A 72,089-nucleotide genomic window follows, 5' to 3' on the forward strand; every position below is an offset into this window, starting at 1 on the left:
GTAGAGGGTGTAGAGGTGTAGAGGGTGTAGAGGTGTTGAGGGTGTAGAGGTGTAGAGGTGGTTGAGGGTTTAGAGGGTGTAGAGGTGGTTTAGGGTGTAGAGGTGGTTGAGGGTTTAGAGGGTGTAGAGGTGTAAAGGGTGTAGAGGTGTAGAGGGTGTAGAGGTTGAGGGTGTAGAGGGTGTAGAGGGTGTAGAGGGTGTAGAGGTGGTTGAGGTTGTAGTTCAGTCTAGAGGTGGTTGAGGGCCATGCAGAAGGCATGAAGACCTCCCCCTGAACTGAGATTCTGAGAGGAGTGAACGAGAGCCCCCATTGGGAACCAGGGGGAGGAAAAGAGGGATGGAGGAATGAAGGGGAATAAAGAGAAAGGGATGAGAGAGGGAGGTGTGTAGAAGTGATGGAGAGTGCAGGAGTGATGGGAACCCCCAGTTCTGAGAGGTACGAGCGATTCTTCCCTTACACCCAGAGGAGACGGAGGGAGGGATGGATGGAGGGGTGAAGGGAGGGGTTGGGGTGTCATGATGGATCACCGCATCCCTCTGAGCTCCTCATCATGCACAGGGTCCAACCTAACAGAGATGTGTTTTTGACAGCTATACACCATGTGGCCCATTCCCTACCCGATGAATCATCTGATCTCTGGCTCCAACAGGCTGCACAATGCAGATTGAGGGACATAATTCAGCCTGAGGCTTTGGATCTCCAGAGTCGGACCCTGTTAGGAGAAAATGAGGTGCCGGGACAAGGTGTGACAGTGGTGGCTGATAAGTGTCCTCAAATACCAATGCTACAGAATGCTAAAGGGGGTATATGGTTGTTCTGGATTTACAGACAGAGTGAGAAGAACTTCTACTGGGTACAGATCATTTGATTTTAAATGTAACCTTGTAGAGAGAACCAGGAAACTGTGAAAGGTGTTAATTTAACAGTTGCAAGTGAGGATGATAGAAGTGTTAAATTCAACAAGCTCACTGTGTTGATAGGCATTTGAAGACTCTGTGATGTCATGGCACATCGTGTTGCTGAGTCGAAACGACTACACATCAACTTGTTATGGCATCTGTATTGCATTGTATCATCGAAACAGGTCTTTCATTAGTGTGCAATGCATGGGATCCCAGGTCTGCCTTCCGAGTCGTAATTTACAACCAGTAGCACTGTCTTTGGGGTCCCGTCCTTAAAAGTCTCTCAAACAGAACACAAGTCCGAGTGAGACTTGGAAACCACAGAGCAATGAGAGCGTGCATCGTAATGATTTTGAATTGCAACTATCCTGGCTACTGCTAAGATCTGAGCTGTCCCATTGGAACCAGTAGAGGTCAGACTCTATTTTTGGATGTACGATTAAACAATGCTAAAATAAGAGACGAAGACAGACACTAAGCTCCCCAGTGATTGGCTGTACTTTATTTTTCGATCTAAATTTCCTTCCATTGACTTTGAAAAGGAAATATAAGTCAGAAGGAGAGACAAACTGATGTCTTGCATTTGTATCATTTATTGGAGAGATATGTGACTGTGAATCTGAATGATTTCCACCCAGAGATTAAACAAAACAAGCTTTATTTGAATCCATCAGAAATAAACCCAAACGTGATCTTGGTGTAGGTGATGCGTTTGTTTTCTCCTAAATGAAAAGGTGTAAATTGGATAAATATTCTCTGCCTCGGTGTGTCTGTGTCTCTCTTGAATAGAATCAACCCTTGCATTCGTGCAGCATAGTTTAATATGAGATATTCTGTAGAAGGTATAATGATCAGCTTTTAATAAGCCAACACCATATGTCACAGGTACGTCTATAATTTCCACAGGCACCTCATGTGACCCGCCTGGATGACACCCTGCCGTCCTACTACACTGTGACTCAAACGGAGAGGCGTTTAGTGTAACTGACACTGTCACTTCTCTGAAAATAATATGTCAGACTGATGAATGGGAAATGGAACTCTCCTCTTAGTAGCTCAGCCCATAAGAGATTGGAGAAAAGGCATAAAGTTGAAAACCCAAATGGCCTTGAGCAGAGCCTCCTTCTTCTCCCAAACAGAACAGAAGGAAAATGCCACTCAAAAACTATCTTTTGGTATTTGTTTCATTAGTGCACTGTCAGAAATCAAGTTTTCCAGATATAGAACGTTCAAAATACATAGAGTGTCACAGTATCATCATCAACAGGATCATCATCAACAGGATCATCATACTGTGACACTTTCTGTATTTTGAAAGTACAATATCTTGAAATCTTGACTGCTGACATGCAAAACATGTTGGGATTGTATCAACAGTGGACAAATCAAACAAATACCAATAGTTTTTGAGTGGTATTTCCTTTAAGTATTTTGCTGTATTGTGTGTATGTATGTGATATCTAGTACTGTATTTACATGATTCAAAATGCATTTCTCAATTTTCAGAGCAGGAGAAGACCAGAGTCACATTCAGACTGTCTCACTCACGAGGCAGTGCAGTGGGCTAGGGGCAGAAGCGATCATTCCTGGGACAGGACAACATTGCCTGCAACTCAAGCCTGTCAGACTACATCACATCAGAGCAAAGAGCCAGACTCGTCCTTTCATCTATCAAGGAGCTTTACCAGACTGCCTGTCACCCTCCAATCTTTCACCCTCATCCAGAAGGGCTCATTCTGGCTCTCCATCTTGTAGCAAGTGACACCTACATGCTATTGTTGATGTCTCCATTGGAGTGAAGGAGAACATTTCTCCCTAATGTTTTGTTGTTAGTGTGCGACTGCAGTTGAGACAAGGTCATCATAAGGTTTTATAGAGGGAATGTATATGAGTGTTTACAGCATAGGTGGCCTTTTCAGCTGCATTTCCCCTGCGATATCAAGGTGTAGGGTTCTGGCCAAGTCAATTCCCACTGGGCACACACTGGTTGAATCAACGTTGTTTCCACGTCATTTCAACCTTTGACCTAGGTTCTTTACCCAGTTTAGCACACTTACCATGCTTAAGTAATTGATCTTTTACATGAATGTTTACTGACATCAAACTCTTTTGGTCTGGAGGTCTTCCACATTATCATCAAACACCACCCGAACCTCAATTTCTCTCCAGACTGTTGTTTTTCCCCCAATGTCATGCCTCTAACTGTTTATGATGTAACAACAGAAGGCAGACAGCTCAGTATCACTGATCTCAAATCTGTATGTCTGGCCGTTTGTGTTTTTCCTCTTGAAAACCATGTTGATATGCAAAATGAGGAAACCTCCCTGTGGCAACTTATGCATCAACAACAGGACTTTTGGAAGAGTTCCGAAATAGAACTCCCTGTGGTCACTTGTGTCATTAGCACTTCTTTGTCACCTTGTTAGCTGCCTGCCCCCTGGCTTCCACCATACTTATGAGTGTCTCTGCAAACTGTCAGGCTCTCAGTGTATCTCTATCCATGACATTACAGCAGGACGTTTACATAGGAATGTCTAACCCACAGCTCTCCCAGATGGGGTCTGTATAGCTACATACAACATCCTGTAGCTCAGTTGGTAGATCATGGTGCTTGCAACGCCAGGGTTGTGGCTTCGATCCCCACGGGGGGGCCAGTATGAAAAATGTATGCACTCACTAACTGTAAGTCGCTCTGGATAAGAGCTAAATGACTAAAAATGTAAATACTACGTACCTATTAGATTAGATTGAATCTTGAAATGTGCATGGTGATGTCTTTGGGTGAGTCGATGCAGGCAGCTCCACTTCCTCCCTTAAGTGATGAGGCGGGGTGATGAGAGGTATCAGCACCACACACAGCACAACACTCTCCAGGGGATGTTCTGTGTGTAATATGTGTTGGTAGAACTTTGACACCATTGGTAATGAGTAGGATACATGAAAGACGCATACATTATAGTCTACATGTAAAAAGGAAATGGACAAGAGTTGTCCATATTGACCATTGAGTGTATTTGATGAAACCATGCCAGAATGGCTTTTAGCAGGGTGGTTATTTTGGGGATAATAGTAGGGTATGAATTCAGTCATCTTGAACACAGTGAAATAAATCAACAACTTAGCCAGAGCCATGTTGAACCAGACTGGCTAATATTTGTTTTACATGATTGCTGTTTAATTGATAGACAGCTGTTTAATCTGCCTGCCTCCAGGTGAAAAGCTGGTGAAATCATCACTTAGAGACACAACACAGTCATCCTCTCAGGAACTAAGTATGTTGTTGGCTAGACATGGTTCTTCTAAGGACTCTTCATGACTTTCCAGTCAATTCCTATCCAGGGGTATGTTCAGTTGGAAGAAAATGTTTTTAAACATTTTGTGACAGGGAGGTACTATCTGAACTTGACCAATAAGAAATGATCCTTTTTGTTTTGCTATGGTGTGCCCTACTGAACATGACCCAGGTCTACACACATCCACCATCACTCACCTCCCATGATAGATTGCATTTGGATGACTGATTCAGCATTATTTGGGTTTTCTGACATTTATTGATTTCTTGTTTGAAGTTTTTTGATTATTTGTGTACTTGTTTGACGTTTTACTGCACTGTTAGGAGCTACTAACACAAGCATTTTGCGGCACCCACTATATATATATATAAAAATTATCCTTAATTTAATCAGGTAAGCCAGTTGAGAACAAGTTCTCAGTTACAACTGCGACCTGGCCAAGATAAAGCAAAGCAGTGCGATAAAAACAACAACACAGAGTTACATATGGGGTAAAACAAAACATAAAGTCAAAAATACAACAGAAAATATATATAGAGTGTGTGCAAATGTAGCAAGTTATGGAGGTAAGGCAATAAATAGGCTATAGTGCAAAATAATTACAATTAGTATTAACACACGGAATAATAGATGTGCAAGAGATGATGTGCAAATAGAGATACTGGGGTGCAAATGAGCAAAATAAATAACAATATGGGGATGAGGTAGTTGGGTGGGCTAATTTCAGATGGGCTGTGTACAGGTGCAGTGATCGGTAAGGTGCTCTGACAACTGATGCTTAAAGTTAGTGAGGGAGATAAGAGTCTCCAGCTTCAGAGATTTTTGCAATTCGTTCCAGTCATTGGCAGCAGAGAACTGGAAGGAATGGCGGCCAAAGGAGGTGTTGGCTTTGGGGATGACCAGTGAGATATACCTGCTGGAGCGCATACTACTATATAACATCTGCTAAACTGTGTACGCGACCAATAAACTTGGTTTGATTTGATGATACGTCACAATGAACTCTCTCTCTCTCTCTCTCTCTCTCTCTCTCTCTCTCTCTCGCTCTCTCTCTCTCTCTCTTTCCTACAACTTAAACACCACATCCATCTATCATGCTCTTTAGCCAATGACAGCCCGTTGTAGAAAGGGAATACGAGGACAGCATTGCAACAGCATCTGGGAATATACAGTGCATTCTGAAAGTATTCAGACCCATTAACTTTTTCTACATTTTGTTACGTTATAGCCTTATTCTAAAACAGATTAAATTGTTTTCCCCCTTATCAATCTACACACAATACCCCATAATGACAAAGCAAAAATAGGTTTTTAGACATTTTTGCAAATTTTGCTTAGGGTAGTTGTCCTGTTGGAAGGTGAACCTTCGCCCCAGTCTGAGGTCCTGAGTGCTCTGGAGCAGGTTATCGTCAAGGATCTCTCTGTACTCTCTGCTCCGTTCATCTTTCCCTCGATCCTGACTAGTCTCCCAGTCCCTGCCGCTGAAAAACTTCCCTGCAGCATGATGCGGCAACCACCATACTTCAGTTCAATCTTGGTTTCATCAGACCAGAGAATCTTGTTTCTCATGGTCTGGGAGTCCTTTAGGTGCCTTTTGGCAAACTTCAAGTGCCTTTTACTGAAGAGTGGTTCTGTCTGGCCAATCTACCATAAAGGTCTGATTGGTGGCGTGCTGCAGACATGGTTGTCCTTCTGGAAAGTTCTCCCATCTCCACAGAGGAACTCTGGAGTGACCATCAGGTTCTTGGTCACCTCCCTGAACAAGGCCCATGCACTGTCAACTGTGGGACCTTATATATAGACAGGTACGTGCCTTTCCAAATCATGTCCAATCAATTGAATTTACCACAGGTGGACTCCAATCAAGTTGTAGAAACATCTCAAGGATGATCACTGGAAACAGGTTGCACCTGAGCTCAATTTCAAGTATCATAGTAAAGGGTCTGAATACTTATGTAAATATGGTATTTCTGTTTTTATTTATTTATTTAATTCTAAAAACCTTTTTTCGCTTCGTCATTATGGAGTATTGTGTGTAGATTGATGAGGAAAAAATAAATGTAATCCATTTTAGAATAATGCTGTAACGTAACAAAATGTGGAAAACGTCAAGGGGTCTGAATACTTTCCGAATGCACTGTAGATGGACCACAGCAGTCACCTAATAGTAATATGCCCCTCATTAGAGGTCTAATGATTACAGCAATCTTATTCAGTTTCTACAGATGACAACATATTGTATATCTGAGAAGTTAAAAGCTTTAGCTGAAGTCCATTTGCTTGTTTTATTATTACATTACTGGATGTACAAGTTTTCACTGCACCAGCAAAACCCTTGTCCCAATCTCATGTATATTGTATAATGTATATTGTACTGTAACTCCCTCACAGGCTATATTGGTCCGCTAATACAGCACTATTAAAGGCCCAGTGTACTTCTTTTGTGAAAAAGAAGGGGGTGTTGCAGCATCCTCAGCACCCCTACTTCCAGCGGCTATGTTCACACCCACCATTTCCAACCAGAGACAAACAGGCATATGTGACCTATGGGTTTGTAATGCTTGAATGTATGTATGGAAAAAGCCTCTATTCCCCCACATAAAAAAATACTATAGGATGCTATGGTATAAATTCTATAGTATAGTCACTATAGTGTTTTTGCATACTTTAATGTAGTATTCACAAAAATCTAAAATATATAGAATTTGCTAAAGTATGTAAAAACAATGAGGTGAATACTGTAGTATTTACTGTAGCCTTTACTGTAATATTTACTGTGGTATACTGTAGTATACTGTACTATTTACAGTTAACTATAGTATAAATACTGTAGTAAAATAAAACTGTAGTATATACTACAGTAACTAATGTAGAGTTTTAGCAGATTGGAGTATACTGCAATATTTACTATAGTGTTTTTGTGGATTGTACTATACTGTAGTACTTACTGTAGTGATTTTTCGGACATTACTCTAGCATTTACTATAGTGTTTTGTTTTATTATCTTTGACATAGAAGTGGAGGCTTTCTACCTACTGGAGAAATACTAAAATAGCACATTTTCCATAACCTGTAGGTAGGACTGGGGTCTGAATGGATAGTTTCCTATAACCTGTAGGGAATACAATATATGGTCTAGACTTACCATGTAGGTTCCTCACGTCTGGGTGGCACAAATTGCGATATGGGTAAGGGGAATGGGCAGTGTTTATGCAAATTAAATACTGTAGTATTTACTATAGTTTAAAAAGTGTAGTGTTTTTGCAGACTGTAGTTTTCTTTCTGACATTACTGTAGTATTTACTACAGTGTTGTCTTTGCGGATAATACTGTAGTATTTACTATAATATTCTACAGTATACTACAACATTCTATAGTAAGTAGTACACATGATTGAGGGATACTGCAGTGTGTACTATAGTTTTCTACACTATACTACAGTTTACTATATAATTATATAGTAAGTACTGTAGTATTCTAGAGTAAACTGTAGTATTTTTACATGTGGGCCTCTGTGGGTTATTTTATGAGAACCAATAGTCATTACCTTTACCCCAACCTTAAACCTTAACCACATTCCTAACCTCAACCCTAACTAAACGAAATCTAAACAAACCTGTGGCCTCAGGTAGTAGAACGGGCAGATTATTATCACCTCCTTTGTCAAATAGGCACTAACCTTGTGGAGATTGAGCAAATAAGGATCATCACCATAAGATGTTGAAGTAAAGCCTTAAGGAAAACATTAAATGTGTGAAGGAAAATCACACATTTCAGTCTTGACTCTGATGATAGAATTTATAACTGAGGAGTATTTTCGCTAGCGCTAGTGTTGGTTGGCAGGTTGTCATTCTAACCTGCAGCGTTGGTCCATAAGACTCAGCCATGCTGTGGTCCAGTGTTGCTCAGATGGTAGTACATGGTGCTTGCAACGCCAGGGTTATGGGTTCGTTTACCACGGGGGACCAGTACGAAAAAGCTCGAAAATATATGCACACACTACTGTAAGTTGCTCTGGATAAGAGCCTCTGCTCAATTACTAAAATGTAATGTAATATTTGAAAAAACATTCAATGAGACATACTGTAAAATAATATTTATTGGTACATGAGGACAAAATATAATGCACTATTGGCCTAATGCTGTAAAATAAAACACAACTCTGGACTCTGAATATACCGAAGACTGGTTTTGTATGTTTGATTCTATCTCTGTGCATTTGATCTTAGCTACATATAGGCTACTTCTCCACATAAGGTGTTACTATTGAGTAAAACAAACTGCTGCATAAAGTCATCTTGCCACATTCAATCAAACGACCTCAACTGCTATATAGCCTATTTATCCTATATATTATTAGTAGTTAGAAGACCATTAAAAGCACCCTGCTCTCCAAAGGAAATGAGAGAGCGAAATAAACGATGAAGTTCTGTTTGGACCTCAATTGGAGGTAGAGTCATGGATAGCCTAAAACTTGTCAGGCTATTTAATCTGGATACAAAATGAATCCAGAGAAGGTGCTGTACTTGTTGTTGTTGCCTCCGTGTGCTTTGCCACCGTCCAGTTTGACATAAATCTCGTCTCCAGAGTCCAGGTGTAGAACCACGCTGTTACTTGCGTAATCGTAGTTCTGGTCTGCATCCTGTGCAATAGCACTTGCCCGAACCTGTGTAATGGAATGGATACACAAAATAAGTATTTTCCTCATTAACTTTATATTTTCTGGTTATTTGATTTCGTCACTTATGGTCAGACAAATCCCTCCACTACCACTTTGTCGATTGGGTCATATTATGTCACTTGGGACACCACTTTGGACATTTCGTCAGTTATGGTCAGACAAATTCCTCCACTACAACTTCGTAGAATAGGTTTTATTATGTCACTTTGGACATCACAGTAGGGGGAACAAGGGCTTAATCAGCTAAAAGTTTAAGCCTTTCTTTACATTTAAGTCATTTAGCAGACGCTCTTATCCAGAGCGACTTACAGTTAGTGAGTGCACAGATTTTATTTTATTTTATCCTGGCCACCCGTGGGAATCGAACCCACAACCCTGGCGTTGCAAGCGCCATGCTCTACCAACTGAGCTACACGGGAGCTTTACTGTGGTAATCTCATGTATAGCCTGCCCGATTTAACTGAGTTCACCATGGCTAAGCAGATGCTAAGGGGCCTTAATGTCCTACTATAAAGCCGAAAAGTGCACTAGCCAAAATATATATAAAGTGAGTGCGTTAAATTAGTGCGTAAAGTATACGTTTTTCTCCATACCCTTTGGGTTTTTGCATGCATTTATAGTATTTTTAAGACATAAATTGTTTTCAAATAAATTCTTGAATGAGAAAACAATATTTTCGTATATGCTAATTGGATGAAATCATGTTTACCTGTCCGTTTTTGCACAAGTCTGCCCACATGCTTGTCCCGTCGCCGCCTCGCATTAACACATGGTATGTGAAAAAATAAATTCCGGACACTTGGCAAGTGAACTTGCCATTGGTTGGGTCGTATTGATTTCCCAAGTTTGTGACAACATCGTCGAATTTAAGCACCTCATATCCTTCGTGTGGGTTCTTCAACCCGACATAGAACGCAACCTTAGAGTCACTGAGTGCCGTGTTAACCTCGTCCATGTCCGTTTTGGTCTTTGCAGTCCCTGACGTTACCGCGGGGTAACCAGCTTTCCCGGAATCTCCCCTGTCTCCAGGTGGTCCTCTTGGGCCTGGAGGTCCTGGTTCTCCCGGTGGACCTCTTGGTCCCGGTTTCCCAGGTCGCCCCATTTCACCTTTGGAGCCTTGCGCCATTGGCGGCGGCGGAATAGCATTCAGGTCCTGCATGAGCTCCATGGCCGTGGCGCTGGCGGGTTTTGAACTGTATGGATCACAGATCATTCGACAGGTGCCCATCATCTCATAGTGAGCCGAAGTCTTGGTACTTTGCACAAGCAGTGGTATTGCTATGATAAGGGCCAACACCATGACGATGCCAACCACAGCGGCCACAAGTCGCTTCCTCTGGACTATCCGAGAAGCAAGCGATAGAAAGTCAGCTGAGCTTGGAGGAGTAATAGTGGAAGGTTTGCGTGCGTAATTAGAAGGAAAAAAACAGACACAAAATATATTTTCTTCCTCAATGAAACGATTCTATTTTGTTTTGTCCATAACCCTTAGGCAGTCGTGCCAGTATCATAACTGCCTCACAGAGCAGACAGACGAAAGGTACACATCTTGGCATGAATGGGCGCGCGCTGGTTCTCAGCGCTGAGTTGGAGCGCTCCCATTCTATTCCAGTCCTACGGGGGTCGCTGACGTAACACATGCGGAGTAAAGCCTTTTGCAATTTGGATTAAGATCGAAACAATAATCGGGCAATCTTTATGTATGAATTACAAATCCTCATATTACAACAAGGAGCATATGGAATTAGAAAGCATTAAACACTTTTGATCCATTTATATTTTGAAACATGCACACCATGTGGTTGTACAGAACGTGTCCCCATATAATTAAATAGAACAGAATAGCCATTATTTTGCTGAAACGAAAGGCTCTGTGTATGGTGCAGTAGCTGTCCTTTCAGCACCACTCCCAATCATTAGGACGCTGGCGCCCAACTGGAAATCCACATGCATCAAAACATTTAGCCTATGTATCAATGCGCTTTAAAAGCAACATAACAATTTAGTAATTTTGCTGTAGGCCTATCTAATATTTGTTTCATTAAATATTAGTTCGTCACCTCCCCTTTGTAACAAATGGCATACCCCAAACCATCCAAGTCAACCTACATTTACATTCACACATTCTTGTATTCTGTCTTCAATCTCTAAGAAAGTGACGGTTTCATGACTGAAACAAATCTGTTAATCCTTATTTACATTTACATTTACGTCATTTAGCAGACGCTCTTATCCAGAGCGACTTACAAATTGGTGCATTCACCCTATAGCCAGTGTGATAACCACTTTACAATATATATATATTTTTTTTTTTTTTTTTTTTATATTTTAGGGGGGGGGGGGGGGGTAGAAGGATTACTTTATCCTATCCCAGGTATTCCTTAAAGAGGTGGGGTTTCAAATGTCTCCGGAAGGTGGTGAGTGACTCCGCTGTCCTGGCGTCGTGAGGGAGCTTGTTCCACCATTGGGGTGCCAGAGCAGCGAACAGTTTTGAACTGTGCTTCCGCAGAGGAAGGGGAGCCAGCAGGCCAGAGGTGGATGAACGCAATGCCCTCGTATGGGTGTAGGGACTGATCAGAGCCTGAAGGTACAGAGGTGCCGATCCCCTCACAGCTCCATAGGCAAGCACCATGGTCTTGTAACAGATGCGGGCTTCAACTGGAAACCAGTGGAGTGTGCGGAGGAGCGGGGCGACGTGAAAGAACTTGGGAAGGTTGAACACCAGACGGGCTGCGGCATTCTGGATGAGTTGTAGGGGTTTAATGGCACAGGCAGGGAGCCCAGCCTCATGTTCTAGAGCTGGGGTTTAACATCTACCACCCTGTCTCAGCAGCTAAGAAATCAGCTAACAGCAAAGCTAACATTTATTCGCGGTCATCCCTTGTGATTGAGTCTGTCATTATAAGCTACCAATAGACACTGGTAATGCAGACAGACTAAACATTTCCTATGCACGTTCCCTATGCGTGTTCCCTATAGGTGTTCCCATAAATAGAACAGAATAGTAATTTAATGTGTTGCTGTGTGTTCCCTTGAAACCTATTTTGTCTTGTTGGCTAGGCCTAGGCTACTAGTGGAACATTTGCGGGAAATATTTAGAAACAATCAATCGAGACAAATGTGAGTGACCAAAACTTTACGATAAATTGTTTATTGATTTTCAATTATAAACAAACACAAGGAAGTGGCCAAATATTTGACTCAAATGAACAACCCGTCCCATGTCAATAGTGGTCGCGTGCAGTGTAATTACTTACATTATGACTCAAAGTAGAGTTAAAACATTTACAGAATGAGCTACAGAATCTCTGTGAGTTCCAATCTGACGATTAGTATTGTGACGTTATCTAGCCTATAAATAACCCTGAGCAATCGATTTTCGTTTATTAGTAGCAACGAATTGTTTCTGGAGACTACTACTTGGATCACTCTTTGAAACCATTACGGTCTGTTGTTCCGGATGTTGGAGACCTTACCGTAAATTTTACCGGAGATGTTGGATGGTGCGTCTGTGTTGAAGATTGGCTAACCATGGATCCAGCAACTATGGATCCATATAATGTGAGTAATCAAACACCTCACTCTGGAGCAGGGCGGTAGCGAGTAGCATATTTAGCTCTGGTTCAGGGCGGTAGTGTGAGTTTCTCCACACTATCACCATTGACCAGAGTTAGCAAGTACCCAGTGATTTTTGTTGTTGTTGATTTCAAGTTGAATTCACCTTAGTTGACAACTCAACCAAACTGAATTCCAAACTAGATGTTGAAATTATGTCTGTGCCCAGTGGGTTACTTAAGCAATAAGGCCAGAGGGGGTCTTGTATATGGCCAATATACCAAGGCTAAGGGCTGTTCTTATGCACGACGCAAAAGCACAACGCAACGTGGAGTGCCTGGACACAGCCCTCAGCCATGGTATATTGGCCATATATCACAAACCCCAGAGGTGCCTTATTGCTATTATAAACTGGTTACCAACGTAATTAGAGTAGAAAAAATACGTGTTTTGTCATACCCATGGTATACGGTCTGATATACCACGGCTGTCAGCCAATCAGCATTCAGGGCTCAAACCACCCAGTTTATAATGTTCTTTATGTAACGTATTTCTCCAGGAAGTTCTGGCAACATTCAATACGTTTTCTTTTGGTCCATGGAATGTCAGTAGTATGATGTTACAGTCAGAAGATTCCAGGGACATAGGTCTAGGACTGGAAACGTTCCAGTTTGGTCCCCGTTTGGGATCAGGAGTTTTTCAAGATATTCCCAACGTTAGCTGTTTGGTTCCTTAAAACTAGAACCCTTAGTTGCTACATCCATTGTTGGACTTATTAATTAACCTCTACGGCAACTGGTTTGATACATTCACCTCTCTGAAGGTAAATAATGTGCGTTACATTCAGTAATCTTGCTCTGATTAATCTAAATTGTTCCTAAACAGCATTATTATATTGTGGCCTTTCTCTTGCATTTCAAAGATGATGGAACAAAAAAATATATAGAAAACACATGTTTTTTTGTTTGTATTATCTTTTACCAGATCTAATGTGTTATATTCTCCTACATTCATTTCACATTTTCACAAACTTCAAAGTGTTTCCTTTAAAATGGTATCAAGAATATGCATATCCTTGCTTCAGGTCCTGAGCTACAGGCATTTAGATTTGGGTATGTCATTTTAGGCAAAAGAAAGTGTACGATCCTTAAGAGGTTAATGATATATACCCATTTGATTCTTGAAGAATATAATTATAAATGCCTCATGATCTTAATTCAACTGTCATATGTACCCCATCAGAACCCAAAATAGAAGCTTGTTTTACTCCAATGTGTGTAAACAATGTAAATGTAATGAAAACAACACTGTATAACCTTAAAACATGGTTAAAACTGTAATTTTGATATCATGGATGGCCAGCTCTGTCTGAATTTGAGAGTGGTTATATTTCTCCAGGCCCATCCCTTAGTTTTTTACCAAAAGAGAGGTGGGGTGCCCACTTTGTTATTGTTTCAATTAAGGATTCTAGCTTTAAAAGGTCTCGGTATAATGTTTTCTCCAATACATTCTGAGAACATTAAAAGGGATTCAATTTATACTGTACCTTCCAGCTTTTTTGCTTTGATAACAGGTTTTGCTCTTTAAAGTTGTTCTCACCTGACTGTCTCCATGTTGATTATGTTGTTAAGGCTGATGCAGACGGGTTTTACGTGGCCGATGATTATGGATATTTCCACTGGAATGAAGAACATGGCCATTGGGGTAAGCATTTCACACCTCTGTTGGGTCTTGGTTTAATCATTGTATTACCATTCCTTTATGGAAATGAGAGGATCAAGCTTCTGCTCTCATTCTTTTTACAGAGAGGTGGACCCTAAACAACAACGAGTACAACTATGAGTATGCGTACAAGTATGACCAGGATCAACCTGGTCAAGGGGCCAAATGGGAAATAGAGGCTGGTTCTTCTCAGATTGTCGATGCTCCTGCCCATCTCCCCCTCCCTACTTCCTCTGATCTCCCTCAGCAGAGCCCACAGGACCAGCCTGGATTCCTCGCAGCATCCCCTTGGCCTCTTGCAAAGTAAGCACTTTGTTCGTTAACACAGCATTGACATCTGCACAGCTACACAATCCACCAGATACATTCATTTTGGGATTTGGAGTGCTATGATTACACTGCCTTTACAGTGAAGTTGATTGAGATGTTGGACCAATGTAATGGAGTTTCAGATTACCTGGATTACCCAGAGTACCTAGATTGAGTTCAGATCTGAAATATAAAGACTGTTTCGTATCCACGGTATGAAGCCTCTTTCCACACATTCTAAACAACCTGGTGTGTTTCCTCTCCTGTAGCGTTGGGGAGGAGATGATTGAGATTGCATGGCAGAAGTGTCAGGAGTACCAATCTAAGTTCTTCATGTGGTATTGTGTTACCCTGTTGTTCTCACAGAGTAGGGCACAGGTATGTTTATTCGTTGGATGAGACAGCAGAGTTAGAATGAATGATGAGGGAGGGGATGATTATTATGGTTTGCATATTCATAAGTAAGCAAACAGATATGTTTTAGGCCATGCGTCTATTACATTGTAATTGATTATATGTTGTTTCTGGACTAAACTTCTCTTTCTATACCACTATCTATAGCCCATCTCTCCACCAGTGAAGCCCATCGTGGCTGAGCTGCCCATCTCTCCACCAGTGAAGCCCATCGTGGCTGAGCTGCCCATCTCTCCACCAGTGAAGCCCATCATGGTTGAGCTTCCCATCTCTCCACCAGTGAAGCCCATTGTGGTTGAGCTGCCCATCTCTCCACCAGTGAAGCCCATCGTGGCTGAGCTGCCCATCTCTCCACCAGTGAAGCCCATCGTGGCTGAGCTGCCCATCTCTCCACCAGTGAAGCCCATCATGGTTGAGCTTCCCATCTCTCGACCAGTGAAGCCCATCGTGGCTGAGCTGCCCATCTCTCCACCAGTGAAGCCCATCATGGTTGAGCTTCCCATCTCTCCACCAGTGAAGCCCATCATGGTTGAGCTTCCCATCTCTCCACCAGTGAAGCCCATCGTGGCTGAGCTGCCCATCTCTCCACTAGTGAAGCCTGTCATATTTGAGCTTCCCATCTCTCCACCAGTGAAGCCCATCGTGGCTGAGCTGCCCATCTCTCCACCAGTGAAGCCTGTCATGGTTGAGCTTCCCATCTCTCCACCAGTGAAGCCCATTGTGGTTGAGCTGCCCATCTCTCCACCAGTGAAGCCCATCGTGGCTGAGCTGCCCATCTCTCCACCAGTGAAGCCCATCATGGTTGAGCTTCCCATCTCTCCACCAGTGAAGCCCATCGTGGCTGAGCTGCCCATCTCTCCACCAGTGAAGCCCATCATGGTTGAGCTTCCCATCTCTCCACCAGTGAAGCCCATCTTGGTTGAGCTTCCCATCTCTCCACCAGTGAAGCCCATCGTGGCTGAGCTGCCCATCTCTCCACCAGTGAAGCCCATCATGGTTGAGCTTCCCATCTCTCCACCAGTGAAGCCCATTGTGGTTGAGCTGCCCATCTCTCCACCAGTGAAGCCCATCGTGGCTGAGCTGCCCATCTCTCCACCAGTGAAGCCCATCATGGTTGAGCTTCCCATCTCTCCACCAGTGAAGCCCATCGTGGTTGAGCTTCCCATCTCTCCACCAGTGAAGCCAATCATGGGTGAGCTTCCCATCTCTCCACCAGTGAAGCCCATAATGGTTGAGCTTCCCATCTCTCCACCAGTGAAGCCCATTGTAGCTGAGCTGCCCATCTCTCCACTAGTGAAGCCCGTCATGTTTGAGCTTCCCATCTCTCCACCAGTGAAGCCCATCGTGGCTGAGCTGCCCATCTCTCCAATTATGAAGCATGTCATGTTTGAGCTGAAGGGTCTGCTGAAGCAACATAAAAAAAGACAAACACAGACCAAAACTACTCCACCTCCTCCCTGCCTATCGGATTATTTCCCTCCGCCACAGGGTTGCCAAAGGGCCCAGAATTGGTTTGATTCACCTCCACCACAGGGTTGCCAAAGGGCCCAGAATGTCTTCCATTCACCTCCACCACAGGGTTTCCAAAGGGCCAAGGATTTCAAATATTCAGGTTATCCAGGTACAACTACCAAAGCTGGGCCTGGAATATCAGACACTGCCCTGGCTCACATTCTCAGACCTCTCTCACCGATGTGTGTGCCGGAAGGTAAGTGACCTTTTGGATAGTAAATATCCTCTCTACTCTTGTAACAAGCCTGATTGGGCTGGTGAGCAAAATAATGTCCACCATTGACTACTCTATATCCTAACAGGGTTCAGACTTCAATTAATGTTTTTTTTCTCTAGCACATGGTTTACATTTAGTTAACAATTGATTAAGACTCTCCTGAATTGTGTTCAGATTATGGTGAATCGGACTCTGTTGGGATCACATGTCCACCCCTGGGACTTCTACGTTTGTTGACTCTTCCCCTGGACATTTTAAGGCTTTTTTTAGGTACTACATGATTTTATCCAGCTCACCTTTTTGCCACAACAATCCAAATTAATCTATTTTAGTCAATGTAATTCTGAGGTTGATATATGTGCACCTTTTCAACAGTAAACTATGTTTGTGGTAAGGGATGTCACTAATTTTCTCTTTCTCACATAGGCTATTTTGCCAGAAAAAAAGGATGCAGTGGAGCATAGCATACTTAGAAAAAATTAATAAACTCAAGCATCTTGTGCTTATAATACTTCTTATAAAATCCAATGAGACAAAGTTTGCTTATGCCTGTTATTTATTCATTGTAACTACAGTAGATGTTAAACCAGCACTCCCACACTATCAGTCCATTGGATACCAAAGATACCAAAATTATGTGTGAATCCGTAGCCAGTTTAAATGTTTGTATTTCTGTGATATTGGTAGGTTTTTCTAAGAGGAATAAACCCACACAAATAAGGTGATGGACATCCCATATCAAGATTACATTGCCCACATAATTGATGTCCTGCTTTTCCCACTATTGCATGTGAAAACATAATTTCTCTATCTCAGACACGAAAAGAGTGATTCAACCTAACACTATCAGAGTCCCATTGTTGATAGACTAACACGTGGAGGACGTGAGCTGATGCTGGCTGCTGGCACAATGTCAGATCCAGACATATCCCTTAGGAGGTGGGTGGACTTGAGCTATCATTTCATCAGCAACAGGCCTGGCTATCTCCAAGACAGATTCAATCACATGTTATCACTTTAGCTATCTGGATTATCTCGCTAATCTCAAAATCCAAAATGATATAGTAACAGGTCACTGAAAACGTACACATAAAGAGATTAGTGGTCATCAAAGTATGTAGGTTTGCATTAGAGTAATTTCAAGTCCAGATCAAACAGTTCCTCAAAGAGAAGGACAACATGACATGGTTGACCCACATCAGAGTAACTGCATAACTCAAGGCGATGTAGAGTTTCTGAGTGGCCAAAGACATGGCAAGCTGTTGTGTTTGAAAAGGAAAGGAATCTCCGGTACACTGGTTCTCGTATGATCCACAATTTGTATAATGGATCTCAAAACTCCCCTCTGTTTTCTATATATAGCATCCATTACATTTCAATCAATCAAAGAAATACACCAAACCACTCACATAAGAATACAAGTAAAATGTATGAGCTTTTATCTGAGGATCAATTGTATATTAAGTTGGACCTGTTTCATTTAGCACAAGTGAAACCAAACTCTTATCTGTGCTCCATCCAGTTCAGTAGAAACACATTTGTTTCCATCAACAAAGGATAAATGCTTACTGCCTCATTACTCACATGGCTGCTGATGTGACCTTTCCCAGGGATTTGTACAATACACCTTTGGGCGATAACAAAACAAGGGAAAGAGGACGGGATGGTGCACCACTATCCATGCTATGGAGGTCATTGCAATGAACTGCTGCCCTGTGATACAGTCATTAGGTACAATGTCCCTAATCACACAACTCGTCAGGAGGATGCTATGTTTTCAGATGCCAATGGAGGTAGAGGACTCAATCAAACGTCACATAGCCCAGCATATCCAACCTTAGTTAGGAACATGCAGAATATTTTTGTAAATTTTTATTTCACCTTTATTTGACCTGGTAAGCCAGTTGAGAACAAGTTCTCATTTACAACTGCGAACTGGCCAAGATAAAGCAAAGCAGTGCGATAAAAACAACAACAGAGTTACATATGGGGTAAAACAAAACATAAAGTCAAAAATACAACAGAAAATATATATACAGTGTGTGCAAATGTAGCAAGTTATGGAGGTAAGGCAATAAATAGGCTATAGTGCAAAATAATTACAATTAGTATTAACACTGGAATGATAGATGTGCAAGAGATGATGTGCAAATAGAGATACTGGGGTGCAAATGAGCAAAATAAACAATATGGGGATGAGGTAGCTGGGTGGGCTAATTTCAGATGGGCTGTGTACAGGTGCAGTGATCGGTAAGGTGCTCTGACAACTGATGCTTAAAGTTAGTGAGGGAGATAAGAGTCTCCAGCTTCAGAGATTTTTGCAATTCGTTTCAGTCATTGGCAGCAGAGAACTGGAAGGAATGGCGGCCAAAGGAGGTGTTGGCTTTGGGGATGACCAGTGAGATATACCTGCTGGAGCGCATACTACGGGTGGGTGTTGCTATGGTGACCAATGAGCTAAGATAAGGCGGGGATTTGCCTAGCAGTGATTTATAGATGATCTGGACCCAGTGGGTTTGGCGACGAATATGTAGTGAGGACCAGCCAACAAGAGCGTACAGGTCACAGTGGGGGGTAGTATATGGGGCTTTGGTGCCAAAATGGATGGCACTGTGATAGACTACATCCAATTTGCTGAGTAGAGTGTTGGAGGCTATTTTGTAAATTACATCGCCGAAGTCAAGGATCGGTAGGATAGTCAGTTTTACGAGGGCATGTTTGGCAGCATGAGTGAAGGAGGCTTTGTTGCGAAATAGGAAGCGATTCTAGATTTAACTTTGGATTGGAGATTCTTAATGTGAGTCTGGAAGGAGAGTTTACAGTCTAACCAGACTCTAGGTCAGACCCGTCGAGAGTAGTGATTCTAGTCGGGTGGGCGGGTGCCAGCAGCGTTCGATTGAAGAGTATGCATTTAGTTTTACTAGTGTTTAAGAGCAGTTGGAGGCTACTGAAGGAGTGTTGTATGGCATTGAAGCTCATTTAGAGGTTTGTTAACACAGTGTCCAATGAAGGGCCAGATGTATACAAAATGGTGTCGTCTGTGTAGAGGTGGAACTGAGAGTCACCAGCAGCAAGAGCGACATCATTGATATACACGGAGAAAAGAGTCGGCCCAAGAATTGAACCCTGTGGCACCCCCATAGAGACTGCCATAGGTCCAGACAACAGGCCCTCCGATTTGACACATTGAACTATATCTGAGAAGTAGTTGGTGAATAATAATAACTGGTACAATGCAATACATTTTTTGAAATTATGTGATTCAAATGAGCAATGCCCATTGAAATATCATCAGCAAAATTTCAGCAAAATTAAAGATCGAATCCCAGCTAAACACAGCATTTGACATTGATCTGCGCCACTCTCTGTGTATGTGTCCGATTTTGAAGCACCAAAGTGTTCCATTGTCTACACATTGAACATGCGTTGCTACTGCTGGCTATAAATGTCTGCTCCCAGGCTCCAACTCTAGCCTGACCCAGTTCTCCAGCCCAGTCTGCGTTATCTGATGCAGTAAGACTGGACTCACAGAGTCATGGTCCCCTGGGCTGCATTAGTGCCCACTGCCCAGCTCATAATGAAAAGATTTGGGCAGTGGTTGACATGGTGCCAGTGGATGACGTGGAGGAAGGTTTTTAGACTTGGCTGGATTTCTGTTGACCTTTGACCCTAGAGGTCACAGAGTGACCGGTAGTCCCTTGTTCTGTTACAAATCAAATCTTTACATTAAAAACTTAAAACATGTTGTAGAAGATAAATAACTTAACACCTCACTATAAGCAAACTGAATGTGACAATGGTTATCTGCTGCTGGTAGGCAAATGCATTATTCTCCCCAATTGGTAGTTACAGTCTTGTCCCATCGCTGCAACTCCCGTACGGACTCGAGAGAGAGGTGAAGGTCCATTGCCACACATCCTCCGAAACACGACCCCGCCAAGCCGCTCTGCTTCTTGACACACTGCTCACTTAACCCGGAAGCCAGCCGCACCAATGTGTCGGCGGGAAACACCGTACAACTGGCGACCGATGTCAGCGTGCATGCGCCCAGCCCGCCGCAAGGAGTTGCTAGAGCACAACGGGACAAGGACATCCCGGCCGACCAAACCATCCCCTAACCAGGATGACGCTGAGCCAATTGTGCGCCACCTCATGGGTCTCCCGGTCGCAGCCAACTGCGACACAGCCTGGGATCAGGGACGGCCTGTTCAATAGGGCGATATGGGCGACGCACTGCCAAACGGGAAAAGGAAGGGATTTTTTTTCTAATCAATTATATCACGGCAACAGTAGTTATCAGTGTTGTAATCTGATCTGACTGCCACTAAATGTCAAATCAGGCTAAAGTCGTGCTTCAAATGGCCCCGCCCGTTTTTGGGCGATTTCAGTCAGGTTGAAAATCGCCCAGAAGTCTCTCATAGCCTGTCATGTAAAATCTATTTTTTTCAAATTTCAAAGCTTTCAATACATTCTCTATGGGTGTCTGTGGGCTTGCACTTACGCGCTTTCGTCATACGTGACGTAACCATGAACGTAACTAAGCAAATAGCGGCTAGCAGCGTCTCTTTGCGACCTGCAGTGTGGCGTTATTTTATGTTTTTAATTTGTACACTTAGTGGCGTTATTTTATGTTTTTAATTTGTACACTTAGTTTACAAACATTCTGCCAACCATGGATTTCGAGTGGTGGGTTTTGGACTGATCTTGTTGATCGTGTACATACCCGCTACGAACGGACTAAATAATGAAAACGTTGCTGGCAGCGGAATCCAATACAGCTGGGAGACTTGGCTGGATGACAGAGTCCCGGACAGAGAAGTGGAGCCGGCCGGCTTCACCCTGGTCGGAGCGGACCTCGATCTGACAGTCACAGGGAAAATCGATCCTGGTAAGAGAGCGACTCTGTACCCCCGAGCCCTGACATTGAACTGCTTTCTGTGTCACTGTGACCTTACTATCTGCCCCGTGAGTTCCCCCAATTGTTTGTTACCGTTGTGTACTGTTGATAATCACAAGTTTACTGGAGAACTGAGACCAAGTAGAGACTTTGGACAGGGTGGATATGGTATAATAAAGGCAGTTTATTCAGAGGTAAAGATATCTGGAATCGCGTGCACGGACTCGTTCGTCAAACTCTTAGGGAGCTATCTGAAGAGAGCCCCGAAAACATTGTGTGCTGACATTTTATACAATAAATGATGTAGGTTGAATCTAGTAGTTCTGATCTTCTGATTGGTCCTGATGAGTTGGGCGAGGTCCCCTCCACTGTTGCATTGGCTCTGAGTCGGGTTCTCTGTCTTCAAATGTTCAGCCTAAAGAGAGGGGATTTTTGTGTGTGTGTGTGTGTGTGTTTAACAGTGATGATGTGTGTGTGTGTGTGTGTGTGTTTAACAGTGATGATGTGTGTGTGTGTGTGTGTGTTATCAGTGATGATGTGTGTGTGTGTGTGTGTGTGTGTGTCCTCAGAGCAAGAACTCGTGAGTTGGAAGAACTGAGAGACCTATGGCGTGGGTGTTGTCCTTGGCCACCTGCTGACAAGGCTGACAAGATAGGACTCTTTTGTCCATTGTTATAGGATAGGAACAGCATTGATTGAAAACAAACGCCCAACACAAAATGGGTCATGCACAAGATTTTAGTCAGACCAAGCTATAACATTATATATTTACTACGACAGTACATTCAACCAAAAGCTAATATAACAAAGGCATCAGAGATTATTTATAATCTGTCACAGAAACTGGAATCCATCTCCCCAGATCAGTCAATAAATGCTTCTGGTATTGACTTATATGCTGCCCCTGTCTTCATGTTGTTGCTGGACATATCTTTTTTAAAATGTGTGTAGGTCACCTAAATCATCAGAAAAATTGCCCCTCCTGAGAATTTTTTCAGGAGCCGCCACTGCCTGGGATCGAACCCAGGTCTGTAGTGACACCTCTAGCACTGCGATGCAGTGCCTTAGACCACTGCGCCACTCAGGAGGCCAGCAAATGCATTCTTACAGTTGTTGGCATGAAGGGAAATCTTAGATGTTAAAATAGACTGAAACATAGGCTAATGTATATGAAATATGTATACAATCTTCATGAAAAAAATGTGGTCCTGTATCAAAGACAGTCATTTATTTCCAATGAATCACATTAAATGCTCTGTGATTTATAGATTACAAGATGGATCAGTGTGATATTACACTCCAAATCTGTCACGGACGGCTGCTGATGGTCATATATTTGTGTGATTCTGTGATCAAGGCTGAGGCTTTCCACAGAAATCCCAGCTTTCCACGCTCATCTTGACCGACGGAGCCGGGAAGGTTACAGTAATACGGAGGAGCAGCCAGGGCTTGGGAGCAAGGCAGGCGGGGAAATAGTTCGGACATGCCTGACATCCAACATGAGCCCAGATAGAGCTGTCTGCTGAGATGAAAGTTAACCACAAACACTGATGCCATAACGGATCTCGGAGTGTAAAGTCAGAGTTTAAAGTGGCCTAAAATGCTGCAGCAATATAAGGCGGTGGCTGACAGAAATGTCTTCATAACCATCTTATGAAATGGAACGGACTGCTACAGTCGTTGGTTAATTGTCTTTAGCCTACTTACATTATGTAGGCCTATGCACTGTAGCCTTGAATCAAGTAGCCTTGAATCTCCTGAATCTGGATAGAGACAAAACCTTGTCATATCTCATTCTCATTAGATCACTTATCATTTCATAGGAGTGGCATGGCACTGGAGTCACATAACATTCAGATGTAGCCTACTCATGTCAAAACAAATTGCACAATCAATGTCACATGACCTTCCAAAATTAGATTACAATATCTTCATCATAGGTCATAGCCACAAAATGACAGTTTCAATTCCAGTGCTTTACTTTACTTCAACATCCCAAGTGTTAGCCACCAATAACCATAATTTACAAATGGATGGAAAATCGACAAATGTAGGTTATGTGAGGAGAGAGAGAGAGAGAGAGAGAGAGAGAGAGAGAGAGAGAGAGAGAGAGGAAACCATGTAAGCCAGAAGGATACATTTAACCTTCTACAGCTGGCAAAGGCAGACTGTTACAGCTGTGTTGACAGCCTCTGACCTGCAGTCAAATCTCCCTTTTACTTTTAGTGGGCCTATGTTTTTAATTTACAGTAAATCCCAGGGCTGACTTTTAACAACAGCATTTAAGATCCCCATGGAAAATAAACTTGTGATACAGCAAGCCAAACATCCAATGGAAAATTAATGCACCACAGAGAACATCTTGAAATAAAAATTCTAAATACCCATAGACACTGCAATCAATTTACATAAGAGTCAGAGCTTTTCGAACCATGTTAATTATGGGTTGTCTACTGTCTTCTTGCTAGGAATAATTTATACTGTAGCTACTGTTAACTTAATGGGCCAGTCCTAGCCTACTGTAGGTCAGCTCTCATGTCAGTTTGGCGAGGAACTTATCGTCTTCACACAGAGGCGCGGTTGGGGTGGGGACAGATTTCTGCGTCACAAAGTTATGAGCATAGGACAAAAATACACAGACGTCAAGAAAGGAGGTGAGCCAACCAAGATGAATTAAAAAGTTATTTGTGTCTACTGTTTTGCTGTAGCTAGTTAGTTAAAGTATACATAGGACATTTATAGAAGATGACCAATTTTGTCGAAAATAGTTGGTACTTCTGTGTTCTATATTTTTGCCCAAATGTTAGCTAGCTAACTTTCTTAGCTAGCTAGCATTGCGTTCAACCAAGCAAGGACAGGTAGGTAGCCAGCTCAGCTAGCTAACTGTTAGTTAGCTAACATGAGTTCTCCTTTGGAGTAGGAGTAGCTAGCTAGAATATCAATTTGCGTAGCCCTGGCTTCAATACCTCATTGTCTAAGTATTGAAGGCAGTACACCTGCAAGAGGTGTGCACAAATAAAGGATGTCTAGCTAGTAACTTCGTTAGCCTGCGAGGAGGAGGAGGAGGAGTAGCAGTAGTAGTAGTAGTAGTTAGTTAGTTAGCTATAGCAGTTATAAGCAGGTTGCATTAGCTAGCTAGCTAGTTTGCCAGTTGAATCAAGTAGTACATCAGTGTTAATTTGTGTCAATAACAAAAGCATCTTTACATTGAATGCTGCACAGACACAATTGTCTATTGATAGACATGTGACACTGTTAGTGACCTTTTGTTTTTTTCAGCGCAGGACAGGATGCCCCAGGAGGAGATGAAGAAGCCTCTAATATGGGGTGGTGCCAGCCCCAGCCCCAGACACCTCAAAACCTCAATTTCCGATCCAGGTACCCCCTTGGTTGGCATCCTGGGCACAGGTGACTTGTCCCGCTCCTTAGCCACCGGGCTGGTAGCTTCCGGGTACCGGGTGGTGGTGGGCAGCCGCAACCCCAAGCGCTGTGCCTCCCTCTTTCCCGAGGAGGCTGAGGTGACCACCCAGCACCAGGCTGCCACCCAGGCCGACCTGGTGTTCGTGGCCCTCTTCCCCGAGCACTACTCCACCCTGGCTGGGCTGAGGGAGCCGCTAGTGGGGAAGATTCTGGTGGATGTTAGTAACGGTACTAAGATCAACAGGGATAAGCAGTCCTACGCGGAGCAGCTGGCCGATATCTTCCCAGAGAGCAGTGTGGTGAAGGGCTTCAATGTGATCTCGGCCTGGAGCCTGCAGACGGGGCCACGGGACGGCAGCAGACAGGTAAGGCCTAAGTCCTCTGAACACACAACAGTGCCAGAGAAGAGACAGACAGACAGACATTACTACTCTGAATGACATTTGGACGTACAGTTTTTATATATTTTTTGCTCTAAACCGGACAATGTCTGCAGTTTATGTAATGTTAGATGTTTCACACATTCTCATCTTGCAACCATATTCTCACAGGTGTTGGTCATACGATGTCACTGTAGCTAAACGATGTGATGTAGGGTAGGCTATTGGTGAAGTATAGTGTCTCTTCAGTTGGGTTCTCCTTGGTGAAGATTCCCTTCCCTTAGCTGACACTCTTCTCTTTACTATCCAGGTGCTGATTTGCAGTGACAGCAGTAGGGCCAAGAGCGCTGTACTCCAGATCTGCCGCAGTCTAGGCTTCATCCCTGTTGACATGGGCCGCCTCTCCTCTGCCCAGGAGATAGAGAACACCCCCCTGTACCTCTTCCCTTCGTGGCGTCTCCCTTGTCTCTCCACCCTCTGCCTTTTCCTCTTCTTCTACGCCTACAACTTCCTACGTGACGTCATCCACCCTTACGCAACGGCGGGGAAGAGCGCATTCTACAAAATGCCGGTGGAGGTGGTAAACGTGACTCTCCCCTCGGTGGCCTTGGTGACCCTGGCTCTGGTCTACCTGCCGGGCCTCGTGGCTGCCTTCCTGCAGCTGTCGTGGGGCACCAAGTACAGGCGCTTCCCCAACTGGTTGGATCGCTGGCTGCAGCTTCGGAAGCAGTTGGGCCTCTGTGCCTTCCTCTGCGCAGCCCTGCATGCCGTCTATAGCCTGTGTTTGCCCATGCGCAGGTCTGCACGCTACAGTCTGCTCAATGCTGCCTTCAAACAGGTGAGAAAGCGTCATCAAACTATTTATAAATAGTGTAGCCTACATACTATAAATGAATTAGTATTGAAGTATAAATGTATGGGTCTAAACATAAGCATTAAAAACATTTCTACTCATCAGCATTTATAACGTTTTCAATATGGTAAAACATTTGTAATGGATTATGCAGATTATAGTGTAACCACCTGACCTCACAGTAAGCAACAATGTGTGTTTGCTGTGCAGGTGAAGGCAGGCCAGGAGGACTCGTGGGTAGAGGAGAAGGTGTGGAGGATGGAGCTGTATCTGTCTATAGGCATCCTGGCCTTGGGCCTGCTCTCTCTGCTGGCTATCTCCTCACTGCCCACCGTGGGCAACTCTCTCAACTGGAGGGAGTTCAGCTTCGTACAGGTCAGCACATTTGCACACACACACCTTTTCTGTGTACATGAGCAGTAAGTCAATGGAGCAGTCGAAGACTGGCAAAACACATTAACATTGTAGCCTACTGTAGAAAGACAACCTCTGAGCTATGCGTGTCAACTCTTCTTCTCGCATGCCTCGGAATTCATAAAGGGGGAACTTTACTATAATGGTTCAATTTTCCAGGGATTTGTCCTTCTTTGGAGCTTTTAGAACTTCCCCTTCATATGTATGTTAAGCTGATCTAGTCGGCGCCAGATTAGTCACATGCTGCTAGTCCCTGTGATAAAAGGCCTGGGTTCTGCTTGGCCTGTCAGAATGGCCTGTCTGCCAACAGCCCGGAGCCGCAGTAAAACATTTGAGCATTATTCTCCATCAAGATTACAGTCTTGCAGTCCCTTAAGCTTGCAGCCAGCCAGACATAATGTAGTGAGTTCAGTCCTGCTGATTCATAGTGCAGACGACAGACGGACATGGCTTTAAGTGAGTTAGGCTGGTATTAGGAACTGTTAACTTGCCCAGACTTTCTTAACAGAGCCTTGTATAATTATTGGTAAAATGAGATGCATTAAGTATAAAAGTAATAAACATGTATACTGAACAAAAGTATAAATGCAACAATCTCAACGATTTTACTGAGTATCAGTTCTTATAAGGAAAATAGTCAATTTAAATAAATAAATTAGGCCCTAATCTATGGATTTCACATGACTGGGCAGCAGTGCAGCCATGGGTGGGCCCTGGAGGGAATAGGCTCACCCACTGGGAAGCCAGGCCCAGCCAATCAGAATGAGTTTTTCCCCACAAAAGGGCTTTATTACGGACAGAAATACTCCTCAGCATACCCCCCCACCCTCCCTCTGACGATCCCGCAGGTGAAGAAGCCGGATGTGGAGGTCCTGGGCTGGTGTGGTTACATGTGGTCTGCGGTTGTGAGGCCAGTTGGATGTACTGCCAAATTCTGTAAAATTTTATTGGAGGCAGCTTATGGTAGAGAAATGAACATTCAATTATCTGGCAACAGCTCTGGTGGACATTCCTGCAGTCAGCATGCCAATTGTACACTCCCTCAAAACTTGAGACATCTCTGGCATTGTGTTGTGACAAAACTGCACATTTTAAAGTGGCCTTTTATTGTCCTCAGCACAACGTGAACCTGTGTGATGATCATGCTGTTTAATCAGCTTCTTGATATGCCACACCTGTCAAGTGGATGGATTATCTTGGCAAAGGAGAAATGCTCACTAACAGGGATGTAAACAAATTTGTGCACAAAATGTAAGAAAAATAAGCTTTTTGTGCTTGTGGAACATTTCTGGGATTTTTTATTTCAGCTCATGAAACACGGGACCAACACTTTACATGTTGCGTTTATATTTTTGTTCAGTATACTTAGGGATGGGGATGAAATGGGTGAGTCACGACAGTGAACCTTCCCGCCTGTCAAGGGTAATTATAATTCAGCTGCTCTCTGTAGTGCCCTGTACTGTGCTAATAATTAGAGGGAACACACACACAGACACACACACGCGCTGACTACAGGGGCTCATTAAGGACAAATGTTGAGCTTGTAGGTCATACTGTCCCCTTGGGCCTCTTTACTACACTCGTGAGCTAATATACTGCACATATAATATACCACTCAAGTCACCACTTCTTTTCACCTCACTAAGATGTTGAGTTATTAGGTTATGTAGAAGGTTCAAAGGTCAACAGCCAGATCCCCGGTGTTCTGTACATCTGGGTAGGCCAACCTCGTTTGCATTTACAGTCTTTCATAAAGGGGTTTGATTGGGTATGGATGGAGTATTGGGGGATTTATAAGTTCAGAAGTGTATTTTTTAAAACGTTCAATATAAAATGGGCCATCACCATCGGATCTCACGAGCTGACATTGTATTGAATAAAAAAAAACTGGATTTCAAACCAAATTAACTTGTAGTGAGTACATCTGAAGCCGGCTATCACCCAGATTCAGTTCAATTCAAATACGTTTTCTCCCCTCCAGTCCAGACTTGGCTACACCGCCCTGGTGATGGCCACCCTCCACACGCTGACCTACGGCTGGGACCGGGGCTTGGACCCGGAGCAGTATCGCTTCTACCTCCCTCCCACCTTCCTGCTGGTGCTGGCCCTGCCGCTGGCTGTGCTGCTGGGGAGGCTGGCTCTGTCCCTGCCGTGTGTGGCTCTCCGGCTGAGTCGTATCAGGAGGGGTTGGGAGAAGAGCCGAGCCATCCGCTTCACACTGCCTGAGGACGAGTGTAACGGGCCATCACAGGATGACATCAGTAATGTTTGAGAGAGATGCTTGGTTTAGTCTTACATACAGGGTTGAATGAAGGAAGCATGGAAGACACACACAGGCAAGTGGCGATGGGAGAGAAGTACTGACTGTGTCATTATAAGGGATGGAATATCACCAACAGTAGCCTTATGCATCAAAAACAATTTAGAGATTTCAATGGCCTTTGTTTTACTAGTGAACATGCTACTTGTTTGGATGCCATTTCATCTATAGCACTACTGTTTACCTTGGTATATTTATCAAGAGAAATGAACTATGGTTGTATTGCTCACTAAGCCTCCGGCACATGTACAGTTATGCATTTCGGATATGGCTATTATAGTGCTGCTTTTAAATTTGCTGCCGCTACTCCCTTTAACTAAACTGGAAACCAGACATTGTCATTGTCTTCCTACTAGTCTCTTAGCCAGTCAAATACTGGGCATCCAATGCTATCACACAAATCAAAATAAAATACATTGTACTTGTGGTAGCCTCTGTCTCAGGCTTTCACTTCAATGTGAGCGAAGCCTGGGCATCCGAGGCTGTACTTGTAGTACTGTTAGATGCCTCAGCTCTGTCCTGCTCGCGGCTGAATCTGGCTCAGCTGTCTGATTTGCCTGCCCTGACGCTAAGGTCAGTCAGAGCCAAAATGTTGCAACTCACAACAATGTCATCGGTTGTTTGGGGGTGTCATGCCTGCTTCTGCTGTGTAATCGCTTCTTACTGCTCGGAGATGTGTTTAGAAAATAGACCTTTATATTTTCTGCCTTAGATTATTGTTGCACTGTTTTTATGCGTCAATGAATGCACTATAATGTTTAGACTTTACCTGTTCAGAGTCTTTCAAAGATCAAATGTGTGTCAAAGATTGGAGAAATGTACTATCAAGTCCCAAATTGTTGCTGGCACCAAACCCAGTCGAGGATGGCTCATGTTTTGTTTCTGTGTTGAAGTTACACTGTGATATAGGTATAATTTAAATATGACATTGTATAAAATGTACTAATTTTATTGAATGATCAAACAAACCTGCTGTCATGGTGACTCAATGGTACATCTGAAATTGTAAGAGCTATTTTATATTCTCTGACTGTTACATTTTTTCTTGCGTCACTTGTGGTTCTGTTAAATGTACGAATTTCCATTGGTTTATCCACAAAATGAAATCAAAGACATGTATATTTTGATAGTGCTTATTTTCAGAATAAACACAGTATTTTCCACAACTTACCAATTCATTGTTATGTAGAAGTTCATGAATGTATTTTTATTGTCTCACTCCTTACTGACCTGGAGATAGACTGTGGACACATGCTGTCCTCTTGTGGTAGCTATAGGCTATTGCATTTGTCACCTCTCATTTCATTGCTTTCCAATGGAATTTGAGATGTCACCACCACCTACTCAAGGGTTAAAGGTAAGACAACTCCCATATGAAATCACGGAAGTGAGCATTCCCACATGTAAGGAGTAGCTGGGTCTTTTTCTGGGGAACAACATGTCTATGGTAAACAGAAACCTCGTTGTTTTTATGTGCAGTAACTAACAATCATCTGTTTAAAATGTTAGATACCTTCTAGGTGTCATGCATTTCTTTTTAAAACAGTTTTTTTTTGCAGCGAATCTATTATGACGCTACTGCAAATAGCTTCGTGTAGACACATGCATTTTAACTGATGTGTGTGGCATATAGGACTGATTTTGTCATAGGGAGAATTTTTGGGGTGTTAAGGTATTCAACTTATTTTTAAGTCGGATACAAATATTTTGCCACAATGTGGTGTGGAAGTATTTTCATCATCCGCTGATTTACATATTATTCTCAGTATATAGGGGAAATTATGTGTCTGGTTTTGTTTAACTGACCTTGTGGTACCAGAAGTCCTCACAAGGATAGTAAAACAATAACATTTTGACAAGTGGGGACTAAATACTATTTTAGGTTTAGGGTTACGGTTAGGGTTAATGTTAGGTTAAGGGTTAGATTTAGGGTTAAGGAAAATAGGATTTTGGATGGGAATCGATTCTTTGGTCCCCACAAGGAGCGCAATACAAAACTTTTTTTTCTCTTCTCGAGGCTGAATTTGAAAAGGCTGCGGATGAGGTGAGGAGGCTGACCGTACAACCTAGCTACGCTGAACTAGCAGTGGTATATGGTTTGTACAAGCAGGCGACAATTGGCAACGTCAACACGGGTGAGTCATTCTGTTCAACCTGTCCTACAGGCTGCACCTCATTCTTAAAGCCAAATCCCTGATTATTGTCTAATCTTTCTGGTACCACTTCAAGTATCAAGATAATGACATACAACGTCTTAAGTATGGCCAGGAGTTTTGGGGCACTTTGAGGCACTGTGCTTTTACCGGTATTTCCAGCATTGTCAGCTAGTGCTGCTGCAGGTAGGAAATGTTCTGTAATTGACGCAAGCTGTCTCCACTCAATCAATCCATGTCTGGTTGGCGGGGGTATCGCTTAAAGCAAGGGAGGCATAGCTCTGTGAATCTTAATCGCACAAAGCCTATTATTTGGCAGGGAATACTATTTGTACACCTCACTTTTCTCAAACTGATCCTCTAACGGACTCGGAAGTTGTAGCAAAAAAAATTGTCAATTAAGGGCAGTTAATGTGGAGAGTCAATGAAACCAACCATGAAAGTATATTTTAGTGAATTCGGTGAGTAGCCCCGAATAGGACTCGAACACGGGTCCTGCGACTGTTAAACCAACACCTTAACCGTACAGTCGTGGTCAAGTTTTGAGAATGACACAAAGTATTGGTCTTCACAAAGTTTGCAGCTTCAGTGTTTTTAGATATTTGTCAGATGTTACTATGGTATAATTACAAGCATTCCATAAGTGTCAAAGGCTTTTATTGACAATTACATTACGTTTATGCAGAGAGTCAATATTTGCAGTGTTGACCCTTCTTTTTCAAGACCTCTGCAATCCGCCCTGGCATGCTGTCAATTAACTTATGGGCCACATCCTGACTGATGGCAGCCCATTCTTGCATAATCAATGCTTGGAGTTTGTCAGAATTTGTGGGTTATTGTTTGTCCACCCGCCTCTTGAGGATCGACCACAAGTTCTCAATGGGATTAAGGTCTGGGGAGTTTCCTGGCCATGGACCCAAAATGTTGATGTTTTGTTCCCCGAGCCACTTAGTTATAACTTTTGCCTTATGGCAAGGTGCTCCATCATGCTTGAAAAGGCATTGGTCGTCACCAAACTGTTCTTGGATGGTTGGGAGAAGTTGCTCTCGGAGGATGTGTTGGTACCATTCTTTATTCATGTTTTTAGGCAAAATTGTGAGTGAACCCACTCCCTTGGCTGAGAAGCAACCCCACACATGAATGGTCTCAGGATGCTTTACTGTTGGCATGACACAGGACTGATGGTAGCGCTCACCTTGTCTTCTCCGGACAAGCTTTTTTCCGGATGCCCCAAACAATCGGAAAGGGGATTCATCAGAGAAAACGACTTTACCCCAGTCCTCAGCAGTCCAATCCCTGTACCTTTTGCAGAATATCAGTCTGTCCCTAATGTTTTTCCTGGAGAGAAGTGGCCTCCTCTCTGCCCTTCTTGACACCAGGCCATCCTCCAAAAGTCTTCGCCTCACTGTGCGTGAAGATGCACTCACACCTGCCTGCTGCCATTCCTGAGCAAGTTCTGCACTGGTGGTGCCCCGATCCCGCAGCTAAATCAACTTTAGGAGACGGTCCTGGCGCTTGCTGGACTTTCTTGGGTGCCCTGAAGCCTTCATTGATGATCTGATAAATGGTTGATTTAGGTGCAATCTTACTAGTAGCAATGTCCTTGCCTGTGAAGCCCTTTTTGTGCAAAGCAATGATGATGGCACGTGTTTCCTTGCAGGTAACCATGGTTAACAGAGGAAGAACAATGATTTCAAGCACCAACCTCCTTTTAAAGCTTCCAGTCTGTTATTCTAACTCAATCAGCATGACAGAGTGATCTCCAGCCTTGTCCTCGTCAACACTCTCACCTGTGTTAACAAGAGAATAACTGACATGATGTCAGCTGGTCCTCTTGTGGCAGGGCTGAAATGCAGTGGAAATTTTTTATTGGGGGATTAAGTTCATTTTCATGGCAATTAATTAATTATTTGCAATTAATTGCAATTCATCTGATCACTCTTCATAACATTCTGGAGTATATGCAAATTGGCATTATAAAAACTGAGGCAGCAGACTTTGTGAAAATTAATATTTGTGTCATTCTAAACTTTTGACCACGACTGTACACCAAGAGGTTCGGACCTCTTGGCGTAACGGTTCATGTGTTGGCTTGACAGTCACTGGACACAGGTTCAAGTCCCGGTTGGGGCTACCCCCCAAGTTTTCTACAACATACAGTACATCCATGGTTGGTTTCATTGACTCTCCCCTTAAACTGCCCCTAATTTACCCTTTTTTAGCTACAACTTTGGACTCCGTTGGAGAGGATCAGTTTGAGTAAAGTGAGGTTTAGAATCACTGATCTACAAATGGTATTCCTTGCCAAATATTAGATTTTGTGCGATTTAAGATTAGCAGAGCTACTCATCCCCTGGCTTAGGCAATCCCCCTGCCAAACACACACGCACAACTGGATATGGATTGATTGGAGACAGCTTGTGTCAATTCCAGAACATTTCCTACCTGCTGCAGCGCTAGTGGATGATGCAGGTAATACCAATAAAAGTAGTGTCTCAGTGCCCCAAAACCCCTGGTCCTACTTATAAACAGGTATCAGCCTATAGTGTCTTATTACAAGGCATATATATATATATATATATATGTGTATATAACAGTTGAAGTCGGAAGTTTACATACACTTAGGTTGGAGTCGTTAACTTGTTTTTCCACCACTCCACACATTTCTTGTTAACAGAATATAGTTTTGGCAAGTCGGTTAGGACATCTACTTTGTGCATGACACAAGTCATTTTTCCAACAATAGTTTACAGACAGATTATTTCACTTATAATTTACTGTATCACAATTCCAGTGGGTCAGAAGTTTACATACACTAAGTTCACTGTGCCTTTTAAACAGCTTGGAAAATTCCAGAAAATGATGTCTTGGCTTTAGAAGCTTCTGATAGGATAATTGACATCATTTGAGTCAATTGGAGGTGTACCTGTGGATGTATTTCAAGGCCTACCTTCAAACTCAGTGCCTCTTTGCTTGACATCATGGGAAAATCAAAAGAAATCAGCCAAGACCTCAGGAAAAAAAATAGTAGACCTCCACAAGTCTGGTTCATCCTTGGGAGCAATTTCCAAATGCCTGAAGGTACCACGTTCATCTGTACAAACAATAGTACGCAGTATAAACACCATGGGACCACGCAGCCGTCATACCGCTCAGGAAGGAGACGCGTTCTGTCTCCAAGAGATTAAGGTACTTTGGTGCGAAAAGTGCAAATCAATCCCAGAACAACAGCAACAGACCTTGTGAAGATGCTGGAGGAAACGGGTACAAAATTATCTATATCCACAGTGAAACTAGTCCTATATCGACATAACCTGAAAGGCTGCTCAGCAAGGAAGAAGCCACTGCTCCAAAACCACCATAAAAAAGCCAGACTACGGTTTGCAACTGCACATGGGGATAAAGATCGTACTTTTTGTAGAAATGTCCTCTGGTCTGATGAAACAAAAATAGAACTGTTTGGACATAATGACCATCGTTATGTTTTGAGGAAAAAGGGGAACGCTTGCAAGCCGAAGAACACCATCCCAACCGTGAAGCACGGGGGTGGCAGCATCATGCTGTGGGGGTGCTTTGCTGCAGGAGGGACTCGTGCACTTCACAAAATAGATGGCATCATGAGGAAGGAACATTATGTGGATATATTGAAGCAACATCTCAAGACATCAGTCAGGAAGTTAAAGCTTGGTTGCAAATGGGTCTTCCAAATGGACAATGACCCCAAGCATACTTCCAAAGTTGTGGCAAAATGGCTTAAGGACAACAAAGTCAAGGTATTGGAGTGGCCATCACAAAGCCCTGACCTCAATCCTATAGAACATTTGTGGGCAGAACTGAAAAAGCGTGTGCGAGTAAGGAGGCCTACAAACCTGACTCAGTTACACCAGCTCTGTCAGGAGGAATGGGCCAAAATTCACCCAACTTATTGTGGGAAGCTTGTGGAAGGCTACCCGAAATGTTTGACCCAAGTTAAACAATTTAAAGGCAATGCTACCAAATACACTCAATTAGTATGTAAAACTTCTGACCCACTAGGAATGTGATGAAAGAAATAAAAGCTGAAATAAATCATACTCTCTACTATTATTTTGACATTTCACATTCTTAAAATAAGACGGGGAATTTTTACTAGGATTAAATGTCAGGAATTGTGAAAAACTGAGTTTAAATGTATTTGGCTAAGATGTATGTAAGCTTCCGACTTCAACTGTATATATAATTATTTGTTATTTTTTTGTTGTATTTTACCCCCTTTTTCGATCTTCTCATCGCTGCAACTCCCCAACGGGCTCGGGAGGCGAAGGTCCAGTCATGCGTCCTTTGAAACATGACCCGCCAAACCGCGCTTCTTACACCCACCTGCTTAACCCGGAAGCCAGCCGCACCAATGTGTCGTAGGAAACACTGTTCAACTGACTTCCGAGGTCAGCCTGCAGGCGTCCGGTGTGCCACAAGGAGTCGCTAGAGCGCGATGAGCCAAGTAAAGCCTCACCGGCCAAACCCTCACCTAACCCGGACGACGTTGAGCCAATAGTGCGCCGCCAAATGGGACTCCCGATCACGGCCGGTTGTGACACAGCCTGGGATCGAACCCGGGTCTGTAGTTACAATTTTAAAGGCAATGCGCCTTAGACCACTGCGCCACTCGTGAGACCAAGGCTTATAATTTTGTCTCTATATCCATTTCTCAAGAGTTAAATGTCTTGACTTATCAATTGTTTAGCTGCCTTTTTGTCTGTAAGTAAACCATTCAGGGACGGACATTTAGGCCGGTGACCTGAACATGCTCTGATGTTGCCCCGTTGGGCAGGTGATTTAAAAAGTGAATACTTCCAGTAGGCCTAGCCTAAAACTGATCTTTGTGAAAGACAGACGATGTTTGGCAGTCGGGCAAGTTGAGCCTGCTCTGAGAACAACCAAAATACAAAGAATTCCAGTTCTTCTTTTTCAGATTCCTCCCCTGTGTATGTGAAAGGCAGGCAATATATGGCACTATTGCGTGTAAAATATACTGAACAAAAAAATATAAATGCAACATGTAAAGTGTTGGTCCCATGTTTCAAAAGCTGAAAAATATCCCAGAAATGTTCCATATGCACAAAAAGCTTATTTCTCTCATTGTGTGTACACATTTGTTTACATCCCTGTTGGTGAGCATTTCTCCTTTGCCAAGATAATATATCCACCTGACAGGTGTGGCATATCAATAAGCTGAATAAACAGCATGATCATTACCTAGGTTCACCTTGTGCTGGGGACAATAAAAGGCCACTCTAAAATGTCCCTCAAGTTGAGGGTGTGTGCAATTTGCATGCTGACTGCAGGAATGTCCACCAGAGCTGTTGCCAGAACTGAACGTTTTAGAGAATTTGGCAGTACGTCCAACTGGCCTCACAACCGCAGACCACGTGTAACCATGCCAGCCCAGGACCTCCACATCTGGCATCTTCACCTGCAGCATGGTCTGAGACAAGCCACCCGGACAGCTGATGAAACTGTGGGTATGCACAACTGAAGAATTTCTGCACAAACTGTCAGAAACCATCTCAGGGAATGTCATCTGTGTGCTCATTGTCCTCAACAGGATCTTGACCTGACTGCAGTTCGACGTTATAATGGACTTCAGTGGGCAAATGCTCACCTTCGATGGCCACTGGCACACTGGAGAAGTATGCTCTTCATGGATGAGTTCTGGTTTCAACTGTACTGGGCAGATGGCAGACAGCGTGTATGATGTCATGTGGGTGAGCGATTTGCTGATCTTAACGTTGTGAATAGAGTGCCCCATGGTGGCTGTGGGGTTATGGTAGTGCAGGCAGAAGTTATGGACAACGTACACAGTTGCATTTTATTGATGTCAATTTGAATGCACAGAGATACAGTGACGATACCCTGAGGCCCATTGTTGTGCCATTCATCCGCCACCATCACCTCATGTTTCAGTATGATAATGCACGGCCCGATGTCGCAAGGATCTGTACACCATTCCTGGAAGCTGAAAATGTCCCAGTTCTTCGATGGCCTGCATACCTAGACATGTCAACCATTGAACATGTTTGGGATGCTCTGGATTGATGTTTCCGACAGCGTGTTCCAGTTCCCGCCAATATCCAGCAACTTCACACAGCCATCGAAGAGGAGTGAGACAACATTCCACAGGCCACAATCAACAGCCTGATCAACTCAATGCGAAGATGTCGGGCTGCATGAGGCAAATCTGTATTCCCAGTCATGTGAGATCCATAGATTAGGGCCTAATGTATTTATTTATATGAACTGTAAAATTGTTGCATGTTGCGTTTTATATTTTGGTTCAGTGTAGTTTATTTTTACATTATCGGGAAAGCGATCATAATCTTCGGGTAACCAAAAAATAATCCTGACTTACCCGATGGGCAAGTGTATTCAGACTTTGTCAATACCTGCCAGTTAAAGTAATATTTTTGTTGATGTAAGAGTAACTTTGAAAATGTATGTGTTGTGTCCACAGAGCGTCCGGGAATATTTGACTTCCAAGGAGTGGCGCAGTGGTCTAAGGCACTGCATCGCAGTGCTAACTGTGCCACTAGAGATCCTGGTTCGAATCCAGGCTCTGTCGCAGCCGGCCGCGACCGGGAGACTCATGGGCGGCGCACAATTGGCCCAGCGTCGTCCAGGGTAGGGGAGGGAATGGCCGGTAGGGATGTAGCTCAGTTGATAGAGCATGGCGTTTGCAACGCCAGGGTTGTGGGTTTGATTCCCACGGGGGGCCAGTATAAAAAAATAAAAATGTATTCACTAACTGTAAGTCGCTCTGGATAAGAGCGTCTGCTAAATGACTAAAATGTAATGTAAAATGTAAGGAAAATCTAAATGGGATGGTTGGAAAGCACAGGAAGGTAAGTATTTTGGACAATGTATTATTCTGCCTTTCCACTCTCTCTGTTTTGAATGTAACACAAATCTTCAATGTGTCCTGTTTCTATTTTCAATCCAATAGGAAAGTCCAAAGAAGATGCCATAAAATAATATATTGCCTTTGTGGAAGAAATGAAAGCAAAGTATCCAATGTAGAGGTTATCTTTAGGACATTAGTGCACATATTTTTCTAAGAACCATTTTATAATAAAGCAATAAGGCACGAGGGGGTGTGGTATATGGCCAATATACCACGGTTAAGGGCTGTATCAAGGCACTCTGCTTTGCGTCGTGCGTGCCTAAGAACAGCCCTTAGCCATGGTATATTGACCATCTACCACAAATCCCAGAGGTGCCTTATTGCTATTATAAACTGGTTACCAATGTCATTAGAACAGTAAAAATAAATGTTTTGTCATACCCGTGGTATAAGGTCTGATATACCACGGCTGTCAGCCAAATCCGCATTCAGGGCTTGAACCATCCAGTTTATAATAAATTACCATGAGCAAGAAGAAAAGGGACCAAATCTGACATTTTACATGGGTGAAGTGTTGAGACAACCAAGATGACCGTTTATTAGACAACTCACCAGCAATTTGTTATCCTCTTGAAAAAGTGCAGCCTTTTGATCTGGGTATTTATTTCAGAAAATGTCAAATTGTGAGAAAATACAGTACATTGATGCAAAAGAACAGTAAATTATGTTTCTTAAAAGATATGTCTTTGAAGTATAATAAAAAGTGAGAATTTTCAATCATGTCGATACATTCTCTGGACAAGAGGCTGGCCATAACCAGACCCCTTTCCAGGATTTATCTTTCACATGTTGATGATGAAGAGCTGAGGCCTACTTCTTGTTTTTGAATATCTTCCTGTTTCTTAGGATTTCCACTGAACCCAAAATGTCCTAGATCTTCAGGCCTGGTCCATAGTCGTAGAAATGTTGCTTGAGCTTGAGGGAATGACACAAAATAACAGTGCTGTTTCCCATGCAATGTCCAAGTCTTCAAGAGTGGCCAAGTGATTCTGTGGACCATTCCTCAAGTTAAATAAAGTTATGTAACTTAAGTACCCTTGATGTCTTGAGAGAGTCCCTCTGTATGAGTGTTTTTATCTGGCATGTCTAAGAGATCTCCAGTGATTGGGGGGGGGGTCGTCAAAGGTCATGCCAGGCTGGCCGGTCCGGAACAGGGAAGCAAGGAGACCTGGGTAAGGGGAGAGCCGCTTTGGCTCATGGAGCCATGGTGTCTTGGCACCCCGTGTAGATGCTGCTTCAGCCTCCACCTTCGCCATCTCCTCTGTACCTCGTACTGTACCTGTGTGTGGGGGGAGGGGATGGAGAAAGTGTATCATCGAGCACTAGTTAATCAGGGCTAGCTGCCTAATATTAGCAATAGCACATTTATACCACTTATTTCAACTTCATTTAACATCATAGTTTTGAGAAATGGACAAAAAACCTACCTCCCCATTTAGAAAACAGTAAAGAACAGCAACTCCAAAGCCCTGGAAAGGAAGAAAGGGGAATTTAGACATCAAATAGTATTCCTGCAAAGTAAAAAAGTAAAAATCTAAATTACCTGTGTTGATGCAAGAGCCAGCTCAACAAAGGTCCATATTTTGTAAGTTAAACCACTGACTTTGATGGGTAAGAAGGCAAAGAGGATGTAGTACAAACCAAAGAGGGTCACCAAAAGAAAAGTAGATTTGGTAAGTCTCCTGAAAAGATACAAGGAAAATATGCAATTTTACAATACACAAAATACATAAATCAATACTGTACACATGTTTGGAGAGATTCCATTAGTTTGCCGTTGTGCTGGTCTTTCAGGTTTGACTGGGCAACGCTTACAGAAAGTTAGCACAGGTACTGTAACACTGTTTTAAGTTTTTTTTATACCCTACAGAATAAACATCCTTGAAATGCTTTGGTAATAGTATATTCTGGTGATTTTGACAACTCACTTGTATTGGCTGAATTCAGTTCCATGCATGTCTGGCATCCGCAGTTTCCCCACCAGAATTCGTATGATACTCAGAAAAAATATAAAATTAATCTGCAATGAAATGGCAACAAATGATTACCGTAGGGAGTAAAACAAATATTTACATTCTGAGTTATATAAAAAACAAACATCAAATTGTATTTGTCACATACACCGAATACAAAGGGTGTTAACTGACAGTGAAACGCTTGCTTACGAGCCCTTTACAACAATGCAGTAAAAACATATATACAAGAATGAAGCTGTATACAGGGAGTACCAGATCAATGTGCATGGGTATGGGGTACACTATTTGAGGTAGATAAGGACATGAAGTCAGGGTAAAGGGACTAGGCATCAGGATAGATAAAAATATAAGTAAAATAAAGCACAGAGTAGCAGCAGCAGCATGTGTGTGTTTCTTTTTTTGTATACAAAACATTAAGAACACCTGCTCTTTCCATGACAGACTGACCAGGTGAAAGCTATGGTCCCTTATTGATGTCACCTGTTAAATCTACTCCAATCAGTGTAGATGAAGGGGAGGAGACAGGTTAAAGAAGGATGTTTAATCCTTGAGACATGGATTGTGTGTGTGTGCCATTCAGAGGGTGAATGGGAAAGACAAAAGATTTAAGTGCTTTTGAATAGGGAATGGTAGTAGGTGCCAGGTACACCGGTTTGAATGTTTCAAGAAATGCAACGCTGCTGGGTTTTTCACGCTCAACAGTTTCCTGTGTGTATCAAGAATGCTCCACCACCCAAAGGACATCCAGCCAACTTGACACAACTGTGGGAAGCATTGAAGTCAACGTGGGCCAGCATCCCTGTGGAACGCTTTCGACACCTTGTAGTCCATGCCCTGATGAATTGAGGCTATTCTGATGGCAAAAGGGGGTGCAACTCAATATTAGGAAGGTGTTCGTAATGTTTTGTACACTCAGTGTGTGTGTGTGTATGTATGTGTGTATATACAGTGGGGGAAAAAAGTATTTAGTCAGCCACCAATTGTGCAAGTTCTCCCACTTAAAAAGATGAGAGAGGCCTGTAATTTTCATCATAGGTACACGTCAACTATGACAGACAAATTGAGGAAAAATTTTCCAGAAAATCACATTGTAGGATTTTTTATGAATTTATTTGCAAATTATGGTGGAAAATAAGTATTTGGTCACCTACAAGCAAGCAAGATTTCTGGCTCTCACAGACCTGTAACTTCTTCTTTAAGAGGCTCCTCTGTCCTCCACTCGTTACCTGTATTAATGGCACCTGTTTGAACTTGTTATCAGTATAAAAGACACCTGTCCACAACCTCAAACAGTCACACTCCAAACTCCACTATGGCCAAGACCAAAGAGCTGTCAAAGGACACCAGAAACAAAATTCTAGACCTGCACCAGGCTGGGAAGACTGAATCTGCAATAGGTAAGCAGCTTGGTTTGAAGAAATCAACTGTGGGAGCAATTATTAGGAAATGGAAGACATACAAGACCACTGATAATCTCCCTCGATCTGGGGCTCCACACAAGATCTCACCCCGTGGGGTCAAAATGATCACAAGAACGGTGAGCAAAAATCCCAGAACCACACAGGGGGACCTAGTGAATGACCTGCAGAGAGCTGGGACCAAAGTAACAAAGCCTACCATCAGTAACACACTACGCCGCCGGGGACTCAAATCCTGCAGTCCCAGACGTGTCCCCCTGCTTAAGCCAGTACATGTCCAGGCCCGTCTGAAGTTTGCTAGTGTGCATTTCGATGATCCAGAAGAGGATTGGGAGAATGTCAGATGAAACCAAAATATAACTTTTTGGTAAAAACTCAACTCGTCGTGTTTGGAGGACAAAGAATGCTGTGTTGCATCCAAAGAACACCATACCAACTGTGAAGCATGGGGGTGGAAACATCATGCTTTGGGGCTGTTTTTCTGCAAAGGGACCAGGACGACTGATCCGTGTAAAGGAAAGAATGAATGGGGGGGCCGTGTATCGTGAGATTTTGAATGAAAACCTCCTTCCATCAGCAAGGGCATTGAAGATGAATTGTGGCTGGGTCTTTCAGCATGACAATGATCCCAAACACACCGCCCGGGCAACGAAGGAGTGGCTTCGTAAGAAGCATTTCAAGGTCCTGGAGTGGCCTAGCCAGTCTCCAGATCTCAACCCCATAGAAAATATTTGGAGGGAGTTGAAAGTCCGTGTTGCCCAGCGACAGCCCCAACACATCACTGCTCTAGAGGAGATCTGCATGGAGGAATGGGCTAAAATACCAGCAACAGTGTGTGAAAACCTTGTGAAGACTTACAGAAAACGTTTGACCTGTGTCATTGCCAACAAAGGGTATATAACAAAGTATTGAGAAACTTTTGTTATTGACCAAATACTTATTTTCCACCATAATTTGCAAATAAATTCATTAAAAATCCTACAATGTGATTTTCTGGATATTTTTTTCTCATTTTGTCTGTCATAGTTGACGTGTACCTATGATGAAAATTACAGGCCTCTCTCATCTTTTTAAGTGGGAGAACTTGCACAATTGGTGGCTGACTAAATACTTTTTTTCCCCACTGTATATATAAAATGTATAGAGAGGGCTAGTCAGTGCAAGATAGGGTCAATGCAGATAGTCCGGGTAACCATTTAATTAACTATTTATGGCTATTAGCAGTCTTACGGCTTGGGGGTAGAAGCTGTCTCGGAACCTGTTGGGCCGAGAGCTGATGCTCCGGTACCATTTGCCGGACGGTAGCAGAGTGAACAGTGAACTTGGGTGGGTGTCTTTGACACATTTTCAGGCCTTCCTCTGACATTGCCTGATATAGAGGTCCTGGATGGCAGGGAGCTCGGTCCCAGTGATGTACTGAGCCGTCCGCACCACCCTCTGTAGCGCTTTGCGGTCGAGGGCGGTGCATTTTCCATACCAAGCGGTGATGCACCCAATCAAAATGCTCTCGATGCAGCTGTGTAACTTTTTGACGATCCAAGGGCCCATGCCAAATCTTTTCGGCCCTGAGGGGAAGAGACACTTTCGTGCCCTCTTCACGACTGTGCGGGTGTGTGTACACCATGTTAAGTCCTTAGTGATGTGGACGCCAAGGAACTTGAAGCTTTCGACCTGCTCCACTACAGCCCCATCGATGTGGATCGGGACATGCTCTCCCCTCTTTCTCCTGTAGTCCACACTCAGCTCCTTGGTCTTACTGATGTTGAGGAGAGGCTGATGTCCTGCCACCACACTGCCAAGTCTCTGACCTCCTCCCTGTAGGCTGTCTCATCACCATCAGTGATCAGGCCTACCACCGTTGTCGTCAGCAAACTTGATGGTGCTGGAGTCGTGGGTGAACAGGGAGTACAGGAGGGGACTAGGCACACACCCCTGAGGGGCCCCCGTGTTGATGGTCAGCGTGGCGGAGGTGTTGTTGCCTACCCTCACCATCTGGGGCCGGCCCGTCAGGAAGTCCAGGATCCAGTTACAGAGGTTCAGTCCCAGGGTCCCGAGCTTGGTGAGGAGCTTGGAGGGGAATATGGTGTTGAATGCTGCGCTGTAGTCTATGAACAGCAATCTCACATAGTGATTTCCCCTCTTGTCCAGGTGGGAGAGGGCGGTGTGAAATGCAATTGAGATAGCATCATCTGTGGATCTGTTGGGGCAGTATGTGAATTGGGAGTGGTTCCAGGGTGTCTGGGATAATGGTGTTGATGTGTGACTTGACCAGCCTTCCAAAGCACTTAATAATTAAAGATGCGAGTGCTACAGGGCGATAGTCATTTAGGCAGTTTACCTTGGAGTTCTTGGGAACAGGTACAATGGTGGTCAGCTTGAAACATGTTAGGATTACAATCTGGTACAAGGAGAGATTGAACATGTCCGTGAAGACACTTGCCAGCTGGTCTGCGCATGCTCTGAGAATGTGCCCTGGTATTCTGTCTTGAAGAATCTTGAACAATGCATAGGCCTAATCATTAGTTATCAACAGAGATTGATGCACTTACAACTATGAAGAGTAGGACTGGTACTCTGAGAATCCACCAAACCCAGTCATGTACCCTTGTCTCCCAGCAGCTTGAGGAGAAAGAGAAACCTATTAATGTATGTGAACTATGATGATGATGCAATTGTCATCTGTTTAAAATGGTCTATGACATCCCATTCATCTGTATCTTACCCTTCATCCTCATAGAAGTATTTTGCCAAGCCCCAGGATACAATGACAATCATTGGCAAACCTATGTAGAAAAACAAAAACTGTTTAGTTAAATTCAATCCCTCTTTTCAGTGAACAGTTCACTATGACATGACATTGCTAGATGACATCAATGACATGGCATGTGTAGTGTTGTTGTAATGTAGAGGGGACAGGTGTCCGTACCCCAGCCCTGGATGATGTACCACCACAGGGGTTTCTTCTTGGAGAAGAAGGAGACGCTGACCAGGGTGTGGAGGTAGTGTCCCTCCACCAGCAGCCAGCTGTAGTTAGCCATGATGCAGTAGTTGGAGAACATCACCACTAACTTACACACCACCTACAGGATATGATGAGAAAAGATACACTACATGACCAAAAGTATGTGGACACCTGCTTGTCAAACGTCTCATTCCAAAATCATGGGCATTCATATGGAGTTTGTCCCCCCTTTGCTGCTATAACAGCCTCCACTTCTGGGAAGGCTTTCCACTAGATGTTGGAACATTGCCACGGGGACTTGCTTCCATTCAGCCACGAGTATAAGTGAGGTCGGGCACTGATGTTGGGTGATTAGGCCTGAATCGCAGTCGGCGGTCCAATTTATCCCAAAGGTGTTCGATGGGGTTGAGGTCAGGGATCTGTGCAGGCCAGTCAAGTTATATTTACTCATCAATCTACACACAATACCCCATAATGACAAAGCGAAAACTAAAAACACCTTATTTACATAAGTATTCAGACCCTTTGCTATGAGACTCGAAATTGAGCTCAGGTGCATCCTGTTTCCATTGTTCATCCTTGAGATGTTTCTACAACTTGATTGGAGTCCACCAGTGGTAAATTCAATTGATTGGACATGATTTGGAAAGGCACACACCTGTCTATATAAGGTACCACAGTTGACAGTGCATGTCAGAGGAAAAACCAAGCCATGAGGTCGAAGGAATTGTCCGTAGAGCTCCGAGACAGGATTGTGTTGAGGCGCAGATCTGGGGAAGGGTACAGCAATGTCTGCAGCATTGAAGGTCCCCAAGAACACAGTGGGCTCCATCATTCTTAAATGGAAGAAGTTTGGAACCACCAAGACTCTTCCTAGAGCTGGCTGCCCGGCCAAACTTAGCAATCGGGGGAGAAGGGCCTTGGTCAGGGAGTTGACCAAGAACCCGATGGTCACTCTGACAGAGCTTCAGAGTTCCTCTGTGGAGATGGGAGAACCTTCCAGAAGGACAACCATCTCTGCAGCACTCCACCAATCAGGCCTTTATAGTAAAGTGGCCAGACGGAAGCCACTCCTCAGTAAAAGGCACATGACAGCCCGCTTGGAGTTTGGCTAAAGGACTCTCAGACCATGAGAAACAAGATTCTCTGGTCTGATGAAACCTGGCACCATCCCTACGGTGAAGCATGGTGGTGGCAGCATCATGCTGTGGGGATGTTTTTCAACGGCAGGGACTGGGAGACTAGTCAGGATTGAGGGAAAGATGAACAGAGCAAAGTACAGAGAGATCCTTGATGAAAACCTGCTCCAGTGCGCTCAGGACCTTAGACTTAGGCGAAGGTTCACCTTCCAACAGGACAACGACCCTAAGCACACAGCCAAGACAACGCAGGAGTGGCTTCGGGACAAGTCTCTGAATGTCCTTGAGTGGCCCAGCCAGAGCCTGGACTTGAACCCCATCGAACATCTCTGGAGAGACTTGAAAATAGGTGTGCAGCAATGCTCCCCATCCAACCTGACAGAGCTTGAGAGGATCTGCAGAGAAGAATGGGAGAAATTCCCAAATACAGGTGTGCCACGCTTGTAGCGTCATACCCAAGAAGACTTGAGGCTGTAATCGCTGCCAAAGGTGCTTCAACAAACTATTGAGTAAAGGGTCTGAATACTTATGTAAATGTGATATTTCAGTTTTTTATGTTTCATAAATTTGCAAACATTTCTAAAAACCTGTTTTTGCTTTGTCATTATGGGGTATTGTGTGTAGATTGATGAGGGAAAAAAACAATGTAATCCATTTTAGAATAAGGCTGTAACGTAACAAAATGTGGAAAAGTCAAGGGGTCCGAATACTTTCCGAATGCACTGTATAGTGTAGGAGGGGTATTTTAGTATGTTCATATCATGTTGAAAGATTAATAACTATCAAAACCAGGAATTTTTTGAAGAGTTAGAAAAGTGAGTTATTCTGCTTTCACACACTAAATTACACATTTCTCTCTATCAATGTGTTCATCCATTTACACATGCATTGACAGTCACTACAAAGTACAGTAGATACGTACTGGGTAGTCGTCACAATGGTAGAAGTCTTCATCGGTGAAGAGCACAGAGTCTTTGATGAAGATGAAGGAAGCACGCAGGATGAAGGAGACAAAGAGTTGGATGTGGATGTAGTTTCTGGTGCAGTGCAGTTTCCTAGACAACAGGAAAAGTGTCAAAGCAGATGTAAATGTCCTCCTTGACCAACATGCTTTTGACACCCATGTTGTAATATGTTTAATCCTCCACTGAGACACAATATTAAGATAAGCATGTTGGTTACAGTCTGGTTTATTGGGTATCCAAATGGATTATCATATATTTTTATCATAATAATTCTTAGACTTGATTCTCTGTTTCTCACCTAAAGAGACAGAGGATGGTGATGGCGATGGTGAGAGAGATTAGAGAGAGAGCGTAGCCTGCAGTGTACATGGTCTTCACGTAGGGGAAGTACATGTGGGAGTCATGTGACTGGGAGGAAAAAGTGGCCTGGTGTAAGAATATATTTTTATGAAAATTGTCCATGTATTTTTAAATCACTGCTCAACACTTCTATGGCTTTCCCTTATTTTTATGTATTTGTCCTGAATCAAAGACAAAACCATTGATGTAGCATATACTAAGATTACACATGTACCCACCTCTCCAAGTAAGTGTAAGGTTTCGTTGAAACATGCATGCTCGTACGGAGGGAATGGGTCCGTCCAGCCCGTGTCTGTGCAGTTCCGGTACACTTTACCTGGAAAATCATACAGTCTCATCAATACTTACTTACTGTTCTGTTCAAATAAACGAATTATGGCCATCAAAATAGTCGGCATCAGAGTAAAAAAACTTGACCATGCAGAGCAACGGTGGAACAGACCAAATATTTTCTAAGACACACAGACCTACATAGTACGCAGGTTCAATCTCTCTGGTATTTTAGTGCAGGCAGTAGTTTTTGCAGGCTTCATTTGTGTTATGTAAGGTTGTCATAAATCACTTCATGATGCCGCTGTTTCCACAAGCAGACCTTTTATGAACTCTTTACCACTCCTCTGTCCTTTTAGTCTATCGCATATATGAGCATCAATCAACAGTTTATGGTAGAAAGACAAACATTTTTGTATTGAATGGAAACAAATTATCTTAGTAGTGGATCATTAACTAACACATACATAATAGCCAGGGGTGGGGTGGGAGTCTAAGACATCATAACAGCCAGGGGTGGGGTGGGGGTCTAACACATAACAGCCAGGGGTGCGGTGGGGGTCTAACACATCATAACAGCCAGGGGTGGGGTGGGGGTCTAACACATAACAGCCAGGGGTGGGGTGGGGGTCTAAGACATCATAACAGCCAGGGGTGGGGTGGGGGTCTAACACATAACAGCCAGGGGTGGGGTGGGGGTCTAACACATCATAACAGCCAGGGGTGGGGTGGGGGTCTAACACATAAAAGCCAGGGGTGGGGTGGGGGTCTAACACATAACAGCCAGGGGTGGGGTGGGGGTCTAACGCATAACAGCCAGGGGTGGGGTGGGGGTCTAACACATAACAGCCAGGGGTGGGGTGGGGGTCTAACACATAACAGCCAGGGGTGGGGTGGGGGTCTAACGCATTGTAACAGCCAGGGGTGGGGTGGGGGTCTAACACATCATAACAGCCAGGGGTGGGGTGGGGGTCTAACACATAACAGCCAGGGGTGGGGTGGGGGTCTAATACATAACAGCCAGGGGTGGAGTGGGGGTCTAACACATAACAGCCAGGGGTGGGGTGGGGGTCTAACACATCATAACAGCCAGGGGTGGGGTGGGGGTCTAACACATCATAACAGCCAGGGGTGGGGTGGGGATCTAACACATAACAGCCAGGGGTGGGGTGGGGGTCTAACACATAACAGCCAGGGGTGGAGTGGGGGTCTAACACATAACAGCCAGGGGTGGGGTGGGGGTCTAACACATCATAACAGCCAGGGGTGGGGTGGGGGTCTAACACATCATAACAGCCAGGGGTGGGGTGGGGGTCTAACACATAACAGCCAGGGGTGGGGTGGGGGTCTAACACACACATTGTAACAGCCAGGGGTGGGGTGGGGGTCTCTCACCTTCTGATTTGAAGAAATTGGGACAGTTATGTGATGCAGTTTCCCCTACAAAAGCAGGAGACCAGCAATTCAAGTGGTCCCACATACCCTTGCAGTCTGTATAAGAAAAAAAAATCAGTTACCATTATCTTTTTTTTGGGGGGGGGGGGGTATACATGTGTTTGGTGGTTTATTGTCATGCATTATATGGCAAACAGTACTCTCGAATAAGAATGATGTACGGCTCACAGTCTGCTTGAACCTTTCATAGTTAAAAAGAAAAATAATGTGTGCATGTGTCATCTCCCCATAGCCTACAGTGCCTCCAGAAGGTATTCACACCCCTTGACTTTTTCCACATTTTGTTGTAACAGACTGAATTTAAAATTGATTCAATTGAGTTTTTTGTCACTGGAATTAAGTGGAATTATGTTTTTTGAAATGTTTACAAATAAATAAAAAATGAAAAGCTTAAATGTCTTTAGTCAATAAGTATTCAACCCCTTTGTTATTGCAAGCCTAAATAAGTTCAGGAGTAAACATATGTTAACAAGTCACATAATAGTTTTATTTTATTTTATGTCTACCTCATCTCTGTACCCCACACATACAATTATCTGTAAGGTCCCTCAGTCGAGCAGTCAACTTTACACACATATTCAACCACAAAGACCACAGAGGTTTTCCAATGCCTCATAAAGAAGGGCACCTATTGGTAGATGGTTAAAAAAAAATTAAAGCAGACATTGAATATCCCTTTGAGCATGGTGAAGTTATTAACTACACTTTGGATGGTGTATCAATACACCTAGTGACTAAAAAGATAGCGGTGTCCTTCCTAACTCAGTTGCTGGAGAGGAAGGAAACCACTCAGGGATTTCGCCATGAGGCCAACGATGACTTTAAAACAGTTAAGAGTTTAATGGCTGTGATAAGAGAAAACTAAGGATGGATCAACATTGTAGTTACTCCACAATACTAACTTAATTGACAGGGAAAATAAGGAAGCCTGTACAGAACAAAAATATTCCAAAACATGCATCCTGTTTGCAACAAGGCACTAAAGTAATACAGCAAAAACATTGACAAAACAATGTACTTTTTGTCCTGAATACACAGTGTTATGTTTGGGGGAAATTCAATACAACACATTACTGAGTAGCACTCTCCATATGTTCAAGCATAGTGGTGGCTGCATCATGTTATGGGTATGCTTGTAATCATTGGAATGGGCACAGGCAAAATCCTAGAAAAAAACCTGCTTCAGTCTGCTTTCCACCAGACACTGGGAGATTAATTCACCTTTCAGCAGGACAAAACATAAGACCACATCTACACTGGAGTGTTCCTGAGTTGCCGAGTTACAGTTTTGATTTAAATCTGCTTTAAAATCTATGGCAAGATCTGAAAATGGTTGTCTTGCAATGATCAACAACCAATTTGACAGAGCTTGAAGAATTTTGAAATGAATAATGGGCAAATGTTGCACAATCATGCTGTGGAAAGGTCTTAGAGAGACTTACCCAGAAAAGACTCACAGCTGTAGTCTCTGTAGAAAAGTCTCTGCCAAAGGTGATTCTAATATACACTGAGTATACCAAACATTAGGAACACCTTCCTAATATGTGTTAGCATTTCCCCCCCACTTTGACATGAAAGTATTTTGTGTAGATAGTTGACCAATTTTTAACCCTCTTTGTAACAACAACATTTGGAAAAGGTCAAGGGGTGTGAATAATTTCTGAAGTCACTGAGTGTACAAAACATTAAAAAAGTATTCCTTATTTGCAAAGTTTCTCAAAATCTAAAGGCATAACCTTCAACCTAGATTATTTTTCCATGACATAGTAGACTGACCAGGTGAATCCAGGTGAAAGCTATGATCCGTTATTGATGTCACCTGTTTAATCCACTTAAAATCAGTATAGATGAAGAGGAGGAGACAGGTTAAATATGGATTTTGAAGCCTTGAGACATGGATTGTGTATGCGTCAATTTAAATGTGAATGGGCAAGACAAAAAATGTAAGTGCCTTTGAACGGGGTATGGTAGTAGTAGGTGCCAGGTGCACAAGTTTGAGTGTGTCAAGAACTGCAACACTGCTGGGGTTTTCCACGCTCAACAGTTTCCAGTGTGTATCAAGAATGGTCCACCAAACATCCTGCTAACTTGACACAACTGTGGGAAGCATTGGAGTCAACATGGGCCAGCATCCCTGTGGAACGCTTTCGACACCTTGTAGTCCATGCCCCGACGAATTGAGGCTGTTCTAAGGGCAAAAGGGGGTACAAACTCAGTATTATGAAGGTGTTCCTAATGTTTCGTACACTCAGTGTATATGTATGTACCTTTGCCAAACATGCCCAGCTGTTTCAAACACGCGCGTTCATTCTTACCTTCAAGTACATGCAGGGGCGGTGTGTTCATTAGGGCGATATGGGCGACGCACTGCCAAACGGGAAAAGGAAGGGATTTTTTTTCTAATCAATTATATCACGGCAACAGTAGTTCAGTGTTCTAATCTAGACGCCTGATCTGCCACTAAATGTCCAATCAGGCTAAAGTCGTGCTTCAAATGTCCCCGCCCATTTTGGGGCGATTTCAGTCAGGTTGAAAATCGCCCAGACGTCTCTCATAGCCTCTAATGTAAAATATATTTTTTTCAAATATCAGAGCTTTCAATACAATCTCTATGGGTTTCTGAGGGCTTGCACTTACGCGCTTTCGTCATACGTAACGTAACGTAACCATGAACGTAACTAAGAAACTACTCTTTCACCCTGAAGGCGGCAAGGCAGACAGCACCGCTTGGACAGCGACTGGTGTAACCGACATGCACCATCTTTCAGAAAAGATTAAGAAAAATGAGCTGTCAAAGACCCACATATAGCTGTTTGAGATTGTTTGCTTTGGGGAGAGTGAATATTGCCACTCAACTGGATGAGGGATACAGGCTAGCTGTCCGCCGCCACAACGATGAGGTTAGCAACAGCAGAGTCGTGAACACTGTCTACGAGAATCGAGACGACCTCATAGAATGTTTTGAAGCCATCCGGACGGGTTCATTGGGTTCATTTGACCAGCACACCGTGAGAGAGGCAGCTGGCTACGTGAGGATACTACATGATGAAGATTTAATTTTTTTCCTGCGGCTTTTTCACAAAATCATGCCCCACGTCGACATTCTGTACCAGAAGCTACAGAAGAAGGACATCGATGCTGTCTTTATCAAACGTGCCCTCGACAGCTTCACAAGCAAGTGCAGGCCATAAGGTAAGATTAAACAATATCAAAAAATGTGGTAAAAGCTCTTGTTGATCCTGCAATCTGAACAAATACCAAGATGCTGTATTTTCAGCTGATATTTCATTTGTTTATGGAAATGCATATTGTTTATGCAGTGTTGAGGAATGTGAAAGAACACCCTTGATTATTTTTACTGTGATAACTTATTTTGCTTTTGTAAGCCAACACTTTTGAGATCAGTCAATAAATGCTTCTGGTATTGACTTATATGCTGCCCCTGTCTTCATGTTGTTGCTGGACATATCTTTTTAAAAATGTGTGTAGGTCACCTAAATCATCAGAAAAATTGCCCCCCCTGAGAATTTTTTCAGGAGCCGCCACTGAGTACATGCCCAGTAGGATTCCAATAATTCCAATGTGCATTTTGTCAGTCACAAGCATCATATACCAGAAAACTGTAACCAAATTATAGACTTTAATAAACTGCAAACTGACTTTCGGTACTAAAAGTCTGAAATAATCGTCCAATTCAAACCAGCAAGTCATCAAACAGCATCCACTGGCTTTGTCCAAACCAACTGCATGTGTTTTGTTTGAGCAGTTATTACACCTGCCCAATTTTATAATAGACTAGTACCGAAGACAGTACAGTATGAAGATAGGCAGAAACTGCTTCTCCAATATAAATCCCCGATAACGCATGTAGGCGAAGTCATGGCAACGTTGGCTCGCTAAACTCATGCGCAGAAATACGTCATTGTGTCTAATGGTCGTCTCACGCTGTACTGCACATGTGCAGACCGTCATGTCAAAGGCACTCTTTTGATATAAAGTTGTTTTTGACAAAAATGAAAACGTGTCAGTGTGTCACTTTCACGAGGTTGTAGTAATACCATGTTCAACTACTTAAGACGATGTCTCGACTACAGGTTGTGCCTTTAGATTTCGAGAAAATGTACAACAAATGAATATTTTTATACTTCTCTCATTGACTTCATAAACCCCAAACCCCGGTCTTGTCTGCTTGGCCTGTTTCGCAAGCGTTCCCAGATGTTGCGCCTCTGGGTTTAGAAACTCTTTGCTAATACTAACCCTTGAAAAAATATCCCGCCCCACGGAAGAATCACTATGGTGACGAGAGTGTTTGGTGGATGTTCTATCAGTGAAACAAAAGGTACGTTCAGTTTTCAACCTTGAAAAGCACCCACATCATGCAACGAATAAAAACGTGTGTTGTTTATGAGCTAACGTTACCAAATCGAAATAAAACAACTGTTTGATTAAGTTTGATAACAAGCTAGTGTGGTTACTAAAAGAAACACTTTTGCTGGTCCATGCTTGTGATGATAAGAAGATCCGCCGACACTATACTTTGATTATAAAGGTTTATTATAACAAAGAGTTTACAGCATCGAATTTTGACAGACTCCTGCAGATGTCTGGAAAACAGCCCGAGCCAATCTGATTAGCTATTCTCCCTATTCTATTGTTCAGACATGGTTTTATATCCTTTGTGACGTATTATGGTGTGATTCTAAAAAAACAATCCCTGGCCATTACATATCCTCTTTTCCAGGAATTTAGTAATGCTTAATCCAGATGTTTTCCAGCACAGTAGAGTACACCATTTTGCCACATCAGCAAAATCTTAGGGCCACGTTTCCTACTTTATCTAGACTGTTTAAGATACTACATATTCCCCCCTTCGAGACTAATTAAGTCTCGAAAACAAAAAGAATAGGATTATGACAAATAACAATTCTTGCTCTTGAGTAACTTTAACAATAAACCAACATTAATGGAGATTAAACACATGTTTATATAGACACATTTTTGTATGTAGTGTAAATACATTATTATGGAGTGTAAATAAATTGTCATGGAGTGTAAATGAATTGTCATGGAGTGTAAGAGCGAAAAACCTGTCTGGCAGCTTTCATTCCAAATATCCATCAGTCAGTCAAGACAGGAAAATTCTCTCACGGCCCCTCTGCCCTAGGCGACCACCTAAGTACTCCAGATCAATTCACACATCTTCATGAATACATTTTAAGCTATGATGCAATTGAATACATATGAAAACCCCAGCAAACAAAATACAATCAAAATGTCCACATTCAGGCTGGTCGACCCATCGGACCCTCCTGTGGATTCTCTCTGTCCTTGCCTAGACCCCATATCCCTAAACTTCAACGAAATAAACAAAAACATCTGAGGTCCCCACATGTACCCAACACAGAAAACATAATTGTTCAAAAATTAATACAGAAAGAATATAACACTGGAATGTAGTCCACTACACTTCATCTCCTCCACAGTGTCGTCTTTCAATGCGACGTTGATGATGGAATCGGAACATTTCCACTCCTTCCTTGTTCCACTTCCTCCAGTCCATTCATATTGTCCATGTTTGAGTATTTGAGTCCCTCTACATATTCCCCCATATGCTTCTGGAAGAAAAGAAAATACCAAACAGTATCTTTTGCAAAACAACACATGCAAATTAAAACATCAATGTCAACTAAAATTGATATATGAAATTAGATATAAAATGAATGACATTCCATTTCCCCCCTTTGATTCATATCAAAACACGAAATATCACAATAATATGTAAAGACGTGAAAAATGATCGGATATTTAAAATGGATATCTATCCATCAATACTCCATCTAGCTCTACTTGTTTATCTCCATCCAGTTCAGTAACAGCTAACAACGGCATCTGAGTGTTGTCCCCAGGCATCACAACTCCAACCCATCTCAATATCATAGCCTTCGCAAAAGTCAACAACAGAGTACAAAAACAAAACATAACACACAGCGCTATAAGAGCTGCTACCAAAATCTGAACTATCACTGCTCCCACTGGGCCCAACTGATCTTGCAACCAAGCCTTCGCTGACCATCCAGCTCCTTCTGACTGACCAAACGCATCCCTTATACTCTTCAATGCATCTATAACACTAGTGATATTATCGGAACTATCGGGGATTAAAGTATAACAATCATCTCCCGTCAGATTCATAGCCACACATAAGCCACCTTGTTTGGCTAAAATATAGTCAAGAGCCATGTCATGTTTCAACAACGTCAGTCTGTGACTTCTCTGAGTATTTGACAGAAGATCAAACCCTCGTATTGTTTCATTTGCAAAACCCTGCAAAGTATAGGTAATATTATCAATGTGATCTGCCAAAAATGTTACACCATACCATGGAAAAAGTCCAAGTCCCCACTTCTCTCCTAGACTTATCCTCCAATGGTAGGACTCCAAACTATTAAATTGTGCCATTTCCCTTTTCACCCTATTTCCAGACCTAGAATCAGATTTAGCAGTGTCCGATGCCTTTCCCTTTTGGATAGTATAGACCTCATATGGAAGTTTCAACGTCGACATGTAACAACATCCTGTCCATCCATAGGGTAAGAATATATATGCTTTATCACCACAAACCCACCAAATATCTCGAAAATTCTCAATAGTCACATTTCCAGGCAAAAGCTGATCTTTTACCATCAAAGTCCTTCTATTCTTACTAGATGGAACATGAAAAGTTACTTTATATGTCTCACCACTAACCTTACGTTCATGCTTATCCAAAGTCATCATATACTCATCACAATCTGATATACCCATAAACATACCTGGTCCATCATATGTTTTATTTGAACAAAAGCAGCTTCTAGCCCTTATTGGTTTTACCTCCAATGCTTCAGGAATCGCTGTTAACTGATTTTCATTCTGATCTAACAAATTGACATAGGGTAATTCATTTAACCAAGAGCAATTAAACTTAGGCCTAAACAAATGTCTCGACAATGACATCATCATATCTGTTACTGATTGTTGCTGATACAACAACCATGATAAAGCATAAGATTGACACGCGGTTGATAGAGGTTGAGCCACTGTCTCTAAGATTGAACCCCACGTGCCTGGTGATGGAATTCTCAGCAGACATGGACCCTCAAGATTCCTCACTGATCTTATAGAATGAGTTAACTGCTGGAACCATAGATTCCTACCTGCCCATCCATCTTTAATTTGCAAAACAGAAGAGTCAAATCCATATGCTTTCCATTTAGTTTCTCTCTTCCCTAACGAGCGGTATTGATCAGATATATGTTCTTGTCTTCCATCAAAATCCAAGAACTCATTCTGTACCCCCGGGATAGTATTCTCCACTATTTCAGATGAATGTACATGATTCACTGCTACCATCTGTTCTCCTGTTTCAACACTATCCTTACTACCATTTACAGCACTCTCCATCTGTATCACAGACTTCTGAGTCACGTTTACTACATCCTTTAGTTTCAGGAAAGTTGTTATTGGTGTCTGTGTCACATTTCCGGGGCTTGTTATCGCTGTTGTAACATTAATTTCTTCCAAAGTTATTGTTAAAATAGTGGCTTTAGTTGATGTATTAACACTTTTGATTAGGTCTAGTGGCAAAGTTACAGATGTCTTCTGTGTATTATTTATTGTTGGAGTAGCTACTGTAGTATGCTGCTCCTGAACTCCTTTGGTAACTGTGGAAACTTCAACAGACTTTAAAGTTTCTATCATAAGCGTCACCTTCCGGGTTACATAGCCTTCTAACCAGTAATTCTTAACCGGAACAAATTTGAATGCTGGCTCTAAGTAAGTACAAGTATATTCTCCCTGATCTTCCCATGTAATATTACGCAAAATGAGTGAGCAATCACTCATAACCCTTTTCCATTTCATATCGTTGTACAAAATATACTTCCTTTGGCTAGGTGGCACAGCTTCTACTTCTAGTCCTGATAACAACAATTCTTCTCCATAATTATCTCTCCACGTGGGAGGAATATCACCACCCCCACTCCGTCTCTCACATCTACAAGGAAGATGAGCTGTACCACCCATCCTAGCCCTAATGACAATATTTTTGTCTGAAATTGGTGTTGGAACGAGTTTCTGAGGCGCCATTGTAATGAAATGTGATACATTTATAGCTTTAACAGCTGTCAATGTTGAAAGCGTTGAATTGCTTCTTACTGTTGTTGCATTAGGTTGGAGTGTTGATGTAATAGTTGTGGATTCATCTATTTTCCCTATACCTTGGAGCTCTTTACTTATACTTCCATCTATCACCACTAGTGTCACTACATTAACTCTTAGTCCCGACTCTAATCCCTCACTTTCAAACTGTGGATTATAAAAAATACATTTATAATCGCCTTGATCCTCCTGCTGGGAATTGTACACATAGAGAGTACAATCACCCTCAATCTTCATTCTTCTCTTATCATTCAGCAACGCATACTTTCTCAATGCAACTGCTCCTAATAGATCTAAACTCCTGCCATGGTTGTCTTCCCACTGAACTCTAAATTTCCCTTCACCACTGTTCTCTCTCGTGCACTGGCATGGAAGCTGAGCTGACTTTCCTAGGGTTACTTCTACCCTAGTTTTCGTAACGTTTTGGTCTGACTTTTCTCCTAACTGGTCTGGGCCTACTTTGTCTAACTGAATCATCAGCTTCTCCTGTAACAGAGTTGCCCTTGGTGATCTCCGTGGTTTCACAGTCCACTGAAGTATTCCCTGTTGTGTCTGGGACGTATTGAAAGTCAATGTCCCCAAATCTCTTTTCCTTCCCATCCATTGCAGAGTCATCACTGGCATCATCAGAAGTGTACACATTATCATCAATGTTGTCCATAACATGAACAATCTCTCCTTCCGGGTGTTGACTCTGGATATTGTCAGGCATCTTGCCTTCCACCTGTTCTTCCCTATCGTCATCCTGCTCTCTTGAGCCTTCAACATCCTCTCTCTCTATGCGTGGCACCACTTCTCCAGGTGCTTTAACGCAATGTGACAAATGATACCACGTTGGAGATCCTTTAACCTGCACAGCTGTTCCAGTACTACGAACAACCTCAAATGGTCCCTCACGGCGTTCGTTATACCACTTCCTTCTAAATACCTTCACGAACACCTTGTCCCCCGGTTGCACTGTACTCCTTTTTTGCTCATCAAGCTTCTCCTGCACCTCTTCTTTTCTTTGCCTGTCAGAAACATACGTGGACAGCTTTTTATGAAAATTGGCCATATATGTAACGTATGCTCTCATTTCATCTTCCAGGAGAGCCAAGCTTGGACCCTTTCCGCTTGTTCGCAAACAAGGCGTAGGCATCCTTCTTCCTGTGACCAGTTCATGGGGTGTCATACGTAGATCACGCAACTCACTTGAGCGACACACCATTAATGCTAAAGGAAGCGCCGCTATCCAGTTTAGACCCGTATGCTGGCAAATTTTGATAATGCGATTTTTCAAGACACCGTTCATTCTTTCACAAATCCCTTGACTTTGTGGGTGATAAACTGCTCCTAGACGTTGCTTAATTCCCAATTTTTGCAACGTCAATTTCACTGATTTATCCACAAATTCTTTCCCATTGTCTGAGGATATTCGGTCGGGAAATCCCCACCTGCTTATGACTTCTTTGCACAAGAACTTAGCAACCGACTGAGCATCCTTTCGCTTGGTTGGACAGGCCTCCGGCCATCGTGAAAATCTGTCAACAACCACCAACATGTACCTTTTCCCATCAACTGGTTTTATCATATCAACAAAGTCGATAACCAACTCACGCATAGGACCTCTCGGTGTAGGAATGTGGCCAGGAAGAACAGTCACACCCCGGCGAACATTGTTTTTCAGACAAATTGTGCACCTGCCTATGACATAGTCAACTTGTTCAAGCAAATATGGTGCCCAACAACCATACTCCTTTGTGATCTTTCTTTTAACCTCCCCCCTTGCAACATGAGCTAACCCATGTGCTTCCTGAATCATCAGACCTAATAGGTCTGGAGGCGCTACTATCAACCCCTCATGGTTTCTCCACAGACCAGTAGCATCTTTGACGGCACCTCGGTCAAGCCATAACTGTTTGTCGATCGTAGAAGCAGCTTCCTGCATCAAAATCACATCCTTAAGCGTAATTTTGTCTTCCAAGTCCACTGCATGAGTGACCAGAAAAACTTTGCCCAATTTGTCCGCTCCTGTGACGGCTTTTGCAGCTTCATCAGCAGCTTTGTTCCCTTGTGTAACTTTCGACACATCTGTCCTATGAGCTGCACACTTAGCTATCGCTATCTCTGTAGGCTTCATCATAGCGTGTAACAGTTTCATTATTTGCGCATGATGTTGTATCGGAGAACCATCCGTTTTCTTAAACCCTCGACCTTTCCACACTGCTCCGAACAGATGACATACACTATGTGCATATGCTGAATCAGTGTATATCGTCACTCGCTTTCCTTCTGCTAACAAACATGCTTCTGTTAGCCCCACAAGTTCAGCAAGTTGTGCAGACGCAGGCTGTGGTATTACTTCAGCGTTCTCGACGACAAATCCAGTTCCTTGGGCTTTGACTACTGCATAGCCAGCGCACAACTTGTCTCCCACACGATAACAAGACCCATCAGTCCAATACTCCAGGTCTGCTTCACGTAATGGAAAGGCTTGCAAATCTGATCGAAGCCTTGAGTATTTCTCTGCTTCCTGGACACAATCATGTGGTTCACCATCCTCTGAAGTTGGCAAATTCTCGGCTGGATTCACCGTATCACACCTTACTAGGGTGACATCTTCCTGCTCTAAGAGCCTGTGATAGTCTCTGAGCCTAGGCATAGTCAATGTATATTTCCCAAAGTTCAGAAGATTTCTGAGACTATGATGGGTAAGAATTGTTACTGGGTAACCCATTGTAACGGATGATGCTTTGTTATACATTTAATATACTCCCACCATTGCTCTGTAGCACAGTGGTAGTCCTAGTTCTACTTCTGAATAGGCAGTAGAGTAGTAGGAAATAGGCTGAGGATTCGTCCCTGTGCCTGTCGGCTGACAAAGAACTGCACATGCATATTTGCCTCCAGTAGAAGTAGACACATATAGCAGAAAATTCTTAGAGTAGTCTGGTAATGTGAGTGCAGGTGCCTCCTGCAACCTCTGTTTGATCGTTTCAAATGCCACAAGGCCTTCCTGTGTCCAGGAAAGATTGCTATGGAGTTGACCATTTCCAGTATCCTTTACCATAGCTCTCAAAGGTCCTGTCAAACTAGCATAGCTCTCAACCCAAGCTGAAGAATATCCAGCAATACCAAGAAATGTCATCATCTCTCTGACAGTTCTAGGCTTCGGAGCCTTACGAATAGCTTCCAATTGACTATCCGAAATGCTTCGATTTCCGTGCGTTATTGTCTGACCCAAATAGACAACCTTCTCCTGGCAATATTGCAACTTTTTCTGTGAAACCTTATGTCCCTTTTCTGCCAATACCTGTAGCAGTTTAATTGAGTCTCTATGACATGTTTCCTTATCCTGTGAGCAGATAATTATATCATCTACATACTGAATGACAGTGCTTTGCAATATCTGATCTATCCCTACCAGATCTTCCTTCAATACTTTATTGAAGATGTGCGGGCTGTGCCGAAAACCCTGTGGTAAGCGATTGTACTCATAGAACTGTCCCTTATATGTGAACCCAAATAAACCCTGACTCTCTACACTAAGTGGAACACTAAAAAATGCACCACATAAGTCTAACACCGTAAAATGTGTCGTATCAGGAGGAATTTGGGCTAACAAAGTATGCGGGTCTGGCACTTCCGCTGGAAAGTCAGTTACTACCTCATTCACTGCTCTCAAGTCATGAACCACACGATAAGTTCCATCTGGTTTTTTCACAGGTAACAAAGGTGTGTTACTCTGAGGATTTTTTGTTGTCCTTAAAACAGTTGCTTTCGAAAGTCCTTCAATTTGTGGTTCGATCCCTTGGATTGCTTCATCTTTCAATGGATACTGATTCTTCCAAGGAGGTCTGGCTCCTGGTCGAAGTTCAACTTTCACCGGTTGGGCTGATTTCACAAGTCCAATATCGGTACTGTGTTGAGACCACAGAAATTCTGGAACTTGTTGCAACATCTCCTCTTTCATAGGGTCTGAATCCATCTTCACGCTGCAAATAGATTCGTGTGTTATCCGTACAGCTTGTGGCTCTCCTTGTCCTTGAGCCGAAATCATGATTTTGAGAAATCGATGATCTTCAGTCCTCCAGATCGCCAAATTCTCTTTCATCGGTATGAAAACAGCTTTCTCTGCTTCTGTCATCATTTCTCCTATTTGCTTCTGCTCATAGCCTTCAGAAACCAACAAGGTCACATGTGGCACACTCTTCTCAATCTCAAATTCTTTATCCAGATAATCGTCTGTGTTTATCTTCATAGCTGCTCCTTGTGGTCCTAAAATTATGCAACATGAGGTAAGTTGAACTTTCTTTGGTTGACGACTCAGCCATTCCTCTGAGTCCGATTGGGCAGCATTCTTGAAATACTTGAGCGTACAATGAGATGGATATTCCGGAAGCCTCGCATCTGGCATGTTTGTCACAATGAATTTCTCCCATATCTTAGCCTGCTTCAAAAAATCTTCACTGAGATTTCCAATCCAGAATACTGAAGAAGAATCCATCTCAGTTGTCATCGACAATTGGTAAACATTTTCCTTTGGCATCTCTACCAGACAGCCGTCTGGTGTACATTTTATTGTACAGTTCAACTTACACAATGCATCTCTTCCCAACAATGCAATAGGTGTATGTTCTGATACTAGTATGGGTATTGTAATTTTCTGATTTTCATAGCAGAGCTCAATTGGTTCCGTAAGAGGAATCAGCTGTTTCACTCCCTCAAATCCGATTGTCCTAATTAGTTGATTGGACATAGGGAGATGTGTAGCATCTTCAGGCCGAACACAGGTAAAAGCAGCTCCGCTATCCGCCATCACTTCCAATGGTCGTTTGTTTACTTTTACCTTAATTGTTGGATCTTTTTCCGGTCCTGATGCTACCAGCTGACACCCCCCTTTCGGATCTTCTGGGCACCTCTAGAATCCTTGCTCCGGGCCCCTATAAGGGTTCACCGGTCCTCCAGATGATCTTGACTGGCTCCTGTATCTTCCTCTGAAATTCCCTCTGGTGTTACCTTCTGGCCCATTACACTCACGGGCAAAATGACCAACCTGTCCACAATTATAACACACTTCTGAAGATTGCAAGAAGTGTGGCTTGAATCTTCCTCCTCTTCCTCTTCCTGAACCTTCTCGTCCTCTTCCTCTCCAATTCTGTCTCTGTCCAGAAACTGGCTGTGGATATGAAACAACTGGTACCGCTATTGGTGTCTGGTACAATTGTGGTTGGAACTGGTTTGGTTGAAGCTGTGGCAGTGATTGTTGATTTGGTTTACCCTGGTTCTGCATAACCAGAGCTTGTTTTTTCTCCTTCTTATTCTCCACCAGTTGTATTTGATTGAGTTTTCTGAGAGTTTCTTGGTCCTGTTCTTTCTGGTTGTGTTCCTTTTTCCGGTACAGATCCACTTGATGGGCTATATGATCTGTATAGACGCCTTTTGTCATGCTTCCAAGTCCAACCACTTCTGCCAGCTTGCTCCTTACCGGTAAGGGCAGTCCCATCTGTAGTTTAGCTCTCAAGATTGACTGCTCAATTTGACTCACATCTGGATCATTTCCGGTAATATTTCTCCATACTTGATGAACTCTTGACACGTAGGCTCTCGGATTTTCTTGTTGTCCTAGTGGGTCAATCAGAATGTTGTCAGGATGCACATTTGTTGGAAACGTATCTTTCAGTGCTCTCCACAGCCGATTCCTGCTTGCAGCCAACAATTCAGGATCATTCACAGCAGTTCCCACGTATCTATGAAGTCCAGCTCTCTGAAAAATTTCTTCCATGCCTGGAATCCCAAGGAGATTAGCCAAAAGTCTCTTAATGTCTCCTATGGCAGACTGTGTTCCCACCGTAATTTCTTCCAACTTTGAAATCCAAGGATATGCTCCATCTTGAAGAGTAGGCAGCTTCTCAAGTATATCTGACATATCGGTGTTCTGCAAAGGCTTATATTCTAGGTTTTGTCCTCGAATGATCACCGGCATAATTTTCTTACTAGTGCCATCTTTCCTTGGCCTCAATGTATATCTCTTTTCAGATTCTTGGGATTCTTTTCTCAGCAGCTTCTTGAGTCGGTCTTCCAGTTCTTTTACTTCTTCTAAATCATTGGCCTTATACAGGTATGATACGCATCGGTCTATATCACTTTCTATTTCTTCTGTGTTAGTCATTGGAGGATAAAATCCTCTTGAACATGAAGCACCTTTAGTCTCCAAATCTTCATCGCTGTCTCCATCTTCATTTTCACCAGGGCTTGAATCGCTTGTATTCTTCTTCTTCCAACTTCCATCACCCCTTCTTTCCGCTCTGGCCAACCTCTGTCTGATGACAGGGTCATATCCACCCATGATCTCTTCTGAATCACTCTGATCATCCTCATCATCATCGTCATCATCATCATCAGGTTCCATCCTCCTTGATCTCACTCTACCCTTAGTCTCCAGACGTCTCGTTGTCTTCCTGCCTTTGGAGTTTGGATTCATCTTTATGGTCGTTTCTGCTTGTCCCCTCTCTATTATTCGTTCATCCTCATCTCTGATGCAATAATCACCTTCCTGAATGATCACTGGAAGCTGAGGATAAACGTCCTTAAACTTGGCTTCTTTCTCATAAGGTGGGGGTGTTTTTGCTGAATCCATATATGAGAAAGGTGTATTGACTTCTGCAATCAGTTTTTCTGTCACCTTCACCTCTTTTGCCATTTTCTCTGCACCTCTGTCTCTCTTATCTTTTGTGTCTTTTATCAGTTTTTGTCCTTCATTTTCAAAAAGCTTAAGAACACCCAGCTCTCTTTGTCTTTTTTCTTTACGAAGTTTTCCTTTCTTCCCCTTCTTTTGATCTGTCTTATACGTGGATACAAGCACTTGCATTATCTTGATGACGTCTGGATTAAGCGTGCCTTCCAATGGCCATGGTTGTTCAATGTCAGGCCAACGTTTATTCCATTTTTCAGATAATTTTGCTATACCATTAACTAGTGGATTACTATTCTGTACTACATGAAGAGGAGTAATTGCTTTTGTAGTTTTGATGTCCTTTTTCCCCATTGTAATGCACTTGTTATGTGTTACCCTCTAGTTTTCCCCCTTTTTTTTTTTTTTTTTTTTTTTTTTGATTAAAAAATAATTAATCAATTAATCCAATCAATCAATTAACCAATTCAAATCAATACATCAATCAACCAATTCAATCAATCAATCAATCAATCAATAAATTCAATCAATCAATTAATCCAACCAATGAACTAACTAAATCAATCAATCAATAAATCAAATTAATCAATCAATCAACTAATGAACCAATCAATCAATCAATCAATCAATTACCAATGAAATCAATCAATCAATTAATCCAACCAATGAACTAACTAAATCAAATCAAATGAATCAATCAAATAATCAATCAACAAATCAAATCAATAAATCAATCAACTAACTTAATCAAATCAATGAATCAATTAACTAATCCAATCAAGTCAATCAATCAATCACTAATCAAATCAATAAATCAACTAATCAATCAATCAATCAACTAATCAATCAAATCAATCAACGAATTACAAATCAATCAATCAATCCGATCCATCAACAAATTTAGCCAATCAATCAATCTGATCAATTAAACAAGCAATCAATAAATTAACCAAATCAATCAATCAATCAATTAATCAAATCAATCAATGAATCAACCATTAATCAAATCAATCATTGAATTACTAATCAATCAAATCAATCAATTACTAATTATTCTGTGAATTTTATTTTACCAAATTATTGATTAGTGGCAATCTTACCACATCCGATGAGGAAGAGTAAAGGAAAGTAGTCAACTCCAGAGCAATTCAAAAATAAAATACCTGTACCAGCAACACTACCCAATTGCTTAGTAAGCAATTAATTACCTTAATTTTACAGAATAATTTCAATGCTGGAATTCCAACACAACTCTAATCAAAACAAGTCATTGACAAAAACTGTAATGTGCAATTATCAATTACATAAATTCATCAGTCTGTTGCCAAGCTCTTGCGAAATGGTCACAACATGAAATATTCTATGTAAACACAATGTATCAATTATATCCTGTGAGGGAAAGTAGATTTGTGAATAATAACAGCACTGGCCTTGATTTGGACTGGGTTGCCGTCTCTGATGTCAGTTGATGTCAGCCCCTCCTCTCTCTCTCTCTCTCTCTGTCTCCTCCTTCTCGTCTCTCGTATGACAGAAGGACAAAAGGACAAAGAAGAGTTTAGTTTATACTTTTTCCACATACACGCTAAGAAATAAGCAAACAGCTTAACTCAGGAATATTATAAATAGCTCAATAACGTTTTATTTTATTCATTTATTTTAGTATTATTATTTTTAATCCGTCAATATATCTCTCATTCACCAACTCAACCGATTATCAACCAAACAGTTTTACAGTCAAGCAATAGTTAATTCAAGAGAACATTTCACTTGTGTGCCAAATTCCCCCTCCCGTTTTCTTTTTTGGCTGCACTGAAGTGGACTCTCCCAATCAGTTCAGTGCAGGGGAGTGGTTAAAGTCATAAATCCTACGCGTGCGCAGTTCAGTCACCAATGTGATTTCAGAGTGTAAGGACCTATAAACAGACCCGCTGTTGCTCCGGTCTCTCCTCCCATAGACAATAACACTTAAGACTTTAACAGAGCTCACAAACTGAACACATAGAACATACAGAACACAGAACACAAATCCCACTTCCAAGTTATGTTATCTTCCACTTATCCTAGTTTGCAGATTGATAGTTATGCTGTTATCAATTACAAAACATCTCTATACACTTTTAAAAAGTCCTCCCTGTAGGCTCATGATTCGTTAGTAAACGTTCTCTTTTTATAGAGACTCATAAGATCTTTAAACTTATAGTCCTTCCAGGGGGCTCATAGTTTATATAGTTTAAGAATTACAAACGTTCTCACAAACAGAGACTCATAAGATATTTAACCTTAACTGTGTTGTAGGGGTTTTAACTTTTTACTCTAGGGGCTTAACATTTGAAAACATAAATACCTAAGACATTTATTTACAAGAGACTAAAAAAACTCTGGTCAAAGCCTTAGTCGACACACATCTGGAACTCATCAAGCACGCAGCCACACTCACTCACACACGCTGACAGAGAAATGCGCTTTTCCTCCTTTCAGACACACACACAGAGAGAAATTGGATCCATCTATCGCCGTTCCTATTTCTTTATATATTCCATTTGCTAAATTTCTGCTACCTTCCGGTTTTAGACATTCAAAAGAGAGGATTACTTCAGACAGATGTTTCGTCAAACAAATTCAGAGCGGTAAACTTACAATTGAATATATTGTCTTAAACCAGCAGTTCCGAGAACTGACTTGAGAGTCAATCTAATAACTATCAAGATTTATGGCCCATCTCTAATGATCGCCTCGTTTGAGGGCTTCCTTAAATTAACGGCGCCCTAAAAGTATACTGTCAACTCATTTCAAACGTTATCCTCTAAGCCTTTCCTTGGACACTCCTTGCACTTTTATTCAAGCCAAAACATCGGTGTCCTGTCGGTGTGTCCTACAGACACTCAAACTAATTTAGAAAATTTAGAACGGAATTCCTATCACACAGCAAAAAGAACCAGCAAAACGCACGCATAAGTAATTTAACGGTACATCTTGAACGCACACACTCTGGACTCACAAAACGGCCAACGCCCAATATTAGTGAAAAATCTCACCTTTTTAGTTTTTTGCCGGCTTCATTGAGCGGTAGTCACTTTGTAGCCCAGGAGTGGAATGCAAAGAGAAGACGTAACACGCCCCAAAAAGAATAAAAATAAAATAAAACTACCTCGTCGCCATTAAATGTGGTTACTAAAAGAAACACTTTTGCTGGTCCATGCTTGTGATGATAAGAAGATCCGCCGACACTATACTTTGATTATAAAGGTTTATTATAACAAAGAGTTTACAGCATCGAATTTTGACAGACTCCTGCAGATGTCTGGAAAACAGCCCGAGCCAATCTGATTAGCTATTCTCCCTATTCTATTGTTCAGACATGGTTTTATATCCTTTGTGACGTATTATGGTGTGATTCTAAAAAAACAATCCCTGGCCATTACATATCCTCTTTTCCAGGAATTTAGTAATGCTTAATCCAGATGTTTTCCAGCACAGTAGAGTACACCATTTTGCCACATCAGCAAAATCTTAGGGCCACGTTTCCTACTTTATCTAGACTGTTTAAGATACTACACTAGCTAACGACGTTAGCTGTTTTTCTTTGCTAGCTGTTTCTCTCTGCTAGCTGCTAGCTTCCACTCTTTCTTGCTAACCCGTCCCTAGCTGGTTTGCTTACTTTCCTGTGTCAACCACAGTAGCTGCACATGCACAAAGTTGGCTTGCTAGCTTTGTGTCATTTGGTTCTTTTCATTATCATATGGACAACATTGCATCTTTGAAATGCAAGCGTTTAACGTTACATATCTGATGTGATATGAATTGTGATATTGTTTGCTATCTTCTTCAGCCCTGTTTTTAATGGAGAAGTGATGGAAGTGGCACACTCTGCATCAGAGACATTCACAGACAGTCAAAGGAAGAAGACCCCTCTTCCCCTGTGCCAACTGGTGGAGGACACAAAAATAAGTCCCTCTAATGTCCCTCATTTTATTTTAATTTTATTTTTATTTCACCTTTATTTAACCAGGTAAACCAGTTGAGAACAAGTTCTCATTTACAACTGCGACCTGGCCAAGATAAAGCAAAGCAGTGCGATAAAAACAACAACACAGAGTTACATATGGGGTAAAACAAAACAAAAATCAAAAATACAACAGAAATACAATTAATATACAGTGTGCAAATTTAGCAAGTTATGGAGGTAAGGCAATAAAATAGGCTATAGTGCAAAATAATTACAATTTAGTATTAACACTGGAATGATGTGCAAGAGATGATGTGCAAATAGAGATACTGGGGTACAGATGAGCAAAATAAACAACAATATAGGGATGAGGTAGTTGGGCGGGCTAATTTCAGATGGGCTGTGTACAGGTGCAGTGATCGGTAAGGTGCTCTGACAACTGATGCTTAAAGTTAGTGAGGGAGATAAGTGTCTCCAGCTTCAGAGATTTTTGCAATTTGTTCCAGTCATTGGCAGCAGAGAACTGGAAGGAATTGCGGCCAAAGGAGGTGTTGGCTTTGGGGATGACCAGTGAGATATACCCGCTGGAGCGCAGACTACGGGTGGGTGTTGCTATGGTGACCAATGAGCTAAGATAAGGCGGGGATTTGCCTAGCAGTGATTTATAGATGGCCTGGAGCCAGTGGGTTTGGCGACGAATATGTAGTGAGGACCAGCCAACAAGAGCGTACAGGTCACAGTGGTGGGTATTATATGGGGCTTTGGAGACAAAACGGATGGCACTGTGATAGACAACATCCAATTTGCTGAGTAGAGTGTTGGAGGCTATTTTGTAAATGACATCGGCGAAGTCAAGGATCGGTATGATAGTCAGTTTTACGAGGGCATGTTTGGCAGCATGAGTGAAGGAGGCTTTGTTGCGAAATAGGAAACCGATTCTAGATTTAACTTTGGATTGGAGATTCTTAATGTGAGTCTGGAAGGAGAGTTTACAGTCTAACCAGACACCTAGATATTTGTAGTTGTCCACGTACTCTAGGTCAGACCCGTCTAGAGTAGTGATTCTAGTCGGGTGGGCGGGTGACCCGTAGGACCCTTACACTTAAACAATTTGATACATCTCAGTCATATATTTAACAGGCTATATTCAGTCAAGAATAATATGTTTATTGTAGTAGAGCGCTAGGGCTAGAACTATAATATGCATGCTCATGATGCTATCTGAGTTACCGTAGCCTACATTATGCAGTGTGTGATTCCTCAGGCGTTTGATAATATTTTCCACTTGTTTTGGGTTTTAATATTTACTTCATTTAGCAAATGCTCTTATCAAGAGCGACTTACAGTAGTGAGTGCATACATGTTCATACTTTTCCCCCGTACTGGTCCCCCATGGGAATCAAACCCACAACCCTGGCATTGCAAGCGTCATGCTCTACCAATTGAGCCACACGGGACTAAGCAGATGGTGAAGACATCTCATTTATATTATACTTTCCAGAAACCTATACCAAACTCAAGAGCAACAGTGCAATCCATGCAGAACCCTCAGCACTTCACTTCAGTGGGTTTAAACTGGGGAAGGATTATCAGAGGACCTTGGTGAGTGAAGCAAAGAGTGTTGACTGTTCCAAGAGAACAAAAGACAAAGCACTGACTTTAGATGGATTGTGCCGATATATGCACTTCATGTACCAGTACATTCTTATACAAGGCGTCATGTAATTCATCTTTGTTTTAATCTTCCTCAGAAACTTATCAACATATCATCTGAAGTGATCAACATTCACATTATCCCCACCCAAACAAAGCACTTCCAAACGAAATATTTTAAAAAAGGTGTTTGTTTATTACTATTTGATGTCATGTTATGCATTCCGTCTATGATCTTTGATTCGTATGCGTGTCAGTGTTGATGGTTAATTCCTCCATTTTGATATTCTATGCAGCATCGTCTTGTCCCCGGACTGTCCTACACAGTGAAAGTACACTTCTGTCCTAAAGAATGGCGCTACTTCTACGACTGTATTCGGGTTCATTGCAAGGTTGGAATCCAGTGCTATGTTCATTTCTAATCAAGTTCGCTTGCCGTCATGCCTGACAGTGATCTCTTCAACTTCTACTTCCAATCTATTCAACTGTCCATCAAAAGAGGGATTTGCTGTGTTTATGCATCACATGTTGTTTGTTGTCAACGTTTCTCTCCATAGTTGCTGCATGGTAAGCCTGGTCCCAGATCAGTTTGTGCTGTCTTGCAAACTTCTAAGGTCATTGTCACTCCATGGCAAACTGATCTGGAACCAGTCTACTTACTGCTAGGAGGTTCCCTCCTGCTTAGAACTCCAGGAAATGAATGCATCAGGGAGCATTGTTATTCTCTCTCAATCTCTCTCCAGCGGGAAGAGAATTTACAGGTTCCAGTCCATGCCTACCCCATCATCGATGACTTGCACATCCCAACACACATCACCATACCAGCTGTCCCACTGGGCCAAAGGTGAGGTGAAGTGGACAATCGTGTCTCACTGTGCATCTTTGCCCTTTGAATAGTCTTTAAACCCACCAATGAACCTTCATAAAAGGATTGTACATGAGTTGCATGGCCACTCAAATCCCTTACAGAAAAAACACATAATTTCACATGTGAAATCATGTGTTTTTGGAACACTTCACATATGATCACGTTTCCACACGTGTAGTTTAATTTGATCACATGTTACTTTAAATGTTGTCGCAAGTTATCACATTAACTTCACATAAGATCACATATGATCACACGAAAACATGTGTTTTTGGAACACTTCACATGTGAAATTCACATGTTCTTTCCGTAAGGGATAGGTTACAGCTACAGCCTAGTCTGCTAAGTAGTTGCTAAGTGCACCAGTTTCTGAATTAGCCTGCCAGATAAACATGATGAGTGGCAACAAAGGCTTGTTTGAGGAATAAACTCAGTGTGTTATTATGGTCATGTAACGCATCATAAACATTGGTTTTTAATAATCTCTGTTGACACTAACGATGCGGTGAGCAGTCAATATATTAGAGTCCATTTGCACAGTAGATAGCTAATTGTAGTTCTCTAAGTAAGCCGTATGCTGGGGTATATTTTTTATTTATTTATTTCACCTTTATTTAACCAGGTAAACCAGTTGAGAACAAGTTCTCATTTACAACTGTGACCTGGCCAAGATAAAGCAAAGCAGTGCGATAAAAACAACAACACAGAGTTACATATGGGGTAAAACAAAACAAAGTCAAAAATACAATATTTTTTAAATATTTCGTATATGCTAGGGTCAGTAGTATTTGTCTTGCATGTTCAACAATCTTCAGTCAAAACAATACACTTGGAAAGAGAATACTTTTTTAAAAATCCAAATATAAACATTTGTAAGGCCATAGAGATACAATATAGTAATTATTTACATTTTACAGATTGTGACACAATCCACTTTCCACAATTTTTTATAGGAGGGCATTTTTATCTCTTGATAAAAATGATTGTCTTTTGAACTGAGTGGCTGGCTGAATTTGATTTAGCTTTACATTTTATTGTAGGTCTCAATGAACATGTAGGCTGTTGTCCTTTCTCTCTGGGGCTGTGTGATATACAGTACCAGTCAAAAGTGTGGACACACCTACTCATTCAAGGGTTTTTCTGTATTTGTAAAAAAAATTACATTGTAGAATAATAGTGAAGACATCAAAACTATGAAATAACACATATGGAATCATGTAGTAACCAAAAAAGTGATAAACAAATCAAAATATATTTTATATTTAAGATTCTTAAAATAGCCACCCTTTGCCTTGATGACAGCTTTATACACTCTTGGCATTCTCTCAACCAGCTTCACCTGGAATGCTTTTCCAACAGTCTTGAAAGAGTTCCCACATATGCTGAGCACTTGTTGGCTGCTTTTCCTTCACTCTGCCGTCCGAATCATCCCAAACCATCTCAATTGGGTTGAGGTCGGGGGATTGTGGAGGCCAGGTCATCTGATGCAGCACTCCATCACTCTCCTTCTTGGTAAAATAGCCCTTACACAGCCTGGAGGTGGGTTGGGTCATTGTCCTGTTGAAAAACAAATGATAGTCCCACTAAGCCCAAACCAGATGGGATGGCGTATCGCTGCAGAATGCTGTGGTAGCCATGCTGGTTAAGTGTGCCTTGAATTCTAAATAAATCACAGACCGTGTCACCAGCAAAGCACCATAACACCTCCTCCTCCATGCTTTACGGTGGGAACTACACATGCGGAGATCATCCGTTCACCAACACCGCGTATCACAAAGACACGGCGGTTTGAACCAAAAATCTCCAATTTGGACTCCAGATCAAAGGACAGATTTCCACCGGTCTAATGTCCATTGCTCATGTTTCTTGGCCCAAGCAGGTCTCTTATTATTATTGGTGTCCTTTAGTAGTGGTTTCTTTGCAGCAATTCGACCATGAAGGCCTGATTCACACAGTCTCCTCTGAACAGTTGACGTTTAGATGTGTCTGTTACTTGAACTCTGTGAATCATATATTTGGGTTGCAATTTCTGAGGCTGGTAACTCTAATGAACTTATCCTCTACAGCAGAGGTAACTCTGGGTCTTCTATTCCTGTGGTGGTCCTCATGAGAACCAGTTTCAACGTTCTTGAAATGTTCCGTATTGACTGACCTTCATGTCTTAAAGTAATGATGGACTGTCGTTTCTCTTTGCTTATTTGAGCTGTTCTTGCCATAATATGGACTTG

At 42.5% G+C, this 72,089-nt stretch overlaps 2 protein-coding genes, 2 long non-coding RNA genes and 1 pseudogene across 6 annotated transcripts; 3 read left to right on the forward strand and 2 right to left on the reverse strand.

The window, feature by feature from the left end:
• Positions 1-8,682: 8,682 nt before the first annotated feature.
• LOC311117018 (complement C1q-like protein 2) lies at positions 8,683-10,177 on the reverse strand (the record flags this gene model as incomplete). Its single annotated transcript, XM_084192019.1, has 2 exons — positions 8,683-8,862; positions 9,587-10,177. 2 exons carry the CDS (start codon positions 10,175-10,177, stop codon positions 8,683-8,685), a joined length of 771 nt encoding a protein of 256 aa, XP_084048145.1.
• Positions 10,178-24,086: 13,909 nt separating this feature from the next.
• On the forward strand, positions 24,087-30,060 carry LOC311117022 (metalloreductase STEAP3-like). Of its 2 annotated transcripts, none has more exons than XM_084192023.1 (5): positions 24,087-24,157; positions 24,788-25,288; positions 25,614-26,141; positions 26,367-26,531; positions 28,552-30,060. In XM_084192023.1, exons 2-5 carry the CDS (start codon positions 24,794-24,796, stop codon positions 28,840-28,842), a joined length of 1,479 nt encoding a protein of 492 aa, XP_084048149.1. In that variant the 5' UTR covers positions 24,087-24,157; positions 24,788-24,793; the 3' UTR covers positions 28,843-30,060. The 2 variants fall into 2 exon arrangements, with proteins under 2 accessions (XP_084048149.1, XP_084048148.1); XM_084192022.1 differs by having other exon boundaries at positions 24,099-24,157; positions 24,783-25,288.
• A 208-nt stretch (positions 30,061-30,268) lies between these two features.
• LOC311117024 lies at positions 30,269-37,579 on the forward strand. The gene is made up of 3 exons (XR_014611546.1): positions 30,269-30,337; positions 30,908-31,025; positions 37,534-37,579. It is a non-coding gene; the product is annotated as an uncharacterized lncRNA (long non-coding RNA).
• A 244-nt stretch (positions 37,580-37,823) lies between these two features.
• On the forward strand, positions 37,824-39,014 carry LOC311117025. The gene is made up of 2 exons (XR_014611547.1): positions 37,824-37,921; positions 38,827-39,014. It is a non-coding gene; the product is annotated as an uncharacterized lncRNA (long non-coding RNA).
• Positions 39,015-39,106: 92 nt separating this feature from the next.
• LOC311117023 (secretin receptor-like) lies at positions 39,107-52,134 on the reverse strand (annotated as a pseudogene). Its single transcript has 13 exons — positions 52,072-52,134; positions 48,621-48,706; positions 48,466-48,561; positions 47,019-47,116; positions 46,739-46,848; positions 46,398-46,530; positions 44,301-44,454; positions 44,097-44,157; positions 43,924-43,993; positions 39,909-40,000; positions 39,524-39,662; positions 39,408-39,449; positions 39,107-39,259 (listed from the first exon to the last, which is right to left on the reverse strand). The product of its transcript is annotated as a secretin receptor-like (transcript).
• Positions 52,135-72,089: the final 19,955 nt, after the last annotated feature.

This window comes from Coregonus lavaretus, assembly GCF_964263955.1.
Source record: "Coregonus lavaretus genome assembly, contig: HAP1_SCAFFOLD_941, whole genome shotgun sequence".
In the NCBI taxonomy this organism is placed as follows: domain Eukaryota; kingdom Metazoa; phylum Chordata; class Actinopteri; order Salmoniformes; family Salmonidae; genus Coregonus; species Coregonus lavaretus.

Excerpts from the sequence above, each read along its gene's own strand:
- LOC311117022 (XM_084192022.1), top strand. The coding sequence starts at position 24,118 with ATGAGCATAGGACAAAAATACACAGACGTCAAGAAAGGAG. Across the intron at positions 24,158-24,782 it reads CACAGACGTCAAGAAAGGAG|CGCAGGACAGGATGCCCCAG; the intron begins GTGAGCCAACCA and ends TGTTTTTTTCAG. Across the intron at positions 25,289-25,613 it reads CACGGGACGGCAGCAGACAG|GTGCTGATTTGCAGTGACAG; the intron begins GTAAGGCCTAAG and ends TTTACTATCCAG.